This window comes from Oncorhynchus kisutch, linkage group LG26 (assembly GCF_002021735.2).
Source record: "Oncorhynchus kisutch isolate 150728-3 linkage group LG26, Okis_V2, whole genome shotgun sequence".
In the NCBI taxonomy this organism is placed as follows: domain Eukaryota; kingdom Metazoa; phylum Chordata; class Actinopteri; order Salmoniformes; family Salmonidae; genus Oncorhynchus; species Oncorhynchus kisutch.
In genome coordinates, this window is record NC_034199.2 from 17,224,325 (window position 1) to 17,295,301 (window position 70,977).

At 42.4% G+C, this 70,977-nt stretch overlaps 4 protein-coding genes across 12 annotated transcripts; 2 read left to right on the forward strand and 2 right to left on the reverse strand.

The window, feature by feature from the left end:
• The first annotated feature begins 5,512 nt into the window (after positions 1-5,512).
• On the forward strand, positions 5,513-23,216 carry nemp2 (nuclear envelope integral membrane protein 2). Of its 4 annotated transcripts, none has more exons than XM_031805422.1 (9): positions 5,513-5,556; positions 12,976-13,085; positions 13,326-13,566; positions 13,666-13,738; positions 15,784-15,874; positions 20,155-20,269; positions 21,004-21,229; positions 21,376-21,576; positions 21,916-23,216. In XM_031805422.1, the coding sequence occupies exons 1-9, from the start codon at positions 5,520-5,522 to the stop codon at positions 22,298-22,300; spliced, it is 1,479 nt and encodes a 492-aa protein (XP_031661282.1). In that variant the 5' UTR covers positions 5,513-5,519; the 3' UTR covers positions 22,301-23,216. The 4 variants fall into 4 exon arrangements, with proteins under 4 accessions (XP_031661282.1, XP_020317713.1, XP_020317714.1 ...); XM_020462124.2 differs by lacking the exon at positions 5,513-5,556 and adding an exon at positions 12,236-12,561; XM_020462125.2 differs by lacking the exon at positions 5,513-5,556 and adding an exon at positions 12,382-12,561 and having other exon boundaries at positions 21,424-21,576.
• Positions 23,217-23,627: 411 nt separating this feature from the next.
• On the reverse strand, positions 23,628-34,209 carry mfsd6b (major facilitator superfamily domain containing 6b). The gene is made up of 8 exons (XM_020461548.2): positions 34,134-34,209; positions 33,886-34,009; positions 30,730-32,346; positions 27,607-27,704; positions 26,340-26,501; positions 25,404-25,502; positions 24,820-25,085; positions 23,628-24,451 (listed from the first exon to the last, which is right to left on the reverse strand). Exons 3-8 carry the CDS (start codon positions 32,340-32,342, stop codon positions 24,275-24,277), a joined length of 2,415 nt encoding a protein of 804 aa, XP_020317137.1. The 5' UTR covers positions 32,343-32,346; positions 33,886-34,009; positions 34,134-34,209; the 3' UTR covers positions 23,628-24,274.
• An 8,910-nt stretch (positions 34,210-43,119) lies between these two features.
• On the forward strand, positions 43,120-49,753 carry fkbp7 (FKBP prolyl isomerase 7). 2 transcript variants are annotated; one of them, XR_002252235.2, is made up of 5 exons: positions 43,120-46,007; positions 46,481-46,632; positions 48,518-48,577; positions 49,179-49,306; positions 49,452-49,753. XR_002252235.2 is itself a non-coding variant. In XM_020461549.2 (4 exons), the coding sequence occupies exons 1-4, from the start codon at positions 45,544-45,546 to the stop codon at positions 49,614-49,616; spliced, it is 909 nt and encodes a 302-aa protein (XP_020317138.2). In that variant the 5' UTR covers positions 43,120-45,543; the 3' UTR covers positions 49,617-49,753. The 2 variants fall into 2 exon arrangements, 1 of the variants encoding a protein (XP_020317138.2); XM_020461549.2 differs by lacking the exon at positions 48,518-48,577.
• Positions 48,374-58,006, reverse strand: zgc:103759 (U8 snoRNA-decapping enzyme). 5 transcript variants are annotated; one of them, XM_031805425.1, is made up of 6 exons: positions 57,464-58,006; positions 57,227-57,366; positions 57,053-57,093; positions 56,710-56,950; positions 56,398-56,620; positions 48,374-48,824 (listed from the first exon to the last, which is right to left on the reverse strand). In XM_031805425.1, the coding sequence occupies exons 2-5, from the start codon at positions 57,356-57,358 to the stop codon at positions 56,411-56,413; spliced, it is 624 nt and encodes a 207-aa protein (XP_031661285.1). In that variant the 5' UTR covers positions 57,359-57,366; positions 57,464-58,006; the 3' UTR covers positions 48,374-48,824; positions 56,398-56,410. The 5 variants fall into 5 exon arrangements, with proteins under 5 accessions (XP_031661285.1, XP_031661283.1, XP_020317139.1 ...); XM_031805423.1 differs by having other exon boundaries at positions 48,374-48,827; positions 57,464-58,005; XM_020461550.2 differs by having other exon boundaries at positions 48,374-48,827; positions 56,719-56,950; positions 57,464-57,985.
• Between the last annotated feature and the right edge of the window lie 12,971 nt (positions 58,007-70,977).

Sequence of the window (70,977 nt, forward strand, 5' to 3'; positions counted from 1 at the left end):
TCACAGCTGGCTGTGACCAGGAGACCCATGAGGCAGTACACAATTGGCCCTGCATCGTCTGGGTTAGGGAAGGGTTTGTCCAGCTGGGATTTCCTTGTCCATGTGCTCTATTGACCCCTTGTGGTGGGCTGGGTGCTTACAAGCTGACAGTGGTCACCAGCTGGACGGTGTTTCCTCTGACACATTGGTGTGGCTGGTTTAAGTGAGCAGTGTGGCTTGGCAGGATTGTGTTTCAGAGCATGCATGCCTCTCCTGTAGGGGAGTTACAGTGTTGGGACAAGACTGCAACTACCAATTGGATGTCATGAAATTAGGGATAAAACATATGCTTGGTTGTTGTTACCACTGGTACTTCCTGTCCTCCTAGGATGGGTGGTGATAATTGGACAGTTATTTTCTTGATTCTGGGCAGCTTTAAGCAATGTGCAGACATGCAATCTTGCCAATAAGTTTGTGGCGATATTGCTATCACACTCCCAGATCAGGTGGTGTAGCTGCACTGTAGCAGGAAATTTCAGGTTGCTAGCGACCAAGAGGTTATGAGTTCAAACCCCATGTAAGGCTCAGTGTCCCAGTTTGGTCATAGTACAAAATAAATGTAAACAAATGTTGTTGTTTTTACACTTATTGAAATCAGAATACAGCAACATACTGTAAGTTTACAGAAGAAAACACCTTCAAGTTGATTGTATATGTTTACTTTAGTTAGGCAAAGTATAGAAATGTATTCTTTCCTTTCGCCATTATGTCCACAGACCTGGTGGTGCAGCAGGAACTTCAGGTAGCCAGGAATAAAAAAGGGTGTGAGTTCAAATCCCAAGTGAGGTTAAGTCCCAAGAAATCAGCATGTTGCCCATTAACTTTGATTTGATTTAGCTGTTCAAATACAGTAACTGGTTGTAGATTTATCGTATTTTCACTGCATTCAGACAAAAAACTCCAGTGGACCGTGACACAACGGCCTAGAGGTCATCCCTGGAACAAACTGGGAACAAGACAAAACCTGCAGGGGACCATGATTAATGTCAAATATGTCTTTCACAGTAAAATATTCTAAATTACATTTGAAACCTGGGTTTTCACATGTGCTCAAATGTTGTCACGTGTAGTTTCATGGTATCACATTTTGCTTCACATGGTGCTTCACATGTTATCACATTAGCTTCACATTAAATCACGTGATCACACGAGATCACGCGTTCAAGTGAAATTGTGTGGGTACTGTTGAGAAAGCTCTGTAATTCCACTAACGATTAATAATAATAATAATAACAACTGGACTTTATGATTCTATGTTGTTAGGAGTTGTCGGGGTTGAGGAGAGAAGGACAGGAGTGAAGTTTTTAGTGGTGTTGGACTTCTGCCAAGAGCAAACTCTTGCCTGTCAAACAACTTCAGGAGACATGGACTTGCCTGTGAATAGATATCCTCGAGAACACTCAAGCACGCTCATGCATGTACATACATGCACACACCCACGCAGTACGTACATACACACATAATTATACGTGCACATTTCCACGTACACACACAAACTCAAGGTTACAACTGACACAATGCCTACACAGGCTAATGGCCACACCCCCCCGCAGTACATATACACACACATAGCATAACACGTGCACATTTACTAGGCTTGGGCGGTATACCATACATACTAGTGGCGGTCAGTGGCAGGTGAGGATGTTTTTAGTTTTTTTCATGAGCATGGCCTTATTTATATTACAGGATATTGGATGACAGACATTCATATTCCATTCACCCAGCTCAATGTAACATTGATAGTTTTGGGCTACCACATGATACTCGAATTTCCCCTGTACCCATTATGAGGTTGCTACAACCTAGCCTATGAATGAAAGTTTACAATGAAGAGAATTTTGAGTAATCAAGGTGACAGACAGTGACACATTCACATACCGCCTTGCATACTCTTGCCTGCATCTATCTGATTTATGGAGTAATCATTCGCCATACAGTTGCAAATGTGAATTTCTATTGGACAAATTCAGGTATTTTATTCCTGTTTCTTTCCGTTTGCTTCCATTTAAGCAATGTTTTTCAACAGAATCGGCGGAACGAATACATCCCTGATCACAAGCAAACACAGTTCACTTTCATAGCAGCCACATAAAAACAGCATGATCATTTTGCTCGTTGTATATATAATTCCTTCTCGCAACTAACTGCGTGCTCCTCTCACGTTTTCCTTTTACTTGTGGACTTCAGTGCACAACACATCAGCTGTCTGTGACTAGGCGAAAAAAAAAACATTTCAGAGCCAAACCTTCATACTATATCATGTTCGCTATAACCACTATACACAGCCTACATCATTGTCATGACATAGTCAACATATCTAGCTAACTAGCTGTATATATCTATCTACCTATCTAGCTAGCTGTAGCTATCTATCTAGCTAGTTGTATCTATCTACCTAGCCATCTAACTAGCTGTATCTATCTACCTAGCTAGCTGTATCTATCGACCTAGCCATCTAACTAGCTGTATCTATCTATCTATCTAGCTGTATCTATCTAGCTAGATGTATCTATCAAACTATCTAGCTATCTGTATCTAGCTAGCTCTAGCTATCTGTATCTTTATAGCTGTATCTATCTAGCTCTAGTTAGCTGTATCGATCTAACTAGCTAGGTCTGTCTGTCTGTCTGTCTGTCTGTCTTTGGAAGTAATTAATTTGTTCAAAACTGAATGTCTTTCTCTCTATTTGAGTCAATGACTCCCCACATTGTATGCACTGCAGTGCTAGCTAGCTGTAGCTTATGCTTTCAGTACTATAATCGTTCTCTGATATATTGATTGGGTGGACAACATGTCAGTGCATGCTGTAAGAGCTCTGATAGGTTGGAGGACATTCTCCGGAAGTTGTCATAATTACTGTGTAAGTCTATGGAAGGGGGTGAGAACCATGAGCCTCCTAGGTTTTGTATTGAAGTCAATGTACCAAGAGGAGGACAGAAGCTTGCTGTTCTTCGGCTACACCATGGTGCTACCCTACAGAGTGCTGCTTAGGCTACTGTAGACCCTCTTTGCAAAACAGCGTGTTTTAATCAATTATTTGGTGATGTGAAGATATTTAGAATAGTCTTACCCAAAAAGGATGGTCCTTTCCATACACCTCTGAGGAGCCTCCACTGGTATATACAATTGCGACCTGGCCAAGATAGAGCAAAGCAGTTTGACACAAACAACAACACAGAGTTACACATGGAGTAAAACAAACATACAGTAAATAATACAGTAGCAAAATAAGTCTATATACGATGTGAGCAAATGAGGTGAGATAAGGGAGGTAATGGCAATAAAAAGGCCATGGTGGAGAAAGTAAATACAATATAGCAAGTAAAACACTGGAATGGTAGATTTGCAGTGGAAGAATACAAAGTAGAAATAAAAATAATAAGGTGCAAAGGAGCAAAATAAATAAATAAATAAATACAGTAGGGGAAGAGGTAATTGTTTGGGCTAAATTATAGATGGGCTATGTACAGGTGCAGTAATCTGTGAGCTGCTCTGACAGCTGGTGCTTAAAGCTAGTGAGGGAGATAAGTGTTTCCAGTTTCAGAGATTTTTGTAGTTCGTTCCAGTCATTGGCAGCAGAGAACTGGAAGGTGAGGCTGCTAAAGAAATAATTGGTTTTGGGGGATGACCAGAGAGATATACCTGCTAGAGCGTGTGCTACGAGTGGGTGCTGCTATGGCGACCAGCAAGCTGAGATAAGGGGGGACTTTACCTAGCAGAGTCTTGTAGATGACCTGGAGCCAGTGGGTTTGGTGATGAGTATGAAGCGGGGGCCAGCCAACGAGAGTGTACAGGTCGCAGTGGTGGGTAGTATATGGGGCTTTGGTGACAAAACGGATGGCACTGTGATAGACTGCATCCAATTTATTGAGTAGGGTATTGGAGGCTATTTTGTAAATGACATCGCCGAAGTCCAGGATCGGAAGGATGGTCAGTTTTACGAGGGTATGTTTGGCAGCATGAGTGAAGGATGCTTTGTTGCGAAATAGGAAACAAATTCTAGATTTAACTTTGGACTGGAGATGTTTGATGTGAGTCTGGAAGGAGAGTTTACAGTCTAACCAGACACCTAGGTATTTGTAGTTGTCCACATATTCTAAGTCCGAACTGTCCAGAGTAGTGATGCTGGACGGGCGGGCAGGTGCAGGCAGCGATCGGTTGAAGAGCATGCATATGGTTTTTCTTTTATTTAAGAGCAGTTGGAGGCCACGGAAGGAGATTTGTATGGCATTGAAGCTCGTCTGGAGGGTTGTTAACACAGTGTCCAAAGAAGGGCCAGAAGTATACAGAATGGTGTCGTCTGCGTAGAGGTCGATCAGAGACTCACCAGCAGCGAGAGCGACATCATTGATGTATACAGAGAAGAGAGTCGGCCCAAGAATTGAACCCTGTGGCACCTTCATAGAGACTGCCAGAGGCCCGGACAACAGGCCCTCCGATTTGACACACTGAACTCTATCTGAGAAGTAGTTGGTGAACCAGGCGAGGCAATCATTTGAGAAACCAAGGCTATCGAGTCTGCCGATGAGGATGTGGTGATTGACAGAGTCGAAAGCCTTGGCCAGGTCAATGAATACGGCTGCACAGTATTGTTTCTTATCAATGGCGGTTAAGATATCGTTTAGAACCTTGAGGTGGCTGATGTGCACCCATGACCAGCTCGGAAACCAGATTGCATAGAGGAGAAGGTGCGGTGGGATTCGAAATGGTCCGTAATCTGTTTGTTGACTTGGCTTTCGAAGACCTTAGAAAGGCAGGGTAGGGTAGATATAGGTCTGTAGAAGTTTGGGTCAAGAGTGTCCCCCCCTTTGAAGAGGGGGATGACTTTGATTTTTAAGTAAATACCTGCAGTCAACATGTGCAAAATATTAGGAGAAAAAGCTGATTTCCACCGGTATAATGTCCATTGCTCAGGTGTCTTGTCCCAAGCTAGTCTCTTCTTCTTATTGGTGTCCTTTAGTAGTGCTTTCTTTGTAATTCGACTATGAAGGCCTGATTCATGCAGTCTCCTCTGAACAGCTGATGTTGAGATGTGTCTGTTACTTGAGCTCTGTGAAGCATTTATTTGGGCTGCAATCTGAGGTTCAGTTATTCTGTCCTCTGCAACAGAGGTAACTCTGGGTCTTCCTTTCCTTTGGCGGTCCTCATGAGAGCCAGTTTCATCATAGTGCTTGATTGTTTTTGCAACTGCACTTGAAGAAACTTTCAAAGCTCTTGAAATGTTTCGTAATGACTGACCTTCATGTCTTGAAGTAATGATGGACTGTCGTTTCTCTTTGCTTATTTGAGCTGTTCTTGCCATAATGGTCTTTTACCAAATAAGGCTATCTTCTGTATACCAACACCACCTTGTCACAACACAACTGATTGGCTCAAATGCATTCAGAAGGAAAGAATTTACACAAATGGACTTAACAAGGCACACCTGTTAATTGAAATGCATTCCAGTTGACTACCTCATGAAGCTGCTTGAGAGAATGCCAAGAGTGTGCAAAGCTGTCATCAAGGCAAATGGTGGGTACTTTGGAGAATCTAACTTTTTTGGTTACTACATGATTCCATATGTGTTATTTCATAGTTGTGATGTCTTCACTATTATTCTACAACGTAGAAAATAGTTAAAATAAAGAAATTCTGGAATGAGTAGGTGTGTCCAAACTTTTGACTGGTACTGTAGAAAGTTGGAAAAATAGTCAAGAAGCATAGGCTCTGAGGATGCCTGCTGAACTGTAAATGCTTATCGCTTGGGCTTATGGCATCCCTTAGCTGTCTAGCCTATTTGATTAACTTGATAGACCTTTTCAGGACTCCTTGAACTAAGACAAGAAATAATCAACTATTCTTGGGATAGGCAGATTCGATTGAGTATTAGTTTAAGGGCAGAGTGGGAATGTAGTTTGACAATACCACCTCTTCATTAATGGAAGGGTAATGGGAAACAGTCCTCCCACATACTAAAGAAGACACACACACACTCACTCTTTACCCTATACAGATAGATTTGTCCCACCAGGCCCCCACCGCCCTCCAAACTGGTGCAGGCGTGGGCGTGGGGCCTACTGATCAAAGCGGACACTAAGCTTCTCACTGCTTCTAAAGAACCCCTCTACTACTCCAGACACTACCTCTTAATGCTTGCACACATCGCACCGAATGTGGATCTAGTGTTTGTCTGCTGATTGTTCAGCACGCTATGGTTTAGGGACCACCCGCTGTAGACTTCTGATTGCCGTCGTTTTTCACATGATTCTACATGTAAAATTGGTGCAAACTTACTTGGTTTGAAAATTACGTTCAGAGATGCTAATTACTCTCTATTTTTACCCATCTACCAATAGGTGCCCTTCTTTGTGTGGTATTGGAAAACCTCCCTCGTCTTTGTGATTGAATCTGTGTTTGAAATTCACAGCTCGTCTGAGGGACCTTACAAATAATTGTATATGTGGGGTACAGAGTTGAGGTAGTCATTCAAAAATCAAGTTAAACACTGCTATTGCACACGGTGTGAGTCTATGCAGCTAATGTGACTTGTTAAGCAACAAAAAAAATCCTGAACTTATTTAGGCTTGCCATAACAATGCGGTTGAATACTTATTGACTGAAGACATTTCAGATTTTCTTTTTTTATTAATTTGTAAACATTAATTTGTAAACATTTCAAAAGACATAATTCAAAAATAAATGGGGCAGCAGGTAGCCTAATGGTTAGAGCGTTGGGCCATGGTCTAAGGACACACCAATAGCATATTTTCTTCTCCTCTTGCTTCGGCTATGCAGTGCGCATTGCAAAAGTGATTGCTTTCCTCGTTATGAAATTATGAACTCTACCCTATATATAAAAAATGACCATATTCAGTGCCTTCAGAAAGTATTCACACCCCTTGACTCTTTCCACATTTTGTTGTGTTATAGCCTGAATTTAAAATAGATTAAATTGAGATTTTGTGTCACTGGCCTGTACCTTGTAATGTCAAAAGGAAATTGTGTTTTTAGACATTCTACAAATGAATTGAAGATTAAAAGCTGAGATGTCTTGAGTAAATAAGTATTCAACCCTTTTGTTATGGCAAGCCTAAATACGTTCAGGAGTAAACATGTGTTTAACAAGTCACATAATAAGTTGCATGGACTCTCTGTGTGCAATAATAGTATTGAACATGATTTATTAATGACTACAGTACCTCATCTTTGTACGCCACACGTACAATTATCTGTAAGGTCTCTCAGTCGAGCAGTGAATTTCAATCACAGATTCAACCACAAAGACCAGGAAGGTTTTCCAATGCCTCTCAATGCCTATTGGTAGATGGGTAAAACTTTAAAAAAGCAGACATTGAATCTCCCTTTGAGCATTTTGAAGTTATTCAACTTTGGATGGTGTATCAATACACCCAGTCACTACAAAGATAGTGTAACAACTCTCGTGGGTTGAAGAAGGAGACCAAGGTGCAGCGTTGTAGGCGTTCATGATTTTTAATAAACTGAACACCTCAACAAAATAACAAAGTAGAAAAAAACGAAAGCGCACAGTTGTCAGGCAGCAAAACAGCTAAACAGAAAATAACTCCCCACAAAACCCAAACGAAAAATCACAACTTATATATGATCCCCAATCAGAGACAAAGATAGACAGCTGCCTCTGATTGGGAACCACACTAGGCAAAAACAACAAAGAAATAGAAAACATAGATTCTCCCACCCGAGTCACACCCTGACCTAACCAAACGTAGAGAATAAATAAGGATCTCTAAGGTCAGGGCGTGACAGATACAGGCGTCATTCCTAACTCAGTTGCCAGAGAGGGAGGAAACCATTCAGGGATTTCATCCTGAGGCCAATGGTGACTTTAAAACAGCTACAGAGTTTAATGGCTGTGATAGAAGAAAACTGAGGATGGATCAACAACATTGTAGTTACACCACAATACTAACCTAAATGACGGCGTGAAAATAAGGAAGCCTGTACCGAATAAAACTATTCCAAAACATGGATCCTGTTTGCAATAAGGCACCTAAGTAAAACTACAAGAAATGTGGCAAAGAAATTAACTTAATGTTCTGAATGCAAAGCGTTATGTTTGGGGCAAATCCAACACAAAACATCACTGAGTACCACTCTTCATATTTTTAAGCATGGTGGTGACTGCATCATGTTATGGGTATGCTTGTCATCAGCAAGGACTATGGAGTTTTTTAAGATAAAAATAAATGGAATAGCGCTAAGCACAGGCAAAATCAGAGAGGAAAACCTGTTTTAGTCTGCTTTCCAACAGACACTGGGAGACAAATTCACCTTTCCGCAGAAGAATAATTTAAAACATAAGCAATCATTTCACTGTAACATGTGTACATGTCCAATCAACTTTTATTTGATTTGAGATAGAGGAACATCAGCACAATGAGACTGCAAATAGGCCTGCTTCTTCACTGGGAGAAATGGTACAGTACAATCTCAGAGCAAACTGATCCGTTTTGAGACCATAGTGAATTCAGAAATAATCTTTTGGGGGTGGAGAGGGGTGGGTAACTAAGAATGTTTACTTAGAGACTGAGGGGAGGAGGAGGAGGAGGAAGAGAAAGGGGGGATGAGTGTCTGAAAAACAAACAGTGGTATTAGCATAACTTGGGGAGGCAGGCAGCAGCAAGCCAGGCAGCATATGTGACAGTAAGCCCTCAGCCCAGCGTGGGCGTGCCTGTCAGGAAAAGCCGCCGCCATCACCTCAGCATCCTAGAGAAATGAAAAAGCCGCCACGTGCTGCCTGCTGTGTGCGTCCGCCCACCACAAAAATCCCCCTTCCATTTTCAAAGGGCGCAGAAACAGCAACAAAAATGACATTTTCATCTGGCCTGCTTTTAAGTTTTTCTTTGCTTTTTTTTGTTGCATTTTCCCTCTTTCCTTGTCTGTCTGTGCCCATCCTTGAGTATGTGGGAGGTGGGAGGTGGAGATACTTTCCATCTCCAGCAGCTTATATTTCAGTGTTGTGAACCATGGTAGGCTACTTAGGTGCTTTTAGCAATATGGGTGTATTTAAATACACCAGCGTTGCTTTCAATTGTATTGGGTTGCACAAAAACAGCCCGTGGGAAGCCAGACAATAAATACAATTCCGTTTCAATTTAATGTGCCGGTGAGCCGGACGGTTGGTCATCATGACAGAGGAAATTTGAAGACATTTCTAAAGGATTATATTATTATACAGACTTTCCAAATGTGGGTCTATTGTAGACCCACTTCCTCTTTACTGTCTACAACAGACCCACGTTTGGAAAGTCTGTTTAATAGTACAATCCTTTAGATATTTTGTCTCAAATTCCCCATCATAACGACCAACCTTCTGTCCCCAAAATATAATAATAAATATTATTATTTTTTATTGTTAGACATAAAAGACTGTAAAAACACTAGGATATGAGCTCCAAGTGATTTTAATTTAAGAAATTTGTTCCCAAGTATTCTCACACATAGGAAAACACGTGATCATATACAATGTATATAATCAATGAGTGTCATTCATACAAAAAATGGGGACTCTAACATGGTACAGTGCAGTCAGTGCAGTGCGGAAGCCTATTAATTGCAATTTTACTGAATTCTACACCTTTGTTGTTGGTTCAAAGGATTTATAGGAAGTATTGTTTTAATGCAACAATTAAACACTTACTGTAGGTTGAGGTTGATTCAGGTCCACAGCACAGCCGCTGATGAACGTGGCATCCAAGCCTTGATTGGATGCCGGACCCCTACAAATCAGCCGGGCTAGACAATCTGGGCCCTCTCTTTCTAAAATTATCCGCAGAAATTGCCTTTCTAAAGTCTTCAAAAGCCAAGTTAACAAACAGATCACCGACCATTTCGAATCCCACCGTACCTTCTCCGCTATGCAATCTGGTTTCCGAGGTTGTCATGGGTGCACCTCAGCCACGCTCAAGATCCTAAACGATATCATAACCGCCATCAATAAGAGACAATACTGTGCAGCTGTATTCATCGACCAGGCCAAGGCTTTCGACGCTGTCAATCACCACATTATTTTATTTATTTTGTATTTATTTTCATTTTACCCCTTTTTCATGGTATCCAATTGTTGTAGTAGCTACTATCTTGTCTCATCACTACAACTCCCGTACGGGCTCGGGAGAGACGAAGGTTGAAAGTCATGCGTCCTCTGATACACAACACAACCAAGCCACACTGCTTCTTAACACAGCGCGCATCCAACCCGGAAGCCAGCCGCACCAATGTGTCAGAGGAAACACCGTTGCAACCTGGCAACCTTGCTTAGCGCGCACTGCGCCCGGCTCGCCACAGGAGTCGCTGGTGCGCCATGAGACAAGGATATCCCTACCGGCCAAGCACTCCCTAACCCGGACGACGCTAGGCCAATTGTGCGTCACCCCACGGACTTCCCGGTAGCGGCCGGTTACGACAGAGCCTGGGCGCGAACCCAGGGTCTCTGGTGACACAGCTGGCGCTGCAGTACAGCGCCCTTAACCACCTGGGAGGCCTCAATCACCACATTCTTATTGGCAGACTCAACAGCCTTGGTTTCTCAAATGACTGCCTCGCATGGTTCACCAACTACTTCTCAGACAGAGTTCAGTCTGTCAAATCGGAGGGCCTGATGTCCGGAACTCTGGCAGTCTCTACGGGGGTGCCACAGGATTCAATTCTCGGACCGACTCTTTTCTCTGTATACATCAATGATGGCGCTCTTGCTGCTGGTGAGTCTCTGATCCACCTCTACGCAGACGACACCATTTTGTATACTTCTGGCCCTTCTTTGGACACTGTGTTAACTAACCTCCAGACAAGCTTCAATGCCATACAACTCTGCTTCCGTGGCCTCCAACTGCTCTTAAATGCAAGTAAAACTAAATGCATGCTCTTCAACCGATCGCTGACCACACCTGCCCACCCGTCCAGCAATCCTACTCTGGACAGTTCTGACCTAGAATATACATAGGTGTCTGGTTAGACTGTAAACTCTCCTTCCAGACTCACATTAAGCATCTCCAATCCAAAATTAAATCTAGAATTGACTTCCTATTTCACAACAAAGCATCCTTCACTCATGCTGCCATACATACCCTCGTAAAACTGAGGAAGGAACGGTAGGATAGTTCCTACCGTTCCTTAACTTCGGTGATGTAATTTACAAAATAGCCTCCAACACTCTACTCGGTAAATTGGATGCAGTCTATCACAGTGCCATCTGTTTTGTCACCAAAGCCCCATATACTATCCACCCCTGCGACCTGTATGCTCTTGTTGTCTGGCCCACGCTTCATACTCGTCACCAAACCCACTGGCTCCAGGTCATCTATAAGTCTTTGCTAGGTAAAGCCCAGCCTTATCCTAGCTCACTGGTCACCATAGCAGCACCCACCCGTAGCATGCGCTCCAGCAGGTATATCTCACTGGTCACCCCCAAAGCCAATTCCTCCTTTGTCCGCCTTTTCTTCAAGTTCTCTGCTGCCAATGACTGGAACAAACTTCAAAAATCACTGAAGCTGGAGACTCATATCTCCCTTAATAACTTTAAGCACCAGCTGTCAGAGCAGCTCACAGATCCCTGCACCTGTACATAGCCCATCTGTAAATAGCCCATCCAACTACCTCATCCCCCATACTGTTATTTATTTTGCTCTTTTGCACACCAGTATCTCTACCTGCACACTCATTTTCTGCACATCTATCACTCCAGTGTTTAATTGCTATATTGTAATTATTTCGCCAATATGGCCTATTTATTGCCTCACCTCCCTTATCCTACCTCATTTCCACACACTGTATATATATACTTTTTTCTATTGTATTATTGACTGCATGTTTGTTTATTCCATGTGTAACTCTGTGTGTTGTTTGTGTCGCATTGCTTTGCTTTATCTTGACCAGGTTGCAGTTGTAAATGAGAACTTGTTCTCAACTAGCCTCTAAAATAAAAATAAAAATAATGTATTTCACATCTTCCTTAAGGATCCACGAGGGGGAACCACAGGGGGCACCCAAAGGTAGTCAGAAATCATCAAACTATCCCAGGCAATGGTGTTATTATTGATAAAATAATAACTTGATTATTTCTTGCAACACGCATTATTTAGCCATCAATTGCCTAAACACGCTCATTCTTGTCATGCTTTCAATTTCAATGCAGATGCTGATCAAGGCTAAAGCAATCAATCACGGTTGCGTGAACTACAACTGAAAATACGTGATGCAAGTTCTAGCTGTTAAATTATTGTAAAACAACATCAAAGCGTATAAATATATATTCAAATAACATACATGTAGATTGTTTGTTCACCAGAGAAAAACGTCATATGTTTATCAGTATCGTTTACTTTGGTCTAATTCGTAACCACCGAATTTGAAAGTACAGTGAACAACAATAGCTTGCTTGCTAACAACAACTAGGAATTATGAATCCTTGCTCCGATATATCAATTTTATCCATTTTAGCTGTACTGGCAAATGTCGTATGTGTACAAGTTGAAGGAAGCCTTAGCTTTTCAGACGCAGGTGAATGTTGTAGCTAAGTAATGACTGTAACGTTAGCTAGCCTATTTTACCCCCTATCCACTATTGTTGTTAGGTAACGTAGCTAGCTAGTTGGCTATTTAGCGAACTAGTCGGCTATTTAGCTAACTAGTCGGTTTATTTTGTGTAACATCCATATTACTGTATGATTGGTCTGTCAATTAATTCAGAGCAACGTCTGCTAGTAGTAACGTTAGCTAACTACATAAGTTAGCTAAATTATCCATTAACATTAGCTAGTCCACGAAGAACAATAATCTTGGGAATTTACTTAGCTAGCTACTAGCCATTTTAGCTAGTTAATGTACTAGCCATTAGTAAAGTAACTAGCTTACTAATTCCACATTAAATATAGCTACTATGTCTGATTAACAAGTTATTGTTGTATTCTTCCAGACTGCACATATCTTAAAGAAAATCAAAACACCACTCATTTTGGAACAAGATGTTTCTGTTACAATTCTGGCACAGTGATCAAATGGAAAGACATCTGGTCCACCTTTCAGGTAAGAAAGCTACACATGTCCTGTAGGTATACCATGGGTGCTTGCTTCACAACAGCTCACGATTAACTGTTGATACTCATGTGTACACCAAACACGAGACACGTTTTGTGTGTGTCTATATGCTCCCATACAATAAATTAGGCAAGTTACTGCAATGTCATGATAGTTGTCGTTACTATGTTGTAATAGCAACAAACCAAACATTGCTCATATAAAGCATCTATCTGACTCTTCTTCAAGGTGCGAGTGACAGGTGAAGAAGGGGTCTACATTGTGTACCCCATGGAGGGGACCAGGAACTGCTACGAGCCAGGCCACTTCCTCACGTTGTCCTGGTGCCTGGTCAACCACTATTGGCCTCCCAGCCCCAGTGTGGCCAGGGAGAAGAGCCTGGACATCCCACTGGAACAGGAGGATGTGTGCTTCATGGTGAAAACCCCGAGGGCCAATTCTGAGCACTCTCTTCATGTCAGGGGCAAACGTGAGATTATTTTATTGTTGTTGTTGGTAATTGCAGTTAACCTACCGGTTTGGTCTTAATTTCAGAATGAGTATTAACAGCCATACTCTTTACTTACAGGGTTAAATAAAATACGATTTGGACTCTTTGCATGTGGCCTCACCCTCTTCTACTTTGCTGGGGCTTTGTGTAGGTAAGGTTTTACCATTCTTACGCTGTGCGTGTGTTAGTTATATTTAGTAGCTCTCAATCCTATTGTCCTGGTAAGCATCCAGTGTGAGACTTTAAAGATCCAATGCAGACATTTTTATCTCAACATCAAAACATTTCTGGGTAACAATTTAGTACCTTACTGTGATTGTTTTAAATTAAAATGGTCAAAAAGAAACAAAAATAGCTTCTCAGCTAAATGCAATTTCTGAAGCAATAATTTTGCTAGGACTGTCTGGAAGTGGTTTGAGAGATGGGCCTAATTGGAGGAGCTTTATGGGAGGGATGTGCAACCTGAAAATGTTCTGTTATTAGCAGAGAGGAGGGCAAGCTCTCTTAGTTGTTGGTCTATTAAATTATAACAAAAACCCCACCCAGCCAAACAAGCTGAAATTTCAGGTGGTATTTTCAAACAGCTCTTTCATTAAAAGTGCGTTATAATAATTTTCACAATTTCAGTATTATTCCAACCTCATAGTGTGTAAATATATATAAAACACAGGAAAAATTGAGTTTTTGAATGCACTGCTCCTTTTAAAATTGGAATATTTCAGTAGCAGAAGAACCATCCAGTAGGCCACATATACAGGGCCTTCGGAAAGTATTCAGACCCCTTGACCGTCCTTCTACATCTGCATTGCTTGCTGTTTGGGGTTTTAGGCTGGGTTTCTGTGTAGAACTTTATGACATTGGCTGATGTAGAAGGGCTTTATAAATGAATTTCATTGATTGATGAGGTCGAATAAATTGTCTGTAGAGCTCAGAGACAGGATTGTGTTGAGGCAAAGAGTACCAAAAATTGTGCTGGGGAAGGGTACCAAAAATAGTTTGCAGCATTGAAGGGCCCCAAGAACACAGTGGCCCCCATCATTCTTAAATGGAAGAAGTTTGGAACCACCAAGACTCTTCCTAGAGCTGTCCGTCCGGCCAAACTGAGCAATCGGGGGAGAAAGGCCTTGGTCAGGGTGGTGACCAAGAACCCGATGGTCACTCTGACAGAGATCCAGAGTTGCTCTGTGGAGATGGTTGTCCTTCTGGAAGATTCTCCCATATCTGCAGCACTCCCCCAATCAGGCTTTTATGGTAGAGTGGCCAGACGGAAGCCACTCCTCACTAAAAGGCACATGACAGCCTGCTTGTAGTCTGTCAAAAGGCACTTAAAAACTCTCCGACAATGAGAAACAAGATTCTCTGGTTTGATGAAACCAAGATTGAACTCTTTGGTCTAAATGCCAAGCGTCACGTCTGGAGGAAACCCGGCACCATCTCTACGGTGAAGCATGTTGGTGGCAGCATCATGCTGTGGGGATGTTTTTCAGCGGCAGGGATTGGGAGACGAGTCAGGATCGAGGCAAAGATTAACGGAGCAAAGTACAGAGAGATCCTTGATGAAAACCTGCTCCAGAGCACTCAGAACCTCAGACTGGGGGTGAAGGTTCACCTTCTAACAGGACGACGACTCAAAGCACACAGCCAAGACAACGCAAGAGCGTCTTCGGGACTAGTCTCTGAATGTCCTTGAGTGGCCCAGCCAGAGCCCAGACTTGAACCCGATCAAACATTTCTGGAGACCTGAAAATAGCTGTGCAGCAACGCACCCCATCCAACCTGACAGAGCTTGAGAGGATCTGCAAGAAGAATGGGAGAAACTCCCCAAATACAGGTGTGCCAAGCTTGTAGCGTCATACCCAAGAAGACTCAATGCTGTAATCGCTGCCAAAGGTGCTTCAACAAAGTACTGAGCAAAGGGTCAGAATACTTATGTAAATGTGATATTTATGTTTTCTAAAAATCTGTTTTTGCTCTGTCATTATGCAGTATGGTGTGTAGATTGATGAGGATTTATTTTTTGTTTTATACATTTTAGAATAAGGCTGTAACGTAACAAAATGTGGAAAAAGTTCAGGGATCTGAATACTTTCCGAAGGCACTGTAGTGCTACAACTGAAGTGACCCTGTGATTGAGCTATTCTAGGTTGAATAGTGGTACTACAGAAAACAATAATGTATCTTTTTCTTTTTTGGCAGGAGTTCTTTGTTTTTTTATTCCTCAGGAATCTCAGTGGGAGTTCTCTCCATTGTTGTCTTTCTGTTGTTGATCCTGAAAAACGCGATACCGGTAAGAATCACCTTTAGGCTCAAGCTGTTATTGCTTTAGGCTAATTATAAAAGGAGCCCCACATTTCAATTTGACAAGCTTTGCTAATCAGTACGGTCAATGCACTCTACTTAATTTTCTTGCTTTGTTTTACCATAGCCCTTTACACGTGCATGCAGTGGCTGTATAGTAACATTCTATACATGACATCAGAGCTCAGGGTCTCCACTTAAAATCAAATCAAATTTTATTTGTCACATACACATGGTTAGCAGATGTTAATGCGAGTGTAGCGAAATGCTTGTGCTTCTAGTTCTGACAATGCAGTAATAACCAACAAGTAATCTAACTAACAATTCCAAAACTACTGTCTTATACACAGTGTAAGGGGATAAAGAATATGTACATAAGGATATATGAATGAGTGATGGTACAGAGCAGCATAGGCAAGATACAGTAGATGGTATCGAGTACAGTATATACATATGAGATGAGTATGTAAACAAAGTGGCATAGTTAAAGTGGCTAGTGATACATGTATTACATAAGGATGCAGTCGATGATATAGAGTACAGTATATACGTATGCATATGAGATGAATAATGTATCATGTTAACAGCTCTGTATGGGTTTTGACAGAAGTTGCTCCATCCCTCCTGCTAATTTGGCAACTTTTGTGGGTGGGACTAGGTCTACATAAGGGAGCTAATTTTTAAAAAATTACTAAAGATCTGACGAAGGCCGTGAGGCCAATACGTAAGCTTATTAAATATCAGTGATACTACCAAGAGCAGTGTGCGGTTTCCTTTTTCCTTCAATTTGGCAACTTTTGAAAAAAATGTGTTGTCCGAGTGAAGCAAATGCTGTAAATTACGAGGACTCAATGTAATTTGAAAGACGTTAAGGATTAAAATAAATACTGCTTTGATCTCATGCAAGCAAGCCAAACACTCGTGCACTTCACTTTTCCATATCATTAAACTCATGTAATATACAACCTGAAGAAGGCACAGTGATGCTGAAACATTTTAAACTAATAAATTACTGTGAGCTTGTATATAGCACCTGCAACTCTCCATAATTTTTTACAGCCTATAGTTTGCTTGCTGTTAGTCAGCACCTCTACCAACTTTCTTTGGGTGAGCACCAGCTCATGCTTTTTATTATTCAAGCAAGCAAAACAACAGTGAGTCCAAATGTGCACTTCACTTTTCCATATAATAACACTCATGTAACATACTATATAAACGTTTATGATCACTATGTTTGATGTACAGTTACAAGTTAGCATGGTGTTATACCCTGGGTTGTCCTGAACAGAATGAGCCCATGTGTCTTGTATTGTGAGAACTTGCCGTGGACCACGCATCTGGGTCAAGTGGGCATAATTTGAAAGTTTTTTTTATATTGCCAACATGATTAGCTAAATAATCAAATATGACCTTACAGTGTTAGGTTATGCTTGTGGCTTGCTTCTGAAGTTGGTCCTGGTCAGTCCCTGGATGGGAGACCAGGTGCTGCTGGAATTGGTGTGGAGGGCCAGTAGGAGGCACTCTTTCCTCTGTCTAAAAAATATCCCAATGCCCCAGGTCAGTGATTGGGGACACTGCCCTGTGTAGGGTGCCATCTTTCGGATGGGATGTTAAATGGGTGTCCTGACTCTCTGAGGTCATTAAAGATCCCATGGCAGTTATCGTAAGAGTAGGGGTGTTAACCCCGGTGTCCTGGCTAAATTCCCAATTTGGCCCTCAAACCATCACAGTCACCTAATAATCCCCAGTTTACAATTGGCTCATTCATCCCCCTCCTCTCCCCTGTAACTATTCCCCAGGTCGTTGCTGTAATTGAGAACGTGTTCTCAGTCAACTTACCTGGTAAAATAACGGATAAATAAATGTAAAGGTTTTCACAAGGCAATTCATAGAAGCAGATCGTAATTTTGGTGTGCTTAGAATGGAGTCATGAGTGCTTCTCTGAATTGCCTTATAATTGAGCTAGTCCTGCTCAAGGACATGTCGGCAGATTTTTCACTTTGTGAGCCAAATCCACTTATGTGTATTAAAGTAGTACTTTTTTTTCCATATTTGGTGCCATATTCATAGCACGTAATGATTACATCAAGCTTGTGACTCTACAAACTTGGATGCATTTGCTGTTTGTTTTGGTTGTGTTTCAGATTATTTTGTGCCCAATATACAGTGATGGGAAAAAATGATTTGATCCCCTGCTGATTTTGTACGTTTGCCCACAGACAAAGAAATGATCAGTCTATAATTTTAATGGTGGGTTTATTTGAACAGTGAGAGACAGAATAACAACAAAAAAATCCAGAAAATGCTTGTCAAAAATGTTATAAAGTGATTTGCATTTTAATGAGGGAAATAAGTATTTGACTCCTCTGCAAAACCCTTGTTGGCAATCAGAGGTCAGACGTTTCTTGTAGTTGGCCACCGGGTTTGCACACATCTCAAGAGGGAATCTGTCCCACTCCTCTTTGCAGATCTTCTCCAAGTCATTAAGGTTTTGAGGCTGACGTTTGGCAACTCGAACCTTCAGCTCCCTCTACAGATTTTCTATGGGATTAAGGTCTGGAGACTGCCTAGGCCACTCCAGGACCTTAATGTGCTTCTTCTTGAGCCACTGTTGCCTTTGTTGCCTTGACCGTGTGTTTTGGGTCATTGTCATGCTGGAATACCTATCCACGTCCCATTTTCAATGCCCTGGCTGAGGGAAGGAGGTTCTCACCCAAGATTTGACGGTGCATGGCCCCATCCATCGTCCCTTTCATGCGGTGAAGTTGTCCTGTCCCCTTAGTAGAAAAACACCCCCAAAGCATAATTCTTCCACCTTCATGTTTGACGGTGGGGATGGTGTTCTTGGGGTCATAGGCAGCATTCCTCCTCCTCCAAACACGGCGAGTTGAGTTGATGCCAAAGAGCTCCATTTTGGTCTCATCTGACCACAACACTTTCACCCAGTTGTCCTCTGAATCATTCAGATGTTCATTGGCAAACTTCAGAAGGGCATGTATATGTGCTTTCTTGAGCAGGGGGACCTTGCGGGCGCTGCAGGATTTCAGTCCTTCACGGCGTAGTGTGTTACCAATTGTTTTCTTGGTGACTATGGTCCCAGCTGCCTTGAGATCATTAACAATATCCTCCCGTGTAGTTCTGGGATGATTCCTCACCGTTCTCATGATCATTGCAACTCCACGAGGTGAGATCTTGCATGGAGCCCCAGGCTGAGGGAGATTGACAGTTATTTTGTGTTTCATCCATTTGCGAATAATCGCACCAACTGTTGTCACCTTCTCACCAAGCTGCTTGGCGATGGTCTTGTAGCCCATTCCAGCCTTGTAAGTCTACAATCTTGTCCCTGACATCCTTGGAGAGCTCTTTGGTCTTGGCCATGGTGCAGAGTTTGGAATCTGATTTATTGATTGCTTCTGTGGACAGGTGTCTTTTATACAGGTAACAAGCTTAGATTAGGAGAACTCCCTTTAAGAGTGTGCTCCTAATCTCAGGTCGTTACCTGTATAAAAGACACCTGGGAGCCAGAAATCTTTCTGATTGAGAGGGGGTCGAATACTTATTTCCCTCATTAAAATGCAAATCACTTTATAACATTTTTGACATGCGTTTTTCTGGATTTTTTGTTGTTATTCTGTCTCTCACAGTTCAAATAAACCTACCATTAAAATTATAGACTGATAATTTATTTGTTAGTGGGCAAACGAGGATCAAATACTTTTTCCCTCACTGTAAATTAATAGTAAATAATGTATTGTCATTTTGGATGTACTTTTATTGTAAATAAGAATATAATATGTTTCTAAATATATCTAGATTAATGACACTCTGCACTTCTACCTCATAGTCATTGTATAATTTCAAGTCCAGAGTACAGATACAAAACATTTGACACTGTCCCAATACTTTTGGAGCTCACTGTATATAAAAGGCCATCGCACTGCCTAAAGACTTGATCCAAATGATTAATCAGGGTGATTGATCGAAATTAGTTTTAGTTTAAAGTGATGGGACCAAACATATACATATTCTTAGCCAGGAGATTTGCCCTCCGTAACCGATGGTTAGCCTACCACCCCAGCCCCCTCAGAACTTGGATCAGATGGCCAGACCCCAAACGTGTCACTCTGGCCTGGCTTATCCTAAAGAGAGATGTCTTCTAACTGTAGAATCCAACATTTGGAGAGAGTTATTCAATAGAGCAAGAGTCCTCTGGGTGGCTCAGATGAATTAGGCGTACCTTGTTATATTACCTGCCTGTGTCACCTCCAGAGGGCCATGTTCATCACGCTGTTTGGTGCTGGCTCCGGCCTGTCCTACCTGGGATACCAGACGCTGTTCAACCACTGGGAAGACATCACGACTCTCTACTGGAAACATGCCTTGGGTGAGTTGGTTTAGTTAAGAGATTGTTGCTTAAAATAAGGTCACTAACTAGGACTTGAACTGTTCAGTTAGCAGTAGGAAGCATTTAGCCTACATTGAAATTCTGTCTTTGCGAGGCCTTGCACATTTGAACCCAGTATGAACACTGTTTACATGAAGGCCCCTGATAAATGATATGCTCTCACTACAGACATGATACCGTAATATATTCATGACTAATGAGGATGGGTCAGCGTCCACTCTGAGTCATTCACTCCCAGGAGTCTGTCATAATAAGAGGGCCAAGTGGATGTGGAGTGGTGAAGTAGCCTACAGTTACTGACTGCCTCTCCACACTCCTCAATGGAGTGGATTTGCTGCCAAATCAATTTGCCCTCTCTCTATGCACACACTGAGTTGAAAATGGTTGAATCCGCAGGCACGTTAGGATTAAGAGCGTGCGGCAATGCTGCTGGAACATTGATTTCTGTGCTTGGAAACAAAAAGGCTTTGGGTGGATTAGCGTTCAAATGTGTTCTTTTCACCCTTACTGGCATGCCTCAAATCCACTGGGTTCCACTGTTTCACTGTTCCAATTACACAGGGCTTTCAATTGGAGTATTTCATCTAACCCGTTACGTTTTTGTTTCTGTGTCTTTGCTTATGTTGCTTTCTCTATAAAATATTATAATCACATAGAACCAACAGATCTCTCAATTTCTCTCTCCCTCACTTCATCATTTTCTCTATTTCCAGGCTACCTGGTAGTAACGGGCCTGATCAGCTGGGCGGTTTGCTACAAGCACGGGCCCATCAGCAGCGAGCGCACCCTGTCCCTACTGACCTGGGGGCTCCAGTGCCTGGCCATGGGCCTCATGTACTACGGAGTGACCTACCCCCAGGCTTCCTACCTACTCCTGGGCATCCTGCTGGCGCTCAAGGCTCTGCCCTATGCCTACAGACTGCTGCTGGGGACATGCAGGTACACAGTCAATTTGTGGTTTGACATTAGATATACTACTAAGGTGGATTTGGGTAATGGAGATTAATAGTAGAGGCTTTTTAACAGATGCTTTCGATCCAAAGTTGTGTGTTTGATTGATGGCTGTCCCTCCTTCTCTCCCCCAGACTAACAGGGCGTCTACTTTCCTCTCTCCTGCGTGTGTTTGGGCGTAGCAGGAAGCCCCAGGTACGCCTCCTCACAGATGAGGAGTACAGAGAGCAGGGGGAGGTGCACACCACAGCCTCCCTTGAGGAGCTCAGGAGGCTCTGCACTACGCCTGGCTTCCCAGCCTGGGAAATGGTCCTCCGACTACGCTCTCCACAACGGTACGGAACAAACACGCAAACTACACCACTCACATCCTAACGAAAGTAGGACACATCTTGTCCTCAGGATCCAAATGAAATCATATTGTAATAGTCACCTGCGCCGAATACAACAGGTGTATACCTTACAGTGAAATGCTTACTTACGAGCCCCTAACCGACAGTGCAGTTTCAAAAAATACGGATAAGAATAGCTCCCTGCATTTAAAACATCACAACAGTATGAGACTGACACACAAATATTCTGAACTTTCTGCTCTAAAACCACCCAGCTGATGAGAGCTTGACTGAACGGAGTGCCGGTGAATGACTCAACTCTCTGCTAAATTACATTTCTAGGTTTGCAGCCTTCCTGACGGGCGGCGGCCACGTGACCCCGGGGGAGCAGCAGAATCACGGACAGCAGTACGGCCCGGGAGCAGCCAACAACGAGGACATGCTCTTCACCTCTGCCCAGCACAGGGTGCTGGGGTTGGGCGCTGACGAGGACCTCAGCGAAGACGAGATGGACAGCTCCGTCAGGGCTCCGCCTACACCTAGCCCCCTCCACACACCAACCACCCCCACCACCATGCCCCGTCCGGACAGCTCCGCCCCCTGGCTGCCCCCACCCTATCCCGCTCCTTTCTACCCTCCCTATCCTCCCACCCCTGCTGCCTTCACCCCGCCTTTAGAGCCCCACGTCATCGAGGACGTTGAGGAGGAGGACATGGAGCTGTTCTAAGATCAGATTTTAAACCTCTGTAGTGGACAGGTTGGTTCCTAATATGGCCAGTTAACACTAGGGGGCAATACCACTCCGGTTGATCTTTGGGGTCGAACATGCTGGCACAAAAATATTTAAGTGATTTATGAACTCAATTGATCAACATCTTCATACAGAATGAATCGACATAAAACACATTAACAGCTAGGAGTATACATTAAGCTTCATCATATGTACCAAATAGAATCCCACTATAAATCTAGTCCGAGTGATTGTGAATCATAATTCCACCTAAGAGGAGACGGGGGACTTGGTGTGCCTATCCTATCCTGTCTCAGAGATATATGTATATTTTTAAGGGGGGGCCTTGAGTTAATCTGACTTTGGGGTTCCCACTCTACACTGCAAATGAAATCAAAGCAGAATTCTCCATCTCAAATCCAAAACTCTGCATCATAATTGCAGGAATCACAAGAATGACTTTGAACTCATGTTTACAGCTCTCAGGTAAACCAGCAACAATCATGAGTACATTGTTTTTTCCTCCTCCGGTGTATGGTAAGTGCCTGGGGTTATGAGACCTGCTTCCCTGCTGGGTAACTGTAACAAACTCTCACGTACTCTTCTTGGCTGTGGAATCCAGTCAACTACTATCTACCGCCCCCACCTGGCTGCTTAGGAAACTGCCGCCTTTGACAGCCAGAACAGCTGTAAACATCAGAGGGAGATTTTGATTGGACCAAATCTGCCAAAAGCAATGTTTTTCTCCCACAGGCCAGAAAGAAAAACAAGTTTATTGTAATTTTATATCAAACATCATTTTTAATGTTTTTGTATTTTGGGAATGATGATTTGGGCCATTATGATCCAAGGATGATTCTTTTTAAGATTTGTTTCAATTAATTAATAAATAAGCCCATCTTTTTTCCAGTGACATTGTATTGTGAACTGATGTTTCACCTTAAAGAGATACAAAAAGGCCACAAAGCACTGAGAGTAGTAAAGGCTGCCTGATTTAAAATACTTTGACTTAGGCTACGCAGCAGACAAGCCATGCCATGTAAAATGCTCAGGTCATTACAACGTCTGAACATTTTTAGATAGTCCTGGAGGAAAGCAGTTTGACATACTTGCAATTTCTGTCTAAATAAGACTGTAGTTAAATATTTTATGTTTGTGAAATTTTGGCCAGGCATTAGACAAATATGCATGTGAAAATACATTCACAGAGAGGGGGGGGGGGGGGGGGGGGGGGGGGGCTCCACAACTAATGGAGTTATAGTTAAATAGACATTACAGACCCTGAAAGCCTGGTGGATATCAGATCTGACACGATCACTTCATAAACCTTTTTTAAATAAGTATTTTTCCACGGCATCAGTGGTTGATAGTCAGACTAGACACAGTAAACATTTACATGTAATAGCAGGGCCACATTCAGGAGAGCAACTTGTTCCAGATACAGCCTAGTATGTAGAACAAACATGTCTCTCTGACTTTCTGTCAGTTCCAATCATAACATTTCTATCTGCAATGTTCCACAACGTTTTCTTATTGAACGTGCCCCTAAACTCTATGTAAGCAGCCATTACACACATGGCTATTTAGATTGAGTGTGTCACTTCTGCATGAGTGTGAATCACCAACCTATGACGAGGCTCAGGCACTTGATCAGTTTGAGGGCCATTGAGACAAATATAACCCTATTCAATCAAACCTAATATCCAGATTTCCAAGTTTAAAAAAATAACTTACAATTTTTACATCCATTTGAAAGTGCAACAGTAGCTACTTCAAGGCAAGAGCTTTTCCTCAGATCCCTAAAGGCACTGGTTAAGTCCTCTGCTAAGAGGAAAAATATAACCTCTCATTTTGGCCTGTATTTTTCTTCTGTCCAGTCTGTAAAATCATACTCTTCACTCTTTTAATAACTGGTCTTGCGCCAGCACTTGACTGGGGACAGTTCCTCAAAATGTGCAATGTGTTCCCTCTTTACTGTGTGTGGCCAGTGGGGAGGGGTGGTTGGTCCGCAGGCATAGGGGGATCCTGGTCAGGTAGGGGGGTTCCCCCCTGAGAGGGTCCCATCTGTGGGGACCTGCTGGGGGGGTCTTGAGATGAGGACTGGGAGGTTTCCTCTGTTGGTTCATCTATGCTTATCTCATTGATCTCCTACCAAACAGAGAAAAGGTAAAGTGTTGCATCATAGTTATTTGTAATACTCTAAGTATAGTACTTGGCACAGATATGCAAAAATACCCTCATAAAATACAGTTCTAAAGGCAGGTATTATATTCTCACCTTTCTTCAAAATGGGACACATGACATAAAAAAGACAATTCTCAGGAGGACATTATACAACATGGAACCTTGGCTGGAACGTGCACAAATCCCTAGATAAACCACCTGTGTTCCACATAAAACTACCTACTGTTTCATTCTCTGCCCAGTGACATGCACCTTTGGGCCCAGCCTCAAATCACAGCCTGAACCTAGAAGTCTATGCCTAAACCCCACGAGCTGCCACCCTGTCTACCTACCTTGAGCGGCTGATGGTTGTTGGCAGGGCTGCTCCTGGCCAGGACAGCGATCTCTCTGATCTGGTGCAGGGCGAAGGCCAGGGAGACCCAGGGCGAGGCGGACACCACCCAGGCGGGCTTGCTCATGTCCTCCTGCTCCTCCTGGTGCTTGGTCTTCCTTGGTGGTGGCGTTGTTGCGGCGACGTTATCTGATTGGATAACGTCGATGGTTGCTATGGGAACAGGACTGGAGGGGACGGGAATGTTCTCCGCCAGCATTTTGGTATCTGGAAAACAACGTAAGCAACATTTTTCATAACGATTAAAAATGCTTATTCTGCTAAGATGTCTGGCCTAACAACTACTGCTATTATTGACATCCTAAACATGATTCATTCAGCATTCTAATGTCTGAATATCTCAGTTGCTGATAGAAAAACTGGATTTAAAGTTAGTGGTAGTACATGTTATGCTTGCCACATTGGGAGCCAGTCACTTCTCCATTAAGGGGCATAATAGGTGCAGCAAATGCTGTTTTTCTGCCCATGCAGAGGCACAGTCTGAAGCAGACAGGGTAGGATAGGATCAACTTTATTAACACATACGTTTCTCCCCACTCTGCACAGCCAGCCATTGGATGAGAGCGAAGAGGAGGAGGATGACGAGGGAGGCGATTCCTATCCCTCTGAAGGTGTGGGCTGCTCCTAAACCATAACCCAAATAGACAAAGGTGTTCACAGTATTTCTTAATTCCAAAATCAACCCCTAGCCCTTACTCCCTAGGCCAGGGGTATTCAACTCTTACCCTATGAGGTCTGAAGCCTGCTGGTTTTCTGTTCTACCTGATAATTAATTGCACATATCTGGTGTCCCAGGTCTAAATCAGTCCCTGATTAGAAGGGAACAATGAAAGAATGCAGTGGAACTGGCTTTGAGGTCCAGCATTGAGTTTGAGTTCCTTAGGCTTTGGAAACAAAATCTTCAAATACATTTATGTATTTCACTCATAGCTTTTCATATGAAACTGAAAATAAATATCAATTTCAGCACTGTAAGGGATATATTTTACACCCCCCCCCCCCCCCCCCCAAAAAAAAACATATTTCAGAGCATAGAGAGAGAGACACAGAGTTGTTATTCTGAGAGTGCAGCCAAATACATTCCAGACCATAAAATTCCTATCCTTACGATTTAGATGGGACTGGTGGTAGTTTATTAAGAGTTAAGACCTGGATTATTTTATGAAAACCACAGAGGACAGGGCATGTTTATAAGGAGGGGAGGTGTTGTAAAACCTTTTGAAAAGGCATGTGGGACCACTATGACTGTGAGTTGGTCATGTAGAAGTCACCGTCGAAGGTATAATCCGGATTACTGCTCTTCTCAATGGTCATTTAAATTAATGCACATTTAACAAATTGTACCTTTTAACAAGTGACAATAGTTCCATCTCTCATTGGTTGAACTGGGAGACACGCAATTCAATTCAATGCAACTTCGATACAATCCAGCTGGGGTTTTTCCATCACAGTGGCTCTTACCAAAGAAGTTGACAAACACTCCCCCCACCATGGCCCCACAGCCCCGGCCCAGCCCCAGGTGCAGGCCCTGGAGGATACCCTGGGCAGAGGTCCTCAGCTCTGGAGGTACAGCAGCACTCAGGTAGGAGATACACGCTGCCCACACTGAGGCATGGGTCACACCTAGATACACAGAGATACAGAGAGACTGAGTGCCAGAGAGAAACGCACACCCGGGCACATCTCCACAAATACGCATTACGTCGTTACACTAGGTCAGGGCAGGGAGTAATACGATTAGGACAAGTTATTGGCTTGTTAATTTAATATCATGAAACCTCCCCCCAGAGATATACAGTAGCGGGTCATGAAAAGAAACATCTGTAGAACAAACAAACATTTAAATGAAGTCCCTTTCACATCTTTGTATATAACCAGAAACAAACAAGCAGACCCGTTAAACTGTCATTTGTTTTCATTAAAAGCTGTATACAACACCATTTGGGAGGGAAAATAAATACATTTTGGGAGACATTTTCTAATTGATGTCAAAGGGAGGACATGTCCTGTGTGTGTTCGTGGCAGGTGACAGGCGAGAGAGAGTGGACTTAACCATAGTCATTAACACTCGCTTGGGTGTGTCATGTTTGAACTGGCTCAACTAGCCAGTTTACATCCAACACGCCTCGTTTTCTCATTGTATAGCTACCAATAATAGGACAAAGCCATCAAACCTGCTACCATACCCTCCTTAGCCCTGTCTGGCTTGCCTCGCCCCCTATTCAGCTCTTTAGCTAGCCCATATCGTCACTATCCTCCCAGACCAGAGCTGCGGCCATCACTTGTGTCTTGTCTATTACGGTCATACCACTTCCTTTAGAATTGTGGAGATTTTGAAATGAGATTGTGTGTGTCTCTAAACATAGTTATTTGGTGTTGTTACACCTCTAGTGAATGATTACAATCATTATAAGCATCCTTCAATGTTACTTATTCGTGTATAGCTGCAACGTTGTAATTCATGGCCTAAATGTGGCTATCAGAGTAGTCTAGATACGGAGGAAAGGGGCGTTTTCCAGGCGAAGGACAAGCTTTTCTTGTCATTGAGGGGAGCTATCCTTTCCTGAATTGAACTCTGAGAGGCAACATGGCAACAGCGTAAGTGCACTGAGGGCTCCCAGTCCAAACACTACTTCCTCCTCCTTTCAATCTAATGTCAACATTTATGCTAAGCTAAGTCAATAGATATCGCATGCGTTGCGAGGCCCGAGACCCGGTGTAGCCTCACCTTGAAGGACCTCCATGGGCAGGACAACCCAGGCGTTCTCCAGGTAGGAAATGTACAGATAGCGGGCCGTGTTGCAGGCCAGCCCGATGTACAGCACCCTGGGGAGGAAAAGGGGAGGAGGAGAAGGTCGGATAACACTACTTCAATCGTACACTACAGATGGTTTATAGATGATGAACTTTCACCTCTTTGTTTAACTAACCATCCACCACTCCCCAACATAACCCTAAAACTATCCTAAAGCTATAGCAAGTTATTACATATCAAAGGAGTTGCAGGTGAAAGTAAGGCCAAAGCTTAGAGGTTAAATCCAATATCATATATCAATCTATATCATTCTGAGCAGACTTCTATATCATTCTGAACAGACTTCTATGTCCTTCATTCCCACACTGTTGGATGTTTGGTGCCCGTCTCCTATGACAACATCCTGTCCAATCAAACCCTTGACCTGATTCACCATACTCCCCTTCCCCCCCCCACACTGAGTATACCAAACATTAGGAACACCTTCCTAATATTGAGTTGCACCCTCCCCCCTTTTTTTCCCCCTCCGAACAGCTTCAATTCGTCGGGACATGCACTCTACAAGGTGTCAAAAGTGTTCCACAGGGATGCTGGCCCATGTTGACTGGAATGCTTCCCACAGTTGTGTCAAGTTGGCTGGATGCCCTTTCGGTGGGGGACCATTCTTGATACACATGGGAAACTATGAATGAATAGTTAGCATGAAAAACCCAGCAGTGTTGCAGTCCTTGAAACAAACAAAGGCGCATGACACCTACTACCAATACCCTGTTCAAAGGCACTTCAATCTTTTGTCTTGCCCATTCAACATTCCTGAATGGCACATGTACACAATCAATGTCTCAAGTGTCTCAAGGCTTAAAAATCCTTCTTTAACCTATTAATCTACTGATTGAAGTGGATTCAACAAGTGACATCAATAAGGGATCATAGCTTTCACCTGGATTCACCTGGAGTGTGTGTTGTGTATACTCAGTGTATGTGGACATGAACACATTACAACTACAAAAACATTATGCAAATATACTGACACATTTAACAATTCCAGTTTACATACTGTATGCATATTTTACATATATTGACCTTGGACATGCAATGCTATAGGTACTGTTTTAGGCTTTTTCTCTCATGGGCTATTTTCGAGCTCGGTGTGTGTGGCTCTTTAAGCCTGTGTCATACAGTGAGTCATTCTAACCCCGGGGCAGGCTCTGTCTGACAACACTAGGACCAGTCACAAGGACCAGATAACTGCTGCACAGAGACTAGAGCTGGACAGGAAAGGAGGCATGCACAGACTCATACACACAGCAGTCATCTAACTGGTCGATGTGTTACCATACACAGACACAAACAGACACAGACACAAACAGACACAGACAGCAACGACTATTTCCGTATTTATCTCCACATAGTCTTATGCCCCATGTAAATCTCAGACATGGAGAGATACCCATGCAAATCTTAGCGTGAGACAGGCTATTTGAATAACAGCCTAATATGAAAAGCCCCTGCGCAGTGTTTCTGTGCTCACCAATCGATCCGCACAGGCATTTAGTTCAGGAGATCAATGGAGAGCCTCATGCTGAAGTAATGGACAGGATTGGGTTATACGCACACACGTCCCCAGAGGAACAAAAGGCTTCCACAGGCCCTGCCAGCAGCCCAGGCAGAAACCAGGCCATCAAACAAAGATCTGACAGAGTCCAGACACACACACCACACACACACAGTGAAACTCTGTGGGAGAAGAGCAGAGCTCTCCTCCATCGATTCAGCACAGCACTGTCCATTCATTCTCTACAATGCTGATGGCATTGTAAAAAGTATAAATATTGGTGTAAATGTTAGTTGTTTTTACACATGTACCTGTATTAGTACTGCATACAGTGCTTTTTGCAAACTAATCCATAGTTAGTTTATAGTTTGTTGATAATATGAATGCAATGGTTAGAGACTTTCCCATTGTCTAGGAAACTGCTCTGGCTGCACTTAAAACAACCATATTTGAATAACATAAGCGGCACATTGTAGCTTTGTACTGGGAGACCAGCCCTTGGCTAACCCTTGTTATTACAAATGATTCATCCTGTTCATAGATAGGCGTGGGTGATTTGGCAAGTGTCACCCGCCTGAGAAATATCACAGGGCAGACGGGAGACGGAAGAACTGACAAAAAAATCCTCTGAGCTCTCAGGATGGGTCTTCCTGTTTACCAATGTTTCTTTCCTTTCCCTTAAGCAAAACACTGCATTTAAAGCTTTGGAAAATAGCAAATGTCTAAAGAAAAAACAGCTTGTCCATTCTGCAAACTGTGTGCCAATTTGGGCAATGCCCACTTAGTCAACATCTGGGTTTCTGCCTTTCCCTCCTCTCCCTTCCTTTTGCTCTCTCTCTCTCTCTCTCTCTCTCTCTCTCTCTCCAATCCAAACAGACAATAAATCACAATTTAGAAAGAGAGCGAGAGAGAGAGAAAGAGACCACACTAGCTGGAGGGAGTAGGTTTCCCTCTTAGAAATTTAACAGAGCAGAGCTCTCCCAATGTCTCATCCTATGAATTGACCGTTTGTTTGAGGCTGTTGGGCGGTCTGCTATAGCCTATGTAGCACACCTACGTCTTCCGTTAGCAGGCTACTACATCACCCCTGAAACTCCCTTACACTCCACTCACTCATTGTGTCACTCTAGCACGCAGCTTACTGGTCAAGTTCCCACAGGGACAGGGCAGGAAATTCACATAGATTGTCGATTCACTGAATGCTTGAGGTTATTTAAATTCACTGACAAAAAGTAAACAAGTGTAAAGTCTGAACAAATGATGCTTTCTGATACGCCTAAATCCCATCAAATCTCCAAGAAAGTTGGCTATTATGTGGAATTCAATCAAACTGAAAGAAATAAAATAATATTGTGACTTTGCATACAACTATACTAGAATAATCTCATTTTGGCCTTGCTTTTGTTGCATGGTTCCAGATCAGTTTGTGCTGTCTAGCTAACTTCTAGGGTTATTGTCACGCAGGAGTTGACAAGACGTACAGAAACACAAACAGATCTGGGACCGGGCTATTGCTTTTGACCCATGCCCCCTTGATATACCTTATATGGCCGATGAGCTCGATGAGCTTGTGGCTGGTGAAGTAGGCTACCAGCTCCGAGATGTGGCTCAGCACCGAGCAGACTCCAAAAAGCGTGGTGGTCCCCTTTAGGTCCTCTAGGTGCCAGTAGAGGAAAGTGAACACGAAGCCGTAGCCGAATCCCATGAACCAGGCCACGAAGAGCACCGAGCCGTATTGCACACTGCACAGCAGCCGAAGGAGGTCCCAGTAAAGGAACCGTTGGCTGATGGAACGTTGAGATTCTAACGATTCCACCGTGTGCCCTTCGGGAGATGAAACGCCACTGGACGTTTGAGGAGATTCCATTTCCTGTCTCTTATCCTCCTCCACCCGTGCCTCCATTGGCCGATGGTCATTAGTACTACTCTCAAAGTAGAACTGAGTAGACACTACAAAAGCAACGGCCATCAGGACACCAAAGACAATAAAAGCTATCTGGTAGTTCTTGTAGTCAGGCACGATGCAGCCGGTGCCCTGGATGAAGAGCTTGATGTGGGTGTGGTCGATCCAGATACCCACGCACAGCATTGCCAGGCCCCAGCCCAGGGAGCCCCACATCCTCTGCAGACCATAGCGGTCCCGGTGGGGGCCCAGGTACTGCAGGGTGCGCGTGTCCACGATGGTCATGGCCGGAGCACTGAAGAACTCGCCGATGATGATGACCAGCAGGATCAGGAGGAAGATGGTCTCGACCTGGTCGTGGTTGGAGATGATGTCATAGACTTTGGTAGTGGTGGTTGGTTTGGTCATGGTCAGATTTGAGGCAGGTTTTGAGCCGGCTGTTGTTGTTGCTGCTGTTTTTGTTGTTGTTGTTTTTGTTTTGGTGGTGGTGGTGGAGGTGGAGGGGGAAGATGTCAACATTGTTGTGGAGATGGTGGAGGAAGGCACAGGTCCCGTGACAGTACTGGGTCCAGTGATATTACCACCATCGCTCCTCACATACCTGTGCAGGGGACCGCTAACTGAGTCTGATGCAAAAGGGAGGGGGAAAAAGTCTCCACTCGCACCCCTGCGGTTCCTGCTATGATTGGCCGACGGACCGATCTGGGCGGGACTGGTGGGGGACACGACTGTAGGTTTCCTTTCCACGCAGGTCATGGAGGCAGGCTTGATGAAGCCGATGCCGCAGTTGAACACCAACCAGCAGAAGACGGAGAACAGCAGCACCACCTTGCCCTTCTTGAAGCGGTCCGCCACCACCCCCCAAAAGGGGGCGCTGCAGAATTCTATGAAGTACCGAATCCCGACCAGCAGGCCACTCTGGCTGGGCGTCATGCCCAGTTGCTTGTAGTAGACAGACAGCAACGGGTGCAGGGACCCATAGGCCGCATAGAAGAAGAAGTAGAAGACCTTGGAGATGAGTAGGTGGTTGTTGATCTGCACGCAGTTCCTCTCCAGGCAGTCATTGCTGGGGGTGTCAGATGTGTCTGTCGGGGGTGATGCTGGACCTTGGGAGGCAGCGGTGGTGTCCGCACCTGCTGCCATCTGATCCAAGGTTTTGGACAGGGTGTTGAAGGGCTCTGCCATGACGTACTTCCTCTTCTGATCCTCCTCGTCGTCTGTCAAGATGGCCACCTGGTCGTCACTCGCCATCTCCCTGGGGGATGGGGGGAGGGGGAGAGGGAGAGAGATGACTGAAACAGTTTTTCACCCCCACCAGAATTAAAGGAACAATGTGTAATAAAAATGTCTGACCCAGACAATTTTGGCAAGCTATGGGAGGTGGGCTGGCATGTCCATAAGATTGCAATAATAGTTCTAAACACATTTTGAAGCTGTATCTTTTTTTGTTAGCAAAGACTCAAACGACAACAAAAACATAAACAATGGAGTAATACAACACTTTGGGTGCCGGGGCGGCAGGGTAGCCTAGAGTGTTGGACTAGTAACCGAAAGGTTGCAAGTTCAAACCCCTGAGCTGACCCTGAACAGGCAGTTAACCCACTGTTCCCCGGTAGGCCGTCATTGAAAATAAGAATTTGTTCTTAACTGACTTGCCTAGTTAAATAAAGGTTAAAAAAATTTGTTAAAGCAGATAAGGCATTTATTCGGAATGTCTGTCACCTTACCTACATTTCAGCACAACTGAACAGGACATTTGATTCAATAAACCTTTTCAAAACGCATGGTGTTGTTACTCGACTGTGTTAATTAAGGTAATTCCCATGAACTTTTTTTTTTTCCTCAAGCACATTGATTGATTAATCTTATACTGTACAATTTTTCTAAACTGTAAGGGATTGGATTTATTGCGCCTGTTACTGAGATAGTTGTTCCAGTTTAGATGGTCTTGTGAAATCAAAATAGCAGTTATTGTTATTTGAAGGTTGTGAATGACTACACACTAAAGTATTGAACGCAAACAATGATGTCTCTGTCACTAACAAACACAGGCATGGGTTGATTTCTCTCACATTCACTCCAAAGGCATACTGGGACATTTTCAAATACAGCGTTTGAACAGCAACCCAAGTGTCTTGTGTTTAAAACCTAAATGCCTTGTCCCGAAGAAACATGTTCATGTGTGTAAAAAGCTTTACAGTGAGTAAACATGTTCTGGAATTGACTTGTGATTACAATCCAAACACTGTGACTCATTTGAATCGATATTCTAAATGCCTTGACATGCTTAAAAAGTGTTACAAATAAATGTTGAGCTATGTGTTCACATCCTAAATACTTGGTTTTCGAGTGACGGAGTATGATGTTCAAGCTCTTACATTTTGTTAGGTCTAGGGTATATGAAAGACTTGGAACATATATAATAGCCCATTTGGCTACTGCCTCTACAGCAGGAGACATGACTTCACTATTCCCTGTAGCCTATACAATTATAAATGGTAGCCTGTAACTGTATAACTGTGCTCAGACCAGACAGACATTGCCCGAGAGAAATATATGACTGGAGAATAATAAGCTGTTTCATTGCCGCAGCTCTGACAAAACGTATCATGTCCTTAGAAACGTTTCTTCTTGTAACCACGCATTCAATTGTTGTTTTCTCTATTCAACTTAAAATGGTAAAGAAACACCAAAGGGACATATCTAAGCCTGTTATTCCTGTGAACACAAATACATATATTATTAAGAAGAAGGGAAAAAAAAGAAAACTAATCGACAAAAGATATTTTCTTACCAAAATTATTGTTTCAAAGTTTCAAGGTTGTTGGAGGATAGACCGCTTGTATAGAATGTAGCCTATCTTCTTGAGTCCATCATTTAGGTGTCCAATTGGCGACGACTGTCATCGGGTGAATAAACTGTCGTTTAAAGTCACACATTGACAAACAAAAAACATGTGTTCAATAGTAATCACATTTATATGGGGCAAGTAATATTGAACGCGTCTATTTCAGAGAAGTTTGCATTGACGTCATTTCTCACCTGCCCACGACTGCCAAACCATTTCGGAGTTCGAGACACTGCTGCTGTGGAAGGGATTGCGCACACACAGTCTAAAATTAGTCTGGCGGCCGAGCATTGAATCAATGAGTACATCTCAATAGTCTGAAGTGGTTTCCTCTCCTTGTCTATTCACGTAATTGACACAAATCCAAAAACGAAAAAACAGGATGGATGAAAAGAATATGGTAGTAAGCAAATGGGGAGTTGCTTTTACATCTCAATTTATTTTATAAGTGCAGACAAAGGAAAGGAGCAGAGGAAGATAGTTTGAGAATTGAGATGAGCCCTATTCCCCCATAGAACAACTGCCTTTGTGCCTGTCGAGCAAGGCACTTGGTGTAACGTGGGGGTAACTAGCTCCCCCTAAGAACAATGTCCAATTGCTGACACAAAAAAAAGCAACATTTGGATAAAATGTGGTATGTGGGTGACGGTCATGCTTAGGCAAACAAACTATGAAGGGAAATAGGTGTCTACAGTTTACTCTTTTGTTGTTATTTAACGAAATGTTGTGTTTAGAAAAGGGTTTTTGGAAAATTGTTCTACTAATATGTGCCCTTCTCTGCGAGGCATTGGAAAACCTCCCTGATCTTTGTGGGTGAATCTGTGTTTGAAATGCACTGCTTGACTGAGGAACCTTATAGATAATCGTATGTGTGGGGTACAGAGATGAGGTAGTCATTCAAAAATTCTTGCAATTTATTATGTGACTTGTTAAGCAAATTTTGACTCCTAAATTTATTTAGGCTTCCCATAGCAAAGGAGTTGAATACTTATTGACTCAAGACATTTCCGCTTTACAATTTTTATTTATTTGTAAAACTTTGACATTATGGGGTATTGTGTGTTGGCCAGTGACAAAACAATCTCAACTTAACCCATAAGTGTCTAAGCCCTGTCTAAATTGGAGGGTGTTCTACTAAGCTATATGGAATTGTTTTAAGAAGGTCATACCAACGATTATTTAGCTATTTGATTTAGAATTTGAAGACCCCTTGAAGTAACAGTAAAAATGGAAAACAATTATTTGATGAAAAATTAAATGTGTTCGTATGGTCTTATATTATAAGACCATACGAACACATTGAATAACAGATTCACTACATATAACAACCGATAGTCCCCCCCAAAAAAATCAAAAAGGAAATTTGTTCTGAAGTGTCTCTCCTATATCTGAGAGAAATACGAAAAATCTGGAAATATATATATTTTTTACATGTATTTAACCCCTTATTTTTGGCACTAAACAGTCTCCATATAAACTTCCACCATTTTTTTCAACTGGTACCGGGGACCTTCAGACGAGTCTTGTGAGGCCTGTGGGCGTTCTAAAGCAGTCTCACCTTTCCACAGAGGAAAGTTCGTAGGCCAAACTGTTCTGACGCTACAGCAAATTTTGTAAGAAGACCGATTTTCGTGATGCCTCATGGTCTGACAAACACTTCTCTAGCTCTGTCACCTTTCACCGCAGATGTGGAAGTGCAACATAGGCGGATGCGGTGGATTGAGACGCATCCAATGCAACAAAAAAACTCCCGATATCTCTAGCTTAAACTGTCAGATTTTTATTTTTTACTTACATTTTTTTTTTTTTTTTATTCCAGCTGTAACACAACAAGATATTGAAAAAGTCCAGGGTTGTGAATACTTTCTGAACGCACTGTATATATAACTTTTCTAAATTACGAAACATTTGATCAACTTACCTCAGAATCGTTTTGTTTGAGTGATTATTATTGTTTGAGACATAACATTTTTAGTTGAGCAAGAGTAGTGGAAGCCAGCGAGTGTGCTGAATGTTTTTGGGGGGGTGACATAAAGGGGTTTCTGTGAGAATTACAGTGGTGGGAGCAGTTAACCCGGTGGGCTAGATACCCCACATTACCCTAACCCCAAATTGATCTCCACCCAGGAGAATCTGACTCAAAGTATGTGTTGGAGGGTGTTGAGAAAGGCAGAAGATACATTTCTGCATATGTGTGAAATTAGTTTTTATAGCCTTTATAGTTTATGTGTTGGTTTAGTTGGGCCTTTATCAGCTGGGCAGGCAACTGTTGGGAGAAGGATGAGCAAAGGGGAAATGTAAACATTCTATAAAACTGCTTACTAAATAATTAGCCTAATCGTGTAGCCTAGGTCTACTGCCCGTTCCTGTGGACTGTTGATCCTGTCCCGTCCTGTACCGAACTAGACTTTAGAATTCTGTGTCAAGTCCCCAAACATAAGTGATACTATGCTGTATGTTTCAGTTATTTTCTTGATTTTGGAGTTTGATAAGACAAAAAAAGTGTTTTTTCCCTCACTGAAAGCCAGGGGCTTCAATAGTCACAGTTGGCCACTATTTCTGCTCATTCAATTCTATTCTCTGGGATGGGCAAAAATGACAAAATGCTGATACAAAATTCCATAAAGATCAATGCATCACAATAAACTACAAAATACTTGTGATGTACTTGTAATGTATTTAATTTAAATACATGTATTTCGTTTTTCAAATCAAATCAAATGTTATTACTCACATGCGTCGAATACAACCTTACAATGAAATGCTTACTTACGAGCCCCTAACCAACAGTGCAGTTTTAAAAAATATGGATAAGAATAAGAGATAAAAGTAACAAGTAATTAAAGAGCAGCAGTAAAAAATAAAATAACAATATTTACAGGTGGTTGCCGGTACAGAGTCAAAATGCGGGGCCACCTGTTAGTTGAGGTAGTATGTACATGTAGGTAGAGTTAATTAAAGTGACTATGCATAGATGACAACAGAGAGCGGCAATGATGTGGAGGGGGGGGCAATGTGAATAGTCTGGGTAGCCATTTGACTAGATGTTCAGGAGTATTATGGCTTGGGGATAGAAGCTGTTTAGCAGCCTCTTGGTCCTAGACTTGGTTCTCTGGTACCGCTTGCCGTGTGATAGCAGAGAGAACAATCTATGAGGGCCTTCCTCTGACACCGTCTGGTATCGAGGTCCTGGATGGAAGGAAGCTTGGCCCCAGTGATGTACTGGGCCGTTCGCACTACCCTCTGTAGTGCCTTGCGGTCGGAGGCTGAGCAGTTGCCATACCAGGCAGTGATGCAACTAGTCAGGATGCTCTCGATGGTGCAGCTGTAGAATCTCTTGTGGATCTGAGGACCCATGCCAAATCTTTTCAGTCTCCTGAGGGTGAATAGGTTTTGTCTTGCCCGCTTCACGACTGTCATGGTGTGCTTGGACCATGTTAGTTTGTTGGTGATGTGGACACCAAGGAACTTGAAGCTCTCAACCTGCTCCCCTGCAGCCCATTAGATGAGAATGGGGGCGTGCTCGGTCCTCTTTTCCCTGTAGTCCACAATCATCTCCTTTGTCTTGATCAAGTTGAGGGAGAGGTTGTTGTCCTGGCACCACTCGGCCAGGTCTCTGACCTCTTCCCTATAGGCTGTCTCGTTGTTGTCGGTGATCAGGCCTACCACTGTTGTATCATCGGCAAATTGAATGATGGTGTTGGAGTCGTGCCTGGCCGTTCAGTTATGAGTGAACAGGGAGTACAGGAGGGGGCTGAGCACGCACCACTGAGGGGCCACTGTGTTGAGGATCAGCGTGGCAGATGTCTTGTTACCTAGCCTTACCACCTGGATGCGGCCCATCAGGAAATTCACGATCCAGTTGCAGAGGGATGTGTTTAGTCCCAGGGTCCTTAGCTTATTGATGAGCTTTGAGGGCACTATGGTGTTGAACGCTGAGCTGTAGTCAGTGAATGGCATTCTGACATAGGTGTTCCTTTTGTCCAGGTGGGAAAGGGCAGTGTGGAGTGCAATAGAAACTGCATCATCTGTAGATCTGTTGTGGCGGTATGCAAATTGGAGCGGGTCTACAGTTTCTCGGTTGATGATGGTGTTGTGAGCCATGACCAGCCTTTCAAAGCACTTCGTGTCTACAGACGTGACTGCTACGGGTAGGTAGTCATTTAGGCAGGTTACCTTAGTGTTCTTGGGCACAGGCACTATGGCGGGCTGCTTAAAACATGTTGGTATTACAGACTTGGACAGGGAGAGGTTAAAAATGTCAGTGAAGACACTTGCTAGTTGGTCAGCGCATGCTCGCAGTACATGTCCTGGTAATCCATCTGGCCCTTTAGCTCAGTGCAGATGCTGCCTGTAAACCATGGCTTCTGGTTGGGGTATGTACGTAAGGTCACTGTGGGGACGACGTCATCGATGCACTTATTGATGAAGCCAATGACAGATGTGGTGTACTCCTCAATGTCATTGGAGGAATCCCGGAACATATTCCAGTCTGTGCTAGCAAAACAGTCCTGTAGCTTAGCATCTGCTTCATCTGACCACTTTTTCATTGATCTAGTCACTGGTGCTTCCTGCTTTAATTTTTACCAGGAGAGCTGCCTCTGGGTGACCGTTTTCTTGTTTGCTTATCGCAGAATACAGTTCATTCAATGCTATCTTAGTGCCAGCCTCTGACTGTGGTGGTATGTACAGCTATAAAGAATATAGATGAAAACTATCTCGGTAGGTAGTGAGGTTTGCAGCTTATCTCAGCCACGCAATAGCTCGAGACTTCCTTAGATATCGTGCACCAGCTGTTGTTTACAAAAATACATAGACCGCTGCCACACATCGTATAACCAGCCAGCTGTATGTTGATATTGTCGTCATTCAGCCACGACTCCGTGAAGCATAAGATTTTACCGTTTTTAATGTTCCGTTGGTAGTTTAATCTTCCCAGTAACTCATCCATTTTATTGTCCAAAGATTGCATGTTGGCTAGTAGAATTGAGGGAAGTGGGGGTTTATTCGATCACCTCAGACTTCTCAGAAGACAGCTCGCTCTCCGGGCCTCTCTTTCTCCGCCTCCTCTTCACACAGATCACTGGGGTCAGGGCCTGTTCCTGAGGGAGCCGTATATCCTCCGCCTCGGGCTCGTCAGAGTCATGAAAGAAGAAAAAGGACTCTGCTAGTCCGTGGTGAGTAATCTGTCCTGATGTCTAGAAGTTATTTTTGTCTCTCCTTCCATGGCCTCCAATTGCTCTTAAATACAAGTAAAACTAAATGCATGCTCTTTAACCGATCGCTACCTGCACCTGCCCGCCTGTCCAACATCACTACTCTGGATGTCTCTGATTTAGAATACGTAAACAACTACAAATACTTAGGTGTCTGGTTAGACTGTAAACTCCCCTTCCAGACCCATATCAAACATCTCCAATCCAAAGTTAAATCTAGAATTGGCTTCCTATTTCGCAACAAAGCATCCTTCACTCATGCTGCCAAACATACCCTTGTAAAACGGACCATCCTACCAATCCTCGACTATGGCGATGTCATTTACAAAATAGCCTCCAATACCCTACTCAACAAATTGGATGCAGTCTATCACAGTGCAATCCGTTTTGTCACCAAAGCCCCATATACTACCCACCATTGCGACCTGTACGCTCTCGTTGGCTGGCCCTCGCTTCATACTCGTCGACAAACCCACTGGCTCCATGTCATCTATAAGACCCTGCTAGGTAAAGTCCCCCCTTATCTCAGCTCGCTGGTCACCATAGCATCTCCCACCTGTAGCACACGCTCCAGCAGGTATATCTCTCTAGTCACCCACAAAACCAATTATTTCTTTGGCCGCCTCTCCTTCCAGTTCTCTGCTGCCAATGACTGGAACGAACTACAAAAATCTCTGAAACTGGAAACACTTATCTCCCTCACTAGCTTTAAGCACCAACTGTCAGAGCCGCTCACAGATTACTGCACCTGTACATAGCCCACCTATAATTTAGCCCAAACAACTACCTCTTTCCCTACTGTATTTAATTCATTTATTTATGGCACCCCATTATTTTTATTTCTACTTTGCACATTCTTCCATTGCAAATCTACCATTGCAGTGTTTTACTTGCTATATTGCATTTACTTTGCCACCATGGCCTTTTTTTGCCTTTACCTCCCTTATCTCACCTCATTTGCTCACATCGTATATAGACTTGTTTATACTGTATTATTGACTGTATGTTTGTTTTACTCCATGTGTAACTCTGTGTCGTTGTATGTGTCGAACTGCTTTGCTTTATCTTGGCCAGGTCGCAGTTGTAAATGAGAACTTGTTCTCAACTTGCCTACCTGGTTAAATAAAGGTGTTCTCAACTTGCCTACCTGGTTAAATAAAGGTGTTCTCAACTTGCCTACCTGGTTAAATAAAGGTGAAAAAAATAAATAATACAAACAAAAAAAAGAGACGGTAGCGGCAACATTATGTACAAAAAGAGTTAAAAAAATACTTACAAACAACGCAGATTAAAAAACAAAGAAATACAATCAGTTGGGGGCACATAAAACGTCTGCCTTCGGCTCCGGCTCTATCTTCATAATAGTATTGTTATCTATAATTTACATGTGCTCTGCTTAAGTTTGTCAGTAGAGGAGATGCTGGATCATCATCCGGAACAGCAGAGACACAGTTGATCCACATCTAGCCTCAGCCAGTACTAACACAGACCCAGTACAGCTGGCTTCAGCAAGTACTAACACAGACCCAGTAGAGGCGTCTTCAGCAAGTACTAACACAGACCCAGTACAGCGGTCTTCAGCAAGTACTAACACAGACCCAGTACAGCCGGCTTCAGCAAATACTAACACAGACCCAGGTGAAGTACAGGCAGCCTCAGGCAGTACTAGCACAACCAGAGGTGTACAGCCAGAATCAGATACTAGTAGAACAGTTGCTGTTCCACCAAATGACCCAGCAGATTGGCCCCCAGCCTTAACGTTATGAGGTCTGAGTTAGTGCGCAGATGTCCATTCAAACCAGGACTGGGTTTTTCTTTCCCTAAAGACAAGTCTTGAATAGGTTTACATTCAGGCGTATTACAAAGACAGCTGTCAAATGGAAAAAAGACTTAAAAGAGGTTGAATTGGGCCTCCCGGGTGGCGCAGTGGTTAAGGGCGCTGTACTGCAGTGCCAGCTGTGCCATCAGTGTCCCTGGGTTCGTGCCCAGGCTCTGTCGTAACCGGCCGCGACCGGGAGGTCTGTGGGGCGACGCACAATTGGCCTAGCGTCGTCCGGGTTAGGGAGGGCTTAGTCGGTGGGGATGTCCTTGTCCCATCGCGCACCAGCGACTCCTGTGGCGGACAGGGCGCAGTGCGTGCTAACCAAGGTTGCCAGGTGCACGGTGTTTCCTCCGACACATTGGTGCGGCTGGCTTCCGGGTTGGATGCGCGCTGTATTAAGAAGCAGTACGGCTGGTTGGGTTGTATATTGGAGGACGCATGACTTTCAACCTTCGTCTCTCCCGAGCCCGTACGGGTGTTGTAGCGATGAGACAAGATAGTAGCTACTACAACAATTGGATACCACGAAATTGGGGAGAAAAAGGGGTTAAAAAAAACACACACAAAAAAAAGAGGTTGAATTACTGGCAAAATTTGACCCCGTTATGGAAAGTCATCTCAGCAAAATTAAAGATGGAGAGCACATGTTCATTACCTTTGGAAGCGCACACAGAATGAGCTGATACAGATTGTGAGTGACAAGATTCTGGAAGCAATAGTGTCACAAGTAAGAGACTCAAAGTACTTCTCCATTATCTTGGACTGTACACCTGACAGTGTACAAATGTCCATTATTCTGGAAAGCGTGGCTTTAAAGGGGAAGCCGAGATCAAGGAGCACTTCCTCGGCTTTGTGAATGTTGAGGTTACAACAGGCTTGAATCTGTCCACTGTCACCTTAGATAAGTTGAACAAGCTGAATATTCCATTTGAAGATTGCAGAGGGCAAGCTTATGATAATGGGGCCAACATGAAGGGCAAGCACCAAGGAGAACAAGCCAGCCTGCTTTAAAAAAATCCCAGAGCTGTGTTCGTCCCATGTGGAGTACATACTATATACCTTGTCAGTGCAGATGCTGCCAAATCTTCAAAAGACGCAGTTGGGTTTTTTGGGCATGTGCAAAAGCTCTTCACCTACTTTTCAGCTGGCACACAAAGATGGGAGAAGTCATGGAGTGACACAAGATGGGAGAGTAGGCTCCAAAGTGTTCATGCAATCAGGTATCAGGCTTCTGAGGCTCGGGAGGCATTACTGGAATCCAGACAGGCAATCAACGATCCTGTGGCCAAAGTGGAGGCGAAAGCACTTGCAGAGGAAGTTGGGTCCTACCACTTCTTGATGTCGTATGGTGTGAGATACTGACAATGACAAACAAGGTGAACCAGCTCCTCCAATCCGCCTCAATGCAGTTGGATATCGCAGTGAATGTAATCTCAAATGCAAAGGCCCCCCTCACTACATACTGGGAAACTGGATACTCTGAGGCCCAGACAACAGCCAAAAGCATTTGTGAAGAAATTAATGTGGAGGCTGTTCTGAAAAAAAAGAGACTGAAATAGCAAGAGGCATTTCAGCAATGAGGCTCCTGATGAACCAGTGACTGATGCACTGGAAAACCTTGACGTCAACAGCTTCAACATTGTGGTCATCCATGGATGAGAGATTTGAAACACTCAACCAGGTGAAAACCAAATATGGAGTGCTGCTGAACTTCTCAGATGTCCAGTGAATCTTTAAAGGCTCACTGCATGGAAGCTGAAAACACTCTAACCTTCAGAGATGACTGTGACATCAGTGGAATGGATCTGGCACATGAGATTCTGAATTGACCTGATCTGCCATCAGATAAGATGACTGCCTTTGAGCTGCTTTCCTTTCTCTGTGAGAAAGACCTGGAGGAACTCTATCCTAACCTTTGGAGGGCCCTTAAGAATTGCAGTCACCCTACCAGTAACAGTAGCATCAGCAGAGAGGAGCTTTTCAAAATGAAAGTTCATCAAAAGCTACCTGAGGTCTTCCATGCCACAGGAACATTTGAGTGGTCCGGCCGTCATGAGCATAAATCATGACATAGGGAAACACATGTCCTATGATGACATCATTGATGATTTTGCCTCAAGAATGTGCAGAAAAGGGATGTTTTGATGGTAAGATTTTAATTCAACATTCAAATGCTTGCACATTTAGTAACATTTAAGATTCTATGGCAAAAGTGAATTTGTGTAAATGACTGCTTAACTAACTATGTGACATACTTTCTCAATTCCTTCCAGACAGTCCAGATTGACTGGTGCCCATGCTGATGCTGAACATGCCCAGGCTGTTGTCACACAGCTGTATAGGTTTTATTGGACTATTTTGAGACATATAGCTGCAGCCAGAGCCTATAGGCTTATGTTTACATTGTATAGACACAGCTAATTGTATAATATTGTGAGGACTGGACTAATTACCAGGCAGCAGAGCCAAAGCTCAGTGTTACATTTGATTATTTTCTACATTTGATATTTTCTACAATTTCTTATTTATGTTAATATTCACTTATCTTAAGATTCTATAGGAAATATTTAATTCAATAAATATGGATTGCTTATACCTCATTCTGTTCTGTATAGGTCGACTTATTCTTAAACCGACAGATGGAGAAAAACGTTTTAAAGGAGGGAGGATTGTAATGTGAGCACTGGAGTCTCAGGTGTGACTGTGTGGAAATGGCAAATGGTTTACATGGCTCACGGGTCAGGTAGGAGGGCCCCTTAGCAGAATTTTGCTTAGGACCCCAGGGAGGTCAGGACCGCCCGTCTCTGTTGGTACCTTAGTTGTTGTGCTTACTAACATGATAATTTACTGAACAGCTAAGGTAGCATATTGACATGCATATTGGTATTAAAAGACAACAATGTCGTCAACAACAAATATGTGTTTAAAATATCCAGAAAATCATTAGTTTGATAGCTAGCTGTCCAATTAAATATGCAAAAATATGATCGCTAAAGTGAGCCAGCTAGCCAGTCAGTGGCAATGACAGGTTGGTTGAAACTGATACAGCAACAACATGTGTTTCACTCTATCCCATAAAACATGACATATCTAACCAGGCATCAATTAGCCAACACAATTTAAAGTTTATTAGGACCTTAAATCAATAAGTTAGACACTCACCGGACAACTTTGGAGCTAGGTAGATTTTCAACAGATTTTTCTTCTCCCCTTGACTGGTAGTCAACTGTTACTGGTCTTGGAACTTGTGTGTTCACCAGAAACAACTTCTGTTAAACTCTTTGCCACTAGTAGCAATACATATTGTTGCCACAGGTTTACCACAGATTAAAATAGAATTTCGGGAGATTTGTTTGTCAGAAAAAAATCTCTGGCAAACTGTTTGCCACTAGCTGCAATGCATATTATTGTTGCCAAAGGTTTGCTGCAAATGTACCACTTCTGGCAACATTTTGTGGCACACGATGTAGTTTGTAGAAAATTTGCCACAAACTTGCGGGAAGTTTGCAACTACACATTCATTTTTGTAAGGGCAGAGAGAGGCTAGGCAGGCCTAGAGATATATAATCACTCATGTTGTCTCATGTGCAGAGGCTGTAAGACAGATTGGTGGAACTATTAGGTGGACTGATGGAGCTACCATGGCTGCTCCTGTAGTAAGTGGACCTACTGTCAGAACTGGTGCTTCTACTAGTCCTGACATGGTTTCGAGACCTGTTCAGAAATCTTGCTCCCATAAATGTGCTGCGTCAAAGGACACTTTATAGTAAAACACATTTACTTCATAGCTTTCATTGGAAAGGTTATCAACAGGACTCGGATTGTGGAAAGCATAAATGCCAGGTTAAAGATTTGTGTGGATATGATAAGAGAGTTATTAGGGGTAACAGATGTTACTGTCAACATGATTTTTGAAATGTTGAATAATCCTAAGGATGGAATGTCTCAGCATGATAGAGGGAACATTTGAAGAGGTTGGGAGGGTTTGGGGGATGGGGAGGGTAGTTAATAGGGATTTATTTGTTTAGTATTACAGAATAGAGTACCACAGTATGAGTCAAAATACCCATAAAACCTAGCAGTCAAACAGGGAAATGCTTCCAATCATTTTCCCAACATTCATTCTTTCCATAGGGGATTTTATAAACACTTAAAAATAAGGTCTTGTTTCATGTAGTCTTACCGTGGCATGATGTTTTGATGACCATGTAAATCTCTCTAGGACAAGGTGACTTTTTCAAAATATTCGTTCGCCTGTATTTACCCCCCCAAAATTAGACGCTAATTATCTGCTAATGTAACTATCATAAAGATCTACAAATGCCATGATGATCTGAATAAGACAGCTGAATCGACACAATACCTGTTAGCAAAGGTGTCAATTAAAGAAGAAGTGCAGGAGCTTGCACAGATTTGAGAGAGATTTACACTCTTATTATAATGTCACGCCAGGGTAAGCCTACACGAAATACAGTCCTTTTTTAAAGTTGTTCTAAAATCACCTATGGGAAAAATGAATGGTGTAAAAACGACTGGAACCATTTCTCTGTTTGACCGCTAGGTTTTATGGATATTATGACACAACTGTGGGGCTCTATTAGGCAAACCATGATTGATCGTACACTCCAAAACAGTAGGTGGCGGCATGCACGTAAATGTTTCTTTACGGACCGCCATTATACCATAGAAGAAGAAGAAGAAGAAGAAGAAGAAGAAGAAGATCGTCACTTGCATACCAGAAGTGACGTGTTTTGCGCTCCTAGCGAAACTTTGGTGCCACGCATACAGTTTGTTGACATGATGATGATGATGATGATGATGCCGAAATCTCTTGTGCTTAACTTATTTTTATGTCTACAGATTTATAATGTCATTGTTGATGTTACAGTTGCAGTTGCGTCAATCGATGATGTGAAGATAGAGGTGTTATTCACGCCAGAGGACTGCTCAAAAAAGAGCAAAAAGGGAGACCTAATGAATGCACACTACGATGGGTATCTTGCTAAAGACGGTTCTCAGTTCTACTGTAGGTAAGTGTCCCAGATTTACATATACAATGGCATCAACAATGTAAAACTTTTGTTAAAAGAAATGGATTTGCACACCGATTTTGGTCGTAAACTATTTGATAAAACAATTTGTAATACTTTTCTACTGACCAGATCCATCAATGAAAACAGACATGAGCTGGTAAATGCATAATTATTCTATCAAAAGCTTGTAGACAGATCCAGTGACAGTGTAAAGCCACAATCCTGGATTTTTAGACAAAAAGACAACCCATCCACTTTGGTATAGCTGAGGGATGGCCCTGACACGTGAACCTCTCAAATTAAGCAGATAAGCTCATGGCTCATTAAAAGTGATGTGCCTATGTGCCTATTATTTCAGGACAATACCATGGTAAGACAGTGACACACTCAATACTGTGTTATGTAGACCTATGTGTACCATGAGTTGAGTGCACCTAATGCATCTATCCATTTTCCTTTTTGTGTTTCAGCCGCTCAGACAAAGCTGGACATCCTCAGTGGTTTGTGTTGGGAGTCGGACAAATCATCAAGGGCCTGGACATGGCATTGAATGACATGTGTGCTGGGGAGAAACGCAAAGTCACTGTTCCACCTGAGCTAGCCTTTGGAGAAAAAGGAAAAGGTAAGATGGGGGGTAGAATAATCATATGTGCAATATTTGAGCCATTAATGTGAGGCTTAAAGAGGCCATACAGAACCTTTGCCTCTTGAGCCGAAAGCAGTCCCCACACACAGGTATACATACAGGTATATATATGAAACCACAAATGCATATATGAAACCACACAAATCCATATATACAGTGGGGAGAACAAGTATTTGATACACTGCCCATTTTGCAGGTTTTCCCTACTTACAAAGCATGTAGAGGTCTGTAATTTATAGGTACACTTCAACTGTGAGAGACGGAATCTAAAACAAAAATCCAGAAAATCACATTGTATGATTTTTAAGTAATTATTTTGCATTTTATTGCATGACAAGTATTTGATCACCTACCAACCAGTAAGTAAGCTCCCACAGACCTGTTAGTTTTTCTTTAAGAAGCCCTCCTGTTCTCTACTCATTACCTGTATTAACTGCACCTGTTTGAACTTGTTACCTGTATAAAAGACACCTGTCCACACACTCAAACCTCTCCACAATGGCCAAGACCAGAGAGCTGTGTAAGGACATCAGGGATAAAATTGTAGACCTGCACAAGGCTGGGATGGGCTACAGGACAATAGGCAAGCAGCTTGGTGAGAAGGCTACAACTGTTGGCGCAATTATTAGAAAATGGAAGTTCAAGTTCAAGATGACGGTCAATCACCCTCGGTCTGGGGCTCCATGCAAGATCTCATCTTGTGGGGCATCAATGATCATGAGGAAGGTGAGGGATCAGGCCAGAACTACTTGGCAGGACCTGGTCAGTGACGTGAAGAGAGCTGGGACCACAGTCTCAAAGAAAACCATTAGTAACACACTACGTCGTCATGGATTAAAATCCTGCAGAGCACGCAAGGTCCCCCTGCTCAAGCCAGCGCATGTCCAGGCCAGTCTGAAGTTTGCCAATGACCATCTGGATGATCCAGAGGAGGAATGGGAGAAGGTAATGTGGTCTGATGAGACAAAAATAGCTTTTTGGTATAAACTCTACTCGCCGCATTTGGAGGAAGAAGGATGAGTACACCCCAAGAACACCATCCCAACTGTGAAGCATGGAGGTGGAAACATCATTCTTTTGGGTTGCTTTTCTGCAAAGGGGACAGGACGACTGCACCGCATTGAGGGGGAGAGCATTGAAGATGGGTCGTGGCTGTGTCTTCCAGCATGACAACGACCCGAAACACACAGCCAGGGCAAGTAAGGAGTGGCTCTGTAAGAAGCATCTCAAGGTCCTAGAGTGGCCTAGCCAGTCTCCAGACCTGAACCCAATAGGAAATCTTTGGAGGGAGCTGAAAGTCCGTATTGCCCAGCGACAGCCCTGAAACCTGAAGGATCTGGAGAAGGTCTGTATGGAGGAGTGGGCCAAAATCCCTGCTGCAGTGTGTGCAAACCTGGTTAAGAACTACAGGAAACGTATGATCTCTGTAATTGCAAACAAAGGTTTCTGTACCAAATATTAAGTTCTGCTTTTCTGATGTATCAAATACTTATGTTATGCAATAAAATGCTAATTCATTACTTAAAAATCATACAATGTGATTTTCTGGATTTTTGTTTTAGATTCCATCTCTCACAGTTGAAGTGTACCTATGATAAAAATTACAGACCTCTAAATGCTTTGTAAGTAGGAAACACTGCTGATTTTGCAGGTTATCAAATACTTGTTCTCCCCACTGTATATACATACATACATGAAACCACACAAATCCATGTGATAAGAAATGTAATAATATATCATATTAAAGCCAACATTTTACATCAACTTCACAACTTTAATACAATTTCAAGGGACAATCATTCAATCTTCTTGAACTAACACCTATTTCTTCATTTTTGCTTATGGTGTGTTATTTCCACAGCAGTTTCTTTGAAGGATTTCCTCCCCTGACAGTGTACACCGCACTGCTTCCTCTTGGCATGTAAGCATGTTGGGCATCTGGTGCATTCACAGCATACAGCTGATACTCAGACAGCAGCTTTGCATGCATGTTTCAAGTCTTGAACAGTGTTGGCTTGGGATGGGATTAGGATTACAACTGGTCCACTCTTTATTGTATAATTGTCCTTGTAGAGGGAGTAGCTACCATGAATGCATGCCGTGTGTTGAAGTATTTAGCATGTTTCTTTGTATGGCAATGGCATGAACTGTTATATTAACATCTATGACTGCTGGAAAGGAGAAAGAAATTAATTCATTACTATAGCGAATAAACTAGAAATGTCGAATTGGAAAGGAAGTTATTCCGTCTGAAAACATTGTCATTACAGTATTAAATGTTTGCAGTTGTGTTTCTGTGTGAGTCAGTCCAAAGAGTGTTGCCATTGTGTTTGGATGTCACTATTTTGTTTTCACTTATATTGGTGTAATGTATTTAAAATGAAATCAAATATTGTTTGTCACATGCTCCGAATACAACAGATGTAGACCTTACAGTGAAATGCTTACTTACAAGCCCTAACCAACAATGCAGTTAAAATAAAGAATAAGAAATAAAACTAACAATTGGTCTGGTTTACTAGGTCCTGTCCCACCCAATGCTACATTGATCTTCGATGTGGAGCTCTACTCTGTGTCCAAAGGGCCACGCAGCCTGGAGTCCTTCAGAGATATAGACCTGGATGACGACAAGGTTCTCACTAGGGATGAGGTATGCTAGTTCACCTATATTCACAAGTCTGAGCAAAGAAACTGAAGACAGCCTTCTGGACAATGTTAGTCTGGGGTGATCATGCATCATGTCTTCAATTAAATTGTTCAGAGGAGGACTAACCCATGTTTTGTTTGTTTTGTAGATGACATTCTACTTCAAGGTGGAGTATGAGAGAGATGGTAGTAAACCTCGTGAAGACTCCTTCTATGAGAGAATGGTGAATGATGTGTTCCAGAAGAGTGACCACGATAGAGATGGATTGATAACGGTGAAGGAATACAATATCTATGAACATGATGAGCTCTAGGACCCACCAAAGGCTGCACTGACTTACAGTATGAGGGTACATTTGTTATTGTTTTTTAACACACTACAAACATCAGTGGATATTCCACAAATGCTGATTTGGCTGCAGAGTTTGACTAATAAAACCACTAAATTGTACAATTGTCTTTTTTTTTTTCATTTCTTTTTTTCATTCAAGCGCTAACACACACAAGCGATCCCAGCCCCTCGCCCTTGCTTTACGACTCCGTTTTGACCACCAAGATGAGGCGTAGTCAAATTCAGCTTGGAGAAGGATCTCTCCACTGTTGCTGTGCACAATGGCAGTGTTGCAGATCTGCAGCATTTCAGAGTATTGAGACTCACTGCTGTTGTCTTTCAAAGTGTGGAGGAATTTAATGTAAACCTTTGCTCAGTACTCCTCCACTGCTGGCTCTAGTGCACCGTGTTAATACCAAACAGCACTTTTCTCTGCCTTTCTTGACCAAGGCCCGGTCTCCCGATAGTGATTGAAGTTAGGCTTATGAGTGTTTATTTTTTAAATGTATTTAACCTTTTTAACTTGGCAAGTCCGTTATTAAGAACTTTCTTATTTACAATGACGGCCTACTCCAGCCAAACCCGGACGACGATGGGCCAATTGTGCCCTTAGGGACTCCCAATCACGGCCGGATGTGATGCAGCCTGGATTCAAACCAGGTCCTGCAGTGATGCCTCTTGCACTGGCCAACGATGCATCTTTCCTACAACGTTCGCTCAGGCATGTCTGGATAATGATAGGCTTGAAAGAAAGGCAATGCTGCTCTTGGATCAGATTTCTCCATTCAAATCTTACCTTTAATATTCGGATTATTCCTCAATACCGACAATGGATAAGCTCCTAGAAAGATATCACCTATGGCTGCAAATATTGAGGTGGCTAATTCTAATGCTTACTCTATAATGCACTAAATCAAAATTTGGCAAATCATTGCGCACATTAGGCTACACATCATGAACTATATTGAGACAAATTACAGACATTAACCTACAAGTAGCAAAATAGAACTCCATTGATTGAACATGAAATGTATTTCAATATGATTGAAATACACCTATAGCCTGTATTTATATTTTAATGCAGTCATCCTGGTATTCATTTGAAGCATCTTCTTATACAGTGTACAAAACATAAAGCACACCTGCTCTTTCCATGACACAAGACTGACCAGGTGAAAGCTATGGTCATTTGTTAAATACACTTCAACCAGTGTAGGTGAAGGGGAGGAGACAGGTTAAAGGATTTTTTTGGCCTTGAGACATTGTTTACAGTGCCTTGTAAAAGTATATATCCCCCTTGGTGTTTTCCCTATTTTGTTGCGTTACAACAAAATACAATTTCAATAGATTTTTATTTGGATTTCATGTAATGGACAAACACAAAATAGTCCAAATTGGTGAAGTGAAAAAAAATTAAAATGGAAAGTGGTGCGTGCATATGTATTCACCCCCTTTTCCATGAAGCCCCTAAATAAGTTCTGGTGCAACCAATTACCTTCAGAAGTCACATAATTAGTTAAATAAAGTCCACCTGTGTGCAATCTAAGTGTCAAATGATCTCAGTATACAGTGCCTTGCGAAAGTATTCGGCCCCCTTGAACTTTGCGACATTTTGCCACATTTCAGGCTTCAAACATAAAGATATAAAACTGTATTTTTTTGTGAAGAATCAACAACAAGTGGGACACAATCATGAAGTGGAATGACATTTATTGGATATTTCAAACTTTTTTAACAAATCAAAAACTGAAAAATTGGGCGTGCAAAATTATTCAGCCCCCTTAAGTTAATACTTTGTAGCGCCACCTTTTGCTGCGATTTCAGCTGTAAGTCGCTTGGGGTATGTCTCTATCAGTTTTGCACATCGAGAGACTGAAAATTTTTCCCATTCCTCCTTGCAAAACAGCTCGATCTCAATGAGGTTGGATGGAGAGCATTTGTGAACAGCAGTTTTCAGTTCTTTCCACAGATTCTCGATTGGATTCAGGTCTGGACTTTGACTTGGCCATTCTAACACCTGGATATGTTTACTTTTGAACCATTCCATTGTAGATTTTGCTTTATGTTTTGGATCATTGTCTTGTTGGAAGACAAATCTCCGTCCCAGTCTCAGGTCTTTTGCAGACTCCATCATTCTTCCAGAATAGTCCTGTATTTGGCTCCATCCATCTTCCCATCAATTTTAACCATCTTCCCTGTCCCTGCTGAAGAAAAGCAGGCCCAAACATGATGCTGCCACCACCATGTTTGACAGTGGGGATGGTGTGTTCAGGGTGATGAGCTGTGTTGCTTTTACGCCAAACATAACGTTTTGCATTGTTGCCAAAAAGTTCAATTTTGGTTTCATCTGACCAGAGCACCTTCTTCCACATGTTTGGTGTGTCTTCCAGGTGGCGTGTGGCAAACTTTAAACGACACTTTTTATGGATATCTTTAAGAAATGGCTTTCTTCTTGTCACTCTTCCATAAAGGCCAGATTTGTGCAATATACGACTGATTGTTGTCCTATGGACAGAGTCTCCCACCTCAGCTGTAGATCTCTGCAGTTCATCCAGAGTGATCATGGGCCTCTTGGCTGCATCTCTGATCAGTCTTCTCCTTGTATGAGCTGAAAGTTTAGAGGGACGGCCAGGTCTTGGTAGATTTGCAGTGGTCTGATACTCCTTCCATTTCAATATTATCGCTTGCACAGTGCTCCTTGGGATGTTTAAAGCTTGGGAAATCTTTTTGTATCCAAATCCGGCTTTAAACTTCTTCACAACAGTATCTCGGACCTGCCTGGTGTGTTCCTTGTTCTTCATGATGCTCTCTGCGCTTTTAACGGACCTCTGAGACTATCACAGTGCAGGTGCATTTATACGGAGACTTGATTACACACAGGTGGATTGTATTTATCATCATTAGTCATTTAGGTCAACATTGGATCATTCAGAGATCCTCACTGAACTTCTGGAGAGAGTTTGCTGCACTGAAAGTAAAGGAGCCGAATAATTTTGCACGGCCAATTTTAACATTTTTGATTTGTTAAAAAAGTTTGAAATATCCAATAAATGTCATTCCACTTCATGATTGTGTCCCACTTGTTGTTGATTCTTCACAAAAAAATACAGTTTTATATCTTTATGTTTGAAGCCTGAAATGTGGCAAAAGTTCGCAAAGTTCAAGGGGGCCGAATACTTTCGCAAGGCACTGTATATACTATACACCTGTTCTGAAAGGCCCCAGAGTCTGCAACACCACTAAGCACCATTAAGACCAAGGAGCTCTCCAAACAGGTCAAGGAGAAAGTTGCTGAGAAGTGCAGATCAAGGTTGGGTTATAAAAAAATATCAGAAACTTTGAACATCCCACGGAGAACCATTAAATCCATTATTAAAAAATGGAAAGAATATGGCACCACAACAAACCTGCCAAGAGAGGACCGCCCACCAAAATTCATGGACCAGGCAAGGAGGGCATTAATCAGAGAGGCAACAAAGAGACCAAAGATAACCCTGAAGGAGCTGCAAAGCTCCACAGCGGAGATTTGAGTATCTGTCCATAGGACCACTTTAAGCCGTACACTCCACAGAGCTGGGCTTTACGGAAGAGACGCCAGAAAAAAGCCATTGCTTAAAGAAAAAAAAATAAGGAAACACATTTGGTTTTCGCCAAAAGGCATGTGAGACTCCCCAAACGTATGGAAGAAAGTTCTCTGGTCAGATGTGACTAAAATGTAGCTTTTTGGCCATCAAGGAAAACGCTATGTCTGGCGAAAACCCAACACCTCATCACCCGAGAGCACCATCCCCACAGTGAAGTATGGTGGTGGCAGTGTCATGCAGTGGTGATGTTTTTCCATCGGCAGGGACTGGGAAACTGGTCAGAATTGAAGGATGGCGCTATATACAGGGAAATTCTTGAGGGAAACCTGTTTCAGTCTTCCAGAGATTTGAGACTGGGTCGGTGGTTCACCTTCCAGCAGGTCAATGACCCTAAGGATACTGCTAAAGCAACAGTCTACTGGTTTAAGGGGAAACATTTAAAAGTCTTGGAATGGCTTAGCCAAAGCCCATACCTTAATCCAATTGAGAATCTGTGGTATGACTTAAAGATTGCTGTACACCAGCGGAACCCATCCAACTTGAAGGAGCTGGAGCAGTTTGCCTTGAAGAATGTGCAAAAATCCCACTGGCTAGATGTGCCAAGCTTATAGAGACACACCCCAAGAGACTTGCAGCAGTAATGGCTGCAAAAGGTGTCTCCCCAAAGTATTAACTTTACTTTGTTAAGTTTTTTTTGTGTGTGTGTGTTATTTGTTTGTTTCACCAAAAATATTTTGCATCTTCAAAGTGGTTGTGTAAATCAAATGATACAAATCCCCCAAAAATAGGAAAAATGCCAAGGGGGTGAATACTTTCGCAAGCCACTGTATGTGTGCCATTCAAAGGTTGAATGGGCAAGACAAAGGATTTAAGTGCCTTTGAACGGGGTATGGTAGTAGGTGCAAGGTGCACCGGTTTGTGTCAAGAACTGCAATGTTGCTGGGTTTTTAATGCTCAACAATTTTCCGTGTGTATCAAGAATGGTCCCACCACATAAAGGACATCCAATCAACTTGACACAACTGTGGGGAGCATTGGAGTCAACATGGGCCAGCCTCCCTCTGGAACACTTTAGACACCTTGTAGAGTCCTTCCCCCTTACAATTTGAAGCTGTTCTGAGGGCAACTCAATATTTGGAAGGTGTTCCTAATGTTTGGTATACTCTGTACATTGCTTGTTTGTATCAATTGCAAAGACATTGGCAACTTTATTTGAAGTCAACTTTTTTCTGAAGTTATCGGCAGTCACAGAGGTGGATAAACCATGTGATTCGATGTTTAGCCAAGATCTATTGAAAAAAGGGACACAGAAGGGTAAACAACCTCTAATGACCCACTTAGCTGTTCTACGAGTAGTCTTAGGCAGGCGTTAAATTACGAGTGTTTAGAAGTGCAATGTAAATAACTATGGATTTGGGGAAACAGCTCGGAGATTTAACAATGCTCCTATGAAGGTTCTAACGATGAATTTACTAGTCTTAAAATGCTTTTGGGAAACCAGGCCCAGGAGTTACCTTGTTCTGTCTGCCATCTAGTGGCTAATTGTGTACATTACATTATTTAACATGGAGGCTACAGATTGAAGTCGGAGGTTTACATACACTTAGGTCATAAAAACTCATTTTTCAACCACTCCACAAATGTCTTGTTAACAAACTTTAGTTTTGGCAAGTTGGTTAGGACATCTACTTTGTGCATGACAAGTAATTTTTCGAACAATTGTTTACAGACAATTGACAGATTATTTCACATATAACTCACTGTATCAATTCCAGTGGGTCAGAAGTTTACATACACTAAAGTTGACTGTGCCTTTAAATAGCTTGGCTTTAGAAGCGTCTGATAGAATAATTGCCATCATTTGAGTCAATTGGAGGTGTACCTGTGGATGTATTTCAAGGCCTACCTTCAAATTCAGTGCCTCTTTGCTTGACATAAATCAGCCAAGACCTCAGAAAAAAAATTGTACACCTGCACAAGTCTGGTTTATCCTTGGGAGCAATTTCCAAATGCCTGAAGGTACCACGTTCAGTTAGTACGCAAGTATAAACACCATGGGACCACGCAGCCGTCCTGAGCGAGATGAACATACTTTGGTGTGAAAAGTGCAAATCAATCCCAGAACAACAGCAAAAGACCTTGTGAAGATGCTGGAGGAAACAGGTACAAAAGTATCTATGTCCACAGTAAAACGAGTCCTATATCGACATAACCTGAAAGGCCTCAGCAAGGAAGAAGCCACTGCTCCAGAACCACCAGACTACGGTTTGCAACTGCACATGGGGACAAAGATCATACTTTTTGGAGAAATGTCCTCTGGTCTGATGAAACAAAAATAGAACTGTTTGGCAATAATGACCTTCATTATGTTTGGAGGAAAAAGGGGAGGCTTGCAAGCCGAAGAACACCTTCCCAACAGTGAAGCACGGGGTGGCAGCATCATGTTGTGGGGGTGCTTTGCTGCAGGAGGTACTGGTGCACTTTACAAAATAGAGGTAGGAAAATTATGTAGATATATTGAAGCAACATCTCAAGACATCAGTCAGGAAATTAAAGCTTGGTCACAAATGGGTCTTCCAAATGCACAATGACCCCAAGCATACCTCCAAAGTTGTGGCAAAATGGCTGAAGGACAACAAAGTCAAGGTATTGGAGTGGCCATCACAAAGCCCTGATCTCAATCCCATGGAAAATGTGTGATGCAGAACTGAAAAAGTGTGTGCGAGCAAGGAGGCCTACAAACCTGACCCAGCTACACCAGCTCTGTCAGGAGGAATGGGCCAAAATACACCCAACTTATTGTGGGAAGCTTGTGGAAGGCTACCCAAAACATTTTACCCAAGTTAAACTATTTAAAGGCAATGCTACCAAATACTAATTGAGTGTATGTAAACGTCTGACCCACTGAGAATGTGATGAAATAAATAAAAGCTGAAATAAATAATTCTCTACCATTTCACATTCTTAAAATAAAGTGGTGATCCTAACTGACCAGAGACAGGGAATTTTTACTATGATTAAATGTCAGGAATTGTGAAAAACTGAGTTTAAATGTATTTGGCTAAGGTGTATGTAAACATCCGACTTCAACTGTATACAGAGTAAGTTATACAATTTTATAATACAGAACTGTGTGTAACATACTAACAGGAAAAAGTAATATTGAATGTAATTTCTTACATTGTGTGTGTGATTAGGCTGCCCCTCCCCAAGGTTGTTTTCTCCTCTGCTCTGCGTGTGTGAGTGCTGTCTGTAGCTCCTCGGGTGTCACCAGGCCAAAGCGCACTAGAGCGTCCTCCAGCTGAGAGCGAGAGTTCCCAATAAAGGAGTGGGACAAGAATGAGGGAAGCCCTCCTTCTCCTCCCTTTAGTGTGTAGAGAGGAACTCGGACCATCCCCATCACCTGGAAGAGAGGAGGAGGGGTTGAGAAGGTAGCGGGGAGATAGGATGCGAGGAATGCCGGAAAGTCAAATGAACATATACTGTACACACAATTGCTACCTCATGGCCATGGTCTGTTGCTGTGCTAGCAGCTGCCTTTTCGACCTCCCTGATCTCTTTCTCTTCCATTCTCCGGGCATAGAAGTGAGTAATGAGGTGAGAGGAAGAGGAGGAAGGGTTGTGGCAGGAAGACACATGATCCTCCAAGGTGACTGACAGTGAGAAGCCCAGCTCCTCCCACAGTTCCCTGCTCAGGCCCTCCTCTAGGGATTCTTCTGACGGGTCAACGAGACTGAGGTCAAAGGTCAGATGTCAGAGCACATATACAGTATTCTGTATCCCAATCCATCCTTCCACCAGTCTAGAGTAATATTCTCTGTATGACATCACTCACCCGCCAGGGAAACCCAACAGACCATCGAAACGCATCTGCATCTGTGGAGAGAGATAAATGCAGTAACTAACACTAGTCTCTCATGACAGCTGGCCACCGACCAGTGTGCCCAGGAGATTTGGTTCTGAGTGTGGAGATCACTAACACGTGCACGCACACACCCTGCTCTCTCACCAATACGATGTGTCTGATAGGGATTTCTTCGAACAGCTGAGCTTCTGTGTCTGCATAGAGCAATATGTGACACGCATGTCTGCACCCCACACACGCCAACGCCTCTTCTCTAGACAGCTGTCCACTGGCCATGCTGCCGCCTGTACACAGACACATATACATTAACGCTCCCTCTGTACAGCTGTCCACTGGCCATGCTGCTGCCTATACATACACACAAGCACACACTGTACACACCACCAAACTCTGCTACTCCAATTTATAGATCTGTTCCACCTTCATCTGTCCCTCTTTTCAAGTCTCGGAGATTCTATCATATCTTGTATTGTAAATACATACAGCTACTGTAAAAGTGTGGCTGACCGAGCTGTGCAGTGTGGACCACCACAGCCAGCTGCAACTCCTTTCTGTTTACAACCAGAAGCAGGAAGCTTCTGCCTCGTTAGGAAATGGGTTAGCTGAAATCAGGATAAGGCTTATATCGCCACCTGGAGGGCTGGAGTTTAGCTCCCACTTAGAGCATTTGACCAGTGGCATCTGCTTGTACAGTAGAGCAGAGGGTTCTCAAACCTTTTGCGGTTTGGGACCCCCAGGAACCCCTTTTGTGATAGCAAATGAATCGGGAATCGGAGACCCCTTCATAATCAGAACACAACTCGAGTTAAATACAAATAGCATACAAGGAGTTTTACTATGACTTTGGCAGTGCAGGGCTAGACAAACCAAGTCTCTGGCCTGGGAAGGCCCATCCCTTGGCATCGAGAGAACAAATCTCTTTTCAAGCTAATTTCCTTCAATTCGACACATTTTACCATGAGGCCGAGATAACTTATATCAATATCCCCATCAATAATACTTATATCAATATCCCTGTGAGCCTCCAAGGCCCATGTTGCCAGATTAAGAACATAACTTGTAGATTAATAATATTACCAGTGTCCAAGCCTAACTTTTTTTTCGGTCATTGGCCCATTTGGCCAAGGGCAAAAAATCTACTGGTGTAATTTTCACCTGTAATAAAATTATAGTAAAAGATGACAGTTGCGAGAGCAAATCTTTTTTGGTGAGAGAGGTGAAATCCATGTGGGGATGAAGTGTATTTGTGAGAGTACAGTATCTCTGCAAAACAAAACAAAAATCTCTGCTCTCAAATTAATATTGAACATTTTTCAGTCAAGAACCTATCTAATCAACTAGTATTTCAATATTCTGTTATTAAATCAGGCTATTGATTAGGCATGCTAGGTTAGTGTCAGCTAGCAGCTAGCTAATTAATATTTAACCACGTATAAAAGTTACCCGCATGTTTGATTTAACCAAGAGCATTGTAGCTAGCTAGCTAAGTTATCAAGGGGTTAGTATGGAATGAGGACTTGACAGACCAGCATGACTGGGAGGGAGTGGCAGAGGATGGAGAGGCAGGAGGAGAACAGACACGGAAGGTCCTCACTGGGGAAGAGGTCCTTGATTGAGATGGGTTGAGGGGGAGCCAAGAGTGATCAAACTCCAAACTAAATAGCCAATAGTGTAAACCACTAACTGCACACTTTGAGATAGTCTATTTGAAATACACATTTGATTACTTTTACTCTGGCAGTTTTTGTGCAGTTCCAATAGAAAAGAATGACCTCTCTCTCTCCATCTTCTCTTTCTCCATCCCTCTCCCCATGCAGGCCCAGTGTCACTATGTGGAGGGGAAGTTGGTCTTTGCCTAGCTGACAGAGATTGGATACAGGAGTACACTCTGTTCCAAGTACCTTAGCTCTCCTCTATGCACAGCACTCTGGGGACTTCCTGCAGGTAACCATGACTTCTTTCGCTCACCGACCGTAACTTAATCATTAGTGGTACTGAAACTTCTTCGAATTGATTTTACGTTGCATGGAGGCATTGTCATTAAGACAGTTGTCATTTAGAGAGGATGACATGTTATTGACTTTGACCAACTTCTGTCTATTCAGTTAGAAGGATGGTTCTATACTGAATGTGTACAAGTAGGTTAGGTAAGGGATTAAGTGAAAACCTATAGTAGGATAGCTCTCCACAATGAGGGGGGGGGCATGAAATGATAGCAAGCTGTTCAGTAATGAGCCATACTAACTCACTGACTGACTGATGAGTGGTGTGGATAGGTACAACTCGCCTCAGTCCCACTTAGTATGTTATCACTTATTTGGATAAATGATTATACAGCAGCCTCTTGATACAGCAGCAGTCTTATCATGGACTGTTACCTTGGACACTAATACGTTAAAACTTTTCAACTCCAATTGATTCTCTGTGACATTTCCTAACATTTTCTATTTTCACTCTCTCTCACTGCAGTTGTTCTCAGGAGACAGCTCAGTGTGTGTGTGTAGAAAACATATGGCTGACAAGGTGGAGTCGGGCTTCTGACATAACTTTCTTGGAAGGCTTTTGGGGTCATGGGGTGTTCCCTAACTCATCTTACACAACTCAGCACAGTATCCCTCCACCTTCCTCAGTGGAGTCCTGACCAGGGGTATCAAACTCCAATGTCTATGTACCTGTTGTGTTGGCGTAGTTACCAGACCAGTGGGGGGAGGTGTTGATGGCAGTGATGCGTCCCAGTGTGGTCTCAGCAAACAGGCGCTGTGCCAACACCGTGCCTGATGATGACAACCAGATTCCTCCACCCTGAATCATAGTAAACACACACCTAGTCTATCTCTCTGTGTATGTTTGTTGCGTGTGAGAGAGTGAGTAATGGGTCTTTATATGCAAGTGTGCGCGTGTGTGTTGTGTAGGGTATAAGCATTTACATGCCTGTGTTTTCTTTGCACACACTTTTCTTGTGTGTGATTTTGTGCAGTGTTTTGTGACAGCCCTCTCTTGTGGGTGCTCCCCAGACCAGTGTTTCGAGGCGGGGATGGACTACATTGTTCGTCTGAGCTTGCCCCTCTACTCTGCACTCATGGGGACTGCATGTCGAGTCCCCATACACACTCATCGACTCGGTTAGTTCCCACACACACGAAGTTAAACACCTAGACACGACTGAGACTTTTGTGTAAATCATGCATTGATGTCACTTTGATAAAAAACTCGAGCTATAAGGATTTTTAGTTGGGATTCAGCCCTTCAACTCCATGCTAAATCTAATTCCATCTTCTGTATCTTTCTGTCCTCTCTACAGATTGTGCTGATGTCCCACTGTAAGAACCTGGAGATCTTCATTGGTTCTGAGGGAGGTTACATGACCACCAACAGTGTCTGGGACATGTTCCAGCGTTACCGCTGTCTGGAGAACAGCCTGGTTGGGTCAAGACGCCCTATGTAGTTGCAAAGCAACTAAAAAGTAGTAAGTAGTTGAAAACGTACTAAATAGCCAAAATGCTAAAGTTGTCCATGGTTAGATTCAAACTCGCAACCTTTGGGCTGATAGACGTTTGTGTTATAGGCCCACCCCGACCAACCACACACCTTTCGTTTTTGCCTTAACTAACCATCTGTCTTATGTCACCATACCAAACATAGCATATCATACTAAATGCAGGGTCTCGGATTTATGAACATAATAATACGAAATGCTCTGAGACCAGGTTGTCACTCGGGGCTCGGCACAACTGGACCTCGTGGGCTGACCAACTCCTACAGGGCTCTTCTTCTTTGAGGTTTATTAGCAGACTACACTCATAAGGTGTATTGCCGGCACCTACTGTACAGGGTAGTAAAATAAATAACCTCAAAACAAAATATGTTTTGGATGAACAAATTCATACTAATTACCAAAAACCAAAAACACTAACCAAATTCAATACCCTGAATTTAAAACAAAAAAAACGTTTTCCTTCAGTCTGATTTAAATGTCTATTCAGATCCCTACACAGGCTCAGGAACCTGGGAGGGGGGGGGGGCTCTTCATTCAGTACTCCCTGTACTCCCAAGTGGCGCAGTGGTCTAAGGCACAAATTGTTATCATATCCTGCCACATGTTACACAATCTACTGCAAATCTAACGGTTTCTCTCCCCCCCACCCCCCTGGATGGGGGGACCTCTTTCCCTGTTATCAGTTTCACAGTGGTCACAAGTTGTCTGCCACAGTTCCTTGTCTGCTAACAGTTCCTCTTTTCCTATGCACATACATTCAAGAATACTCTTAGTTATTGTCTTACCATTACTTTAAACGTATAAATCATTTAGTCGTTATCTTACCTTCATAAACATATAAATCATATGGATTTCTATAACACACTGCAGCGGCTTCTGTCGGATCAGATCTTACCACATACCTCACATACCCAAGTTTTACATAAATTGGGAGAACCACTTCGTCAAATGACAGTAAAACCGACAGGCTTCGCTCTTTTCCGTCCATAATTCAATTCAAGTGGCGTGCGTCTACCGCTCCTGGAATGTTTTCCCTAAACCACACAGCCTCTATTTCCAAAAAGACACCCTAGATGACACCTTTAACCGGTCCCCTACTCTGAAAATCATAGCGTTCCACATCATACGTCGACATCTTGTGGAGCCACAGAGCTTTCTCCTTTTGCGCTTTTGACACACTCACGAAATCAACATCATACCGCTCCTAGTTGCTCTGATGATTCCACTTTACCCAATTTGTCCCTCACCATCTTCTAGACCGCAAACGGGTCACCCCAAAAAAAACACCCTTGCTCGTGAATCACACTCCAACCATAAACTGCTGGACATATCCAACTTTAGCCCTTTTTAGTCCACTCTTCTTCACCATCGTTCACTCATTCTCACCAACTGTACTCACACACGCTTCTCCCATTGCTTCCCCTCAACCCCCTCTCTTGCAGCGCTCAACTGAACAGACAAATCAATCAACCCTGCGCTGGACAGTCAATTCATCCTTACGCATGGATCAACCGGACTGCAGCATGCTGACCAAGCACAGGGGCCCACCCAACTGGGCACCTGTGCAGTCCATTTAAAAAATAATTCATTATTCCCTTGCCCCTTGCCCTGCAAGTGTCAACTCATCAGACGTTATGATACGTCATCAGAAGTGTCCACTTAATTTGAGGGCTGAGTGGAGAGGGTGTGTCTTTTAAGTGTTTGGAATGCAGCCAGGGATTCCCCCCCAAGGGAAGTGGCTAGCGCAAGGGCTGAGGGTGGGAAAATAACGTGTTTGGAAGCAAACCGGCAGCGCCACTTCCGTGTTTACCGCTGTTACTCCGGAGACAAATTCCCAAAAGACTGCAACCCGGACTCTAGAAACTCCACAGTCAATTTGAGGCTCCTCTGTTGAGATAGGCAATGCAATGTTGTTTTATTATTTATCGGCTCTGGCTGCGACCGAAAGGAAGGAGTACCTTTACATTGCGTAATCTGTACATGCACAGATATTTAACCACTTTGAGGCTAGCCTGTGGTTGCTGGTTTTGTATGCTGATTGGCTGCATTTATTTATAGTAGGCAAACAGTTGTCATCGTCCCCTAAAGAGCGAGGTTAGGCTATACATGCTTTATGCCTATTTTCCTCTAGCTGATTTTGGTACCTTGTTTGCCACTCACATTTGATATTGAATAAGTTGCATAGTTTACTGTGTCATAGTGTGCTATTTATTGGAACAGTTGCGTTGGTTGCTGTGCTTCAGTGTGCTACTCATTGAAACATAATTGTGTGGTTTTGCCATTGCAAGTTTGCGATTTGCTGTTTTTAATATTTACTTTAAAAAAAAATTATATTAACTCCATGAATTTGCCCATTTGGTTTACACTGCCTGTCTGTACCTCTGGTCAGGGGAAGAAAGTAGCAGTAGAACTGAGCCTCTTTTGGGACTGTTTTGCCGCTTGACTGTCTGCTATGGTTAGAGTCAGTTCTGGCCACTATAGGGCCCTAAGTGACCATGTTTGTTAGTTTTGTCTTACCCTACCAACGAGTACTGACTACTCCCTATACATTTTCTACAATAAAGATTGTGTATTTACCTGATACCTTTTGTGCTGTATTGTGTGTTATGGGGATCCAAAAGAACCGGTCAATTTTCCACTTCTACATTCATTGCTTCTAATTTGGATCTCTCGCGCAACATGGGACAGCTTTTGTCAACACCGAAGCCCTGCACAGGATAATCAGTTCATCCTTGTGCATGGTCACCTGGACCGTGCTCACTGACCAATTCAAACGAATCCGCATGGCGCGAGTGGACCAATTGAAGGCAATTTTGTCTGTTCATTCCTTCTCAATTGTCATTTAGATCTCTCTCGCACAAAATTCGACCAGCTTTTGTCCACATCGGCACCTCCTAGATCTGAAGCACATATTTGAGTCATGCACCCAAGAAGACTCAACCAATCACACTACACACCGTTGGACTGGCTAAGGGAAAGCATTTGTTAGTTCCTCTATCACTCCAGTGTAAGTGACCAATCTAAGGTTTCACACCCGCCTCAAAGCCCACTCCCCACCAGCCTGAAATCCACTTGAGGAAAACATAAAATGAAGCCTAAAACAGCAACTTCAGAAATTAAGAGTGAAAACTTGACAAAGACATGTGACCAGTGGCAAATTTAGCACGTTAATCTTGGTGGGTACCAGCAAAGCCACAACACTAAACAATACATTAATTGCACTATAACGGTGTCAAACAATGCCCACAAACTTTTAGGGACAACATAAAGCTGTACCAACAGCAGAGCTTTATTTTCAGCACCATGGATTGAATCCTTAGCACGGTTACACCTGGCTATCAGCGGAGCATTGTCTGGCAGCAAAACAGTTTATTCAGCCTCATTTACTGCCTTTGAGAAAAACAAAAAACTGATATGGCTGACTTGCTTAAACAAAAGTGGTTTCTACTGACAATTGAGATGTACAAACTATGTCATAAGGGGACGACGAGCAGACAACAGGCAATCCGTAATTTCGATTAAGACCGTGAGCGAGCTAGGATGGACGTAGTCAATATAAGGGTCAAGGAGGTGACGTGCATATTTTGTCTGAATGAAATATTTTCCAAAATCAACAACCAATCTATACACATTATATGTTATTATAACGTGTGCGCTGGGAAGCAAGTTCAGGGAGTGAATCATTTGATAAATAAATGAAAACATAATACAAAACAAGAAACACAAACAACTCACAGACATGAAACAATGACACCTGTGGAAGCAACCAAAGGGATTGACATATATAAGGCAGGTCAAGGAGGTGATGGAGTCCAGGTGAGTGTCATTATGCTCGTAACGATGGTGACATGGTGTGCACCATAACGAGCAGCCTGGTGACCTAGAGGCCGGAGAGGGAGCACATGTGACAGTTATGTAACTATGCTCTTTCTCTTTTATTGAGTCCTAAAAGAGTTAATAGTTAAATGTGAAGAAAAAAAATGGTCCTCCACAGTTTTTAAAACGTTGACTGTCCGAAGACGAATGCAATCGATATAAATGTTAATAAAACATCTCAAATCATAACAAAACTGTCAAACGTTTATTCTGGGGGGGGGGGGGGGGGGGGGGGGGGGGGGTTTATTGCACTATATGTCTGTATGGGGAAGACAGTTTAAGCAGAAAGGTTTTAAATACTTTTGTCTGGAAAAATAGCCTTCATAATTATCATTCGGTGCAACAGACATAAAGTCACCATTTTGGATCAAATCACATGATGGTGACATCATTAAGATGCCTTTGAGATACCCTTTGGTTAAGAATAAAGTTTAGCAAGTCTCTCGTAAATGTTTTGATAATTTTACATTTCCACTCCCTGTCAGGTTTACCCAAAAATCGGATCATTCTGTGCCACTGCTAAAAACCAATAACATTTTTGAATGATCTGAAAAGCTTGTGTTTTATTTCGATACTCAAGATACTTGATGTCAAAGTCAAGTGTTCACATGGGTGGTGCACAAGCAGTTGCCTCTAAAATATGTTTATGTGAGAAAAGTCATACGGTGTAACCACAATGATCATTCGGAGTCACCAGAAATTACGGTTACACCATATGACTAAAACGTTGTACTGAATGATGTCAATATGTTTGTCTTTGTATTAAGTTATCTATTCATCTATATTTATTTTTTGTACATATACACATCATATATCCTTTTGTAGGATATTAGTGTTTTATGTCAGTTTAAAAATATATATATATTGTAGTGCATATCAAGCAGCTAATACTGAAAATATGTTTACGTAAATAACTAGTATCCTAATCTATCCATATTTATTGAGGGCCAATTTGCTATGCATTTATCAAGCAAATGCCTTTATCGTCAGGACACAGATTATTGCTGACTCAGTTGCAAATAGGCAGCCGCCTACGATCCATACAAGTGTTGTGTACACATCAGAAGGTAGCCATCCTACACCACCATATCTGACTCCCTTAGACATGGTGAGAGAGCAGTACGGGCTCACCTGGAACATGTCCTAAGAGATTTCAAGAACAATAATCCACAAATCATGACCCTCCACATGATGAGCGATGGTCCCGTCACCCAATACAGAAACTAGAAGAACATGTACCTACTCAGCACTCTGCTATATATTTACGGATTCAAACAAATGACCTGGAACTTTTCTGAAAGGTCCACGGGAAGGGTGAGGAATGTTTTTGTCTGGCCCTCTGTGCCAGACATTATCTTCTACTATGAAGGAGATGTGAAGTCAATGATCAGTGAGCTCAAGCCCTCGGCTATCCATCACAGACTAGGCTGCTTTCATGTCACTCTAGTTCAACAACATCAAACACACTGTTTTAAGAATGCAAGTTTGGTTATTGTCAACTTCAATGAGTTTGTGTTACAACCTTTGCTTCAAAGTAACCATTCCTATGTCTTTAATGTTTGAATCTTGTGAATTGTTTGCACAATTCAACGTTTAATTCTCCATTTTAATCTTCCATTGTTCTGCACAAACTTAATCACATCTGTTGATGTTTTAATAGTAGAATTAGAAAAACTTTATTGTCCACGCACGCAATGTGGAGATTTGAATGTTTTTAAAAGATATTGCACAGAACCATTTGACTTTTTCTTAAAACAGTCATGTAGAATAACGCTGTGTTTTTATGCAATTTATATTTTAATGTTGAATTACTGTTTTTAATAACTTTACTATTCATATATTACAATAATTCTTAACACTGTTTTGAACATTGTTTGAAAGGTTCATCATAATGCATCATTTTAATCCTGTTTTTAGAAGTTTATTGTCATATTCATGATGAAATGTTTCTAAGTCATAATCATTTGAGTCACATTTTTTTGGTATTTTATTAAAGCACTGAAAGGCATCATTGTTGAATAAGAAACCATGTTTACTCTTAATGTGTGTGCATTTGATTAAGAGGGAAACAGAGAGAGAACTGCCTACAAAATGACTCCATAACAAAATAGTAATGGAGGTCCGAACAGCTATGATAATTTGGTACAACGAGTGTTAATGTTAAAAAAAAAAATTAAATTATGTTATTGTCTCAAATGCAGAGAGAAGCTCAGTTGATAGGTGAAAAATGCCTTTCTGTGAAATGTTATATTGTTTTCATTTATTTAACAGAAGTTGTAGTTGACAGTCCTTATTTAACAGAAGTTTTAGTTGATGGGTCATCCAGTGTAAAGTGAAAAAACAAAGACATATGATACTGTAACTTATAACTTCTTTAATGTTGAATATTTGAGACCATGTACAGTACCAGACAAAAGTTTGGACACACCTACTCATTCTAGGGTTTTTCATAATTTTTACTATTTTCTACATTGTAGAATAATATTGAAGATATCAACACTATGAAATAACACATATATAATCATGTAGTAATCAAAAAAGTGATAAACAAATCAAAATATATTTTATATTTGATGCCTTGATGACAGCTTTGCACACTCTTGGCATTCTCAACCAGATTCATGAGGAATGCTTTTCCAACAGTCTTGAAGGAGTTCCCACATATACTGAGCACTTGTTGGCTACCTTTCCTACACTCTGCGGTCCAACTCATCCCAAACCATAGAGGTCAGGTGATTGTGGAGGCCAGTCTCCTCTGAACAGTTTATGTCGAGACGTGTTTGTTATTTGAACTCTGCAAAGCATTTATTTGGGCTGCAATCTGAGGTGCAGTTAACTGTAATGAACGTATCCTCTGCAGCAGAGGTAACTCTGGGTCTTCCTTTCCTGTGGCGGTCCTCATGAAAGACAGTTTCATCATAGCTGTGGATGGTTTTTGCGACTGCACTTGAAGAAACTTTAAAAGTTCTTGAAACTTTCCAGACTGACTGACCTCCATCTCTTAATGTAATGATGGACTGTCGTTTCCCTTTGCTTATTTGAGCTGTTCTTGCCATAATATGGACTTGGTCTTTTACCAAATAGGGCTATCTTCTGTATACCAACCCTAACTTGTGACAACACCTTTATCCCAAGAAGGAAAAAATTCCAGAAATGAACTTTTAACAAGGAACAACTGTTAATTGAAATGCATTACAGGTGACTACCTCGTGAAGCTGGTTGAAATAATGCCAAGAGTGCAAAGCTGTCATCAAGGTAAAGCGTGGCTCTATGTGTTATTTAATAGTTTTGACAGATAGATGAGACAAATATTTCTCCAGATGTATAAATGGGAGACATCCGGTTGGCGTTTCCTCTCACTACCAAATATGGTAGTGAGAGGAAGCCCGTTTGCTGGCAGTGGGACAAAATTGAGCTAGATGGATTTTGGCTGACATTCTGCTAATTTTCTCATCAATGAAACAGTCTCCATACAGTTTTCTGTTTCCAAAACTATAAGCTATAACATACAGAGTGCACAAAGTTTGATAGACTTGACTTACCTAATTGTTTATAGAGATTACTTTGTTTAGGAAGAGTGCACGAGATAGTGGCCGTTTTCCTAATGAACGTCATGCATATTCTGTAAGGCACAAATGGTCTTCATCCTCTTCTTGGCGGTAGCTAGCTAGCTTGTCCCAAGTAGATATCTAGCTGGCTAGCTAATTCACAAAAAAACAAATACGTACTTGGCTTAAATAGCTAGAAATGGATTTCTTTGCAAGTTTTCCTCAATACTAGTACTCCTTCTTTCAATCAACTTTTTTCCACGATAAGAAACATTATCGCACGGTGAGGCACACGTCGTTGACTGTGTAATCAGTAGTGCTGTATCCATGACTACCCATCGAATCAATCACCAAAGCAATGTTCACTGATAGATAAAACATGCTAGATATCAGTAATGAAACGAATCTACAGCTGGTTTTAACACAACTAGCACGAGGCAGCATGGCTAGCTAACATTAGTTATGTGCCCAGGCATATTACATCCAAGGCCATCCCAGGGTATGTTGCACAATCAATAGTTGCCATTTGTGACACTGGGTCATTGCAAAGTAATTTATCGAGTTGTGGAACACCATAAAGTACCTCTTAAATTATGGTAGATGTCTGTAAAACATTGTATAGACAACTACTTATGTTCTGTTGCCCTATGATCAGATTAAGTCAGAATACCACAAAATATAGTCTACTATAATTATATGCATCTTAAGAAAATAGCCTAAACTCAAAAGGTTGTACATTTATTAAATGCCTGTTAACATGGTGAAACACATAGTAGAGCATGTAGAGCATTTGATCACATTGTGCATGCATCCCCTCAAAAGGATAATGGTACAAAAAAGACATACATCATGTGTAGCATTAGAGCAGAGCGTCAACACATCTATCTGGTTTAAGAGGGCAGCAACTGACAATGTTTCATAGGATAAAGTGTGGGTTTTATTGTAATCTTTCATAGGACGGGATAAAGTGTGGGTCTTTAATGTAATGTTTCATATGACAGGATAAAGTGTGGATCTTTATTCTATAATATGTTCTCTGTTATTTGGGGTGTTGCTAATCAGGCAATGTTTATTGAGGTGGTGTCTCAGAGAGTGTCAGTTTTGATTGAAGAGGAGTGTGACGTAGACCAAAGATGTCTGCAAACTTAAGGAATGAGTCCATATACACTACTAACTATAGCAGGACACGATCAGTAAGACTGTAAGGTCCTCATTTGGGTACTTGTCACAGGAGTAGCAAGAAAGGCTGCCTTTCTTATGACTTCTGGAGTCTACGTCACACTCCTCTTGCACATACAGAGAGAAAAAACAACATGGCTGCTGTTTAAATGAACTGTAGAGTACTATTAAAAACAATCAGGGTGAATAACAGGGATAGAGGACATAACCATAAACTATTATCTACAAACTACAATGTTGTACCACAGATGTTATAGAAACCACTACACTACTAAATTAACTATAAAACAGGAGACCTGAGGCATAGACCAACATCCAGCTGAATTCAATCAAATGTGAGATTAAACCGAACACACTTTTGTAATTACTCAGGAGGAAGATGTGGCTGAGAAACGTCAGGCGTAGGGACATCAGTCTGCAGAAGTCCTTTGAGGACCTGAAGAAAGGGGATTACGCTGTGTGCGAGGAGCACTTTGAAGAGTGTTTCATTTGTGATTATTGACCATCTGTGTCAATAAAAATACATTTCAGTCATATGATACTTTTCCGGAAGACACTGTCCTCCGAGGCAGTACCTACCAGATTAAATTGCATGGATCCACCCCCTCAATCTGCAACAGATGCACGGCGTAGTAGAGAAATAAGTAAGCCAACCACAAAGTTCATAGCAATTAAAGGTGCAACCACAGTGATTAATTGCACACACATTGAAACGAAAATATCACAAAGTTAATCTCATACAGATGTTACGTTAATAAGAGAATGCAGCTCCTGGAAAAGAAGCTGTCAAAATCACAAAAAAACAGGCATGCCGCAAGACTAAAAGCCACCATAACCAAGTACGTCATCATCTTATAGAAATGGAGGACATCGTTGACAAAAACCGTAGCAGCCTCTGGGCAAAAACTGGCATTGTGTAAGGACTAAGAGTCCTCTTACTTAGATCTAGTACCTTTGATTGCATCATGGAAGGCCAGGTCGAGCATGCCTACCCACTCATAGAAAAAATTATAAAGAAATGCACCATGTATAGAATGCGAGCACAGTTTAGAAAAATACATGGTTAAGTTTACGAACCAAAAACCATAGCACAGCGAAAACTGAAGTGTTTCACCGGATAGTACATTTCTTTTGGTGCCTGGACCCCACCCCGCGCCCCCCGTCTCACTATCCTAGTGAAGAGAACAAAAACATACAGAGAAAAGGGGAGTCATCCATTCCCTTTATCCCAGGGATCATCAACTAGATTCAGCTGCATGCCAATTTTTTCTTGAGGGGATGGTTGGGGGGCCGGAATGTAATTACAAATAATAATGACTGGGAGAAGCCAGAATAAATGTTTTTGAATAAAATGCACTGTCATTGACCCATACCTATTTGTTCAGCACTTTTGAAATGTACAGCGACAGAATTCAGAACATAGGCCATTCTTACAGTAAAGTCTCCCTGTACACCAAGTCAGAAGCGTAAGATAAATCAAGGGGGCAAATAAGCAGACAATGATAACAATATTCAATGATGACATTTCTCTAAAACTGACTATAGGATACATGTGCACCACCAGGTCAGAACAGTAGGCTAAGTTAGGAGGAGGAAAGGAACCAAATTATTAGAGTGAGGCACATGGGCTACTAACAGCTTACTACACAGCATACACTTGGTATTACTTTCTTATCTACATTATACATATCTCCCTGGCATATTACATCATTTATGCAGCAGCATACAATACATTTTTGGACTCACCTTGTTGTTCTGTGCTCACTTGAAGAGGAAGGTGGCTCAGCGTTTCTTCT

What these genes read in the sequence shown, in the direction of transcription:
- nemp2 (XM_020462124.2), top strand. Translation starts at nt 12,462, where the DNA reads ATGAATCCTTGCTCCGATATATCAATTTTATCCATTTTAGCTGTACTG. An exon ending in CTACTGGAAACATGCCTTGG is followed by an intron (nt 20,270 to 21,003) that starts GTGAGTTGGTTT and finishes CTCTATTTCCAG; the next exon opens with GCTACCTGGTAGTAACGGGC. An exon ending in CTGCTGCTGGGGACATGCAG is followed by an intron (nt 21,230 to 21,375) that starts GTACACAGTCAA and finishes TCTCTCCCCCAG; the next exon opens with ACTAACAGGGCGTCTACTTT.
- mfsd6b (XM_020461548.2), bottom strand. Translation starts at nt 32,342, where the DNA reads ATGGCGAGTGACGACCAGGTGGCCATCTTGACAGACGACGAGGAGGAT. An exon ending in GAGCTCATCGGCCATATAAG is followed by an intron (nt 27,705 to 30,729) that starts GTATATCAAGGG and finishes TTTCCTCCCCAG; the next exon opens with GGTGCTGTACATCGGGCTGG. An exon ending in ACAACCATCAGCCGCTCAAG is followed by an intron (nt 24,452 to 24,819) that starts GTAGGTAGACAG and finishes TCTGTTTGGTAG; the next exon opens with GAGATCAATGAGATAAGCAT.
- zgc:103759 (XM_031805425.1), bottom strand. Translation starts at nt 57,358, where the DNA reads ATGGCCAGTGGACAGCTGTCTAGAGAAGAGGCGTTGGCGTGTGTGGGG. An exon ending in CTATCAGACACATCGTATTG is followed by an intron (nt 57,094 to 57,226) that starts GTGAGAGAGCAG and finishes CTCTCTCCACAG; the next exon opens with ATGCAGATGCGTTTCGATGG. An exon ending in CTGTTGGGTTTCCCTGGCGG is followed by an intron (nt 56,951 to 57,052) that starts GTGAGTGATGTC and finishes CTTTGACCTCAG; the next exon opens with TCTCGTTGACCCGTCAGAAG.
- fkbp7 (XM_020461549.2), top strand. Translation starts at nt 45,544, where the DNA reads ATGGATATTATGACACAACTGTGGGGCTCTATTAGGCAAACCATGATT. An exon ending in GGTTCTCAGTTCTACTGTAG is followed by an intron (nt 46,008 to 46,480) that starts GTAAGTGTCCCA and finishes TTTGTGTTTCAG; the next exon opens with CCGCTCAGACAAAGCTGGAC. An exon ending in AGGTTCTCACTAGGGATGAG is followed by an intron (nt 49,307 to 49,451) that starts GTATGCTAGTTC and finishes TTTGTTTTGTAG; the next exon opens with ATGACATTCTACTTCAAGGT.